Here is a 60,948-nt window from a genome sequence, read left to right on the forward strand (position 1 = left end):
TTTTGTTGTTGTGGTACTGGGGGTAGAACCCAGGGGATTTTCTACCTTCAGGCTATACTCCCAGACCTATTTTATATTTTATTTGGAAACAGGGTCTCACTAAGTTGCTGAGAGCCTCACTAAGTAGCTGAGGCTGGATTCGAACCTGCACGATCCTCCTGTCTCAGACTCCATAGTGCTGGGATTACAAGCGTGTGCCAGCACGAGGCTTATTCTTTTTTTCGAAACAGTGTCTCACTGAGCCTCACTAAGTAGCTGAGGCTGTCTGCGAAATGAAATCCTCCGGTCTCAGCCTCCGGAATGCTGGGATTACAAGGATGCGCCACCACTCCTGGCTTATTTTTATTCTATTCTTGGTGAGTTAAGGAGGGCCACCGAGGATGGTTCTGAACATGCGACCCTCCCGTCTCAGCGTCCTAAGTACTGGGATTACAAGTATGCGCTACCACGCCCGGCTTAATCTTTTTCATAAAAGTTATTTTATACCCAGGTTCCAGTTGGATCTGCAGTGTTTATGTTTCCAAAGGTCCACTTTTAGCTATTACCCAGAGGCACACCTCACAAAAATCCAACAGAGATGCCGGGCATGGTGGCGCACATTTGTAATCCCAGCATTTGGGAGGTTAAGAAAAGGAGGCTCGCGGTTCGTGGACAGCATCAGCTACTTAGTGAGACGCTGTTTCAAAATAAAGAATAAAAAATAGGGCAGGGGGTATAGCTCGGAGGTCGAATGCCCCTGGGTTTCATCCCCAGACCTGCAAAGAAAAGAGAAAGAAAAGAGGAAAAAAAACATAGAGTATGCCCTGTTCCTGGGTCTTTGGGGTCATCAGAGTTTTTTTTTTTTTTTTGCGGGTCTGGGGATGGAACCCAGAGGCATTCGACCTCTGAGCTACACCCCCTGCCCTATTTTTTATTCTTTATTTATTTATTTATTTAGGTGGTACTGGGGTTCCTGGAAGCCCTTCTATCTCCGGGATACACTCCCAGACCTATTTTATATTTTTGAAACAGGGTCTCTTACGCCAGCGTGGCTGGCTTCGAACCTGCGCGATCCTCCTGTCTCTGCCTCCCAAGCGCGGGGATTACAAGCGTGCGCCACCACGCCCGGCTTATTCTTTATTTTGAAACCAGGTCTCACTGAGTTGCAGAGGGCCTCACTAAGTAGCTGAGGCTGTCCGCGAACCGTGATCCTCCGGTCTCAGCCTCCCAAATGCTGGGATTACAAGCGTGCGCCACCACGCCCAGCTTTGGGGTCATCAGATTTAGGTGTGACTTCTGGTCAGGAAATGTCGAAGTGCCCTCTTTTCCTAGAAACTCCAGGTTTGATTGTTGCTGCACAACGAGCACTCACATTCCCAGACAAAATTTAACTCTTCAAATTCTTCTCTATCCATAAAAGAATGAAACGTGTGCCCAACGAATAGCAAACCTGAGGTTACAGAATTCTGAACGTCTGTGTCCTTGCAGCCAATACAGTTCTGCATAAGGAAGGTTCCCCGAGTTCCTCTCGACCCTTCTCCCAAGCTGGGGTCCGACCTCTCGTTGCCCTTTTCGCATGCTGCAGAGCCGGGGGTTCCCTTCACACGTAATGAAGAAAAGAGGGGGGGGAGAAAAAAGGTACCGTCACGAACAGGATTCGAACCTGTGCGGGGAGACCCCATTGGATTTCGAGTCCAACGCCTTAACCACTCGGCCACCGTGACTCCCAAAGCCGCGCTCGGCCGCGCGCTTACAGAAAGGGTCCGCGCCGCACCCGGAAGGCGCGCGGCGGGGCGGGGGCCGGGGCCGCTCGCCGGGGCCCTCGCCCCTCACCTCTCGGCCGCGCAGGCCCCGGCGCGCCGGCCGTCAGGGCCCGAGCCTGCTCAGGAGCGCCGCCTCGGGTGCAGGCGCCGGCCGGGCGCAGGAGCGCGGCGGCGGGCGGGCGCGGGTCCTCGCAGCGCCGGCATGGAGGCCGCGGCCGGGGCCCGCGCGATCGAGGCCAGGCCCGCGGGGCGGCGGCGGCGGGCGCCGGCAGGGGGCGCTGCGCGGGCCGGGCGGCGCGGGCGGAGCGGGAGGCGGGCGGCGGCGGCGGGAGGCGGGAGCTGAGCGGAGCGGGGCGGGCGGCGGCGGCGGCGGCGGCGGCGGGGCCCGAGCCCGAGAAGATGGCGGTGCGGAAGAAGGACGGCGGCCCCAACGTGAAGTACTACGAGGCCGCGGACACCGTGACCCAGTTCGACAACGTGCGGCTCTGGCTCGGCAAGAACTACAAGAAGGTACGCGGGCCGGGGGCGGGACAAAGGCCGCGCGCCGCCGGGTCCGCCCGCCCGGCCCCCCGCGCCCCGCGCCCCGCGCCGCCCGCCGCCCGCCCGGCCGCCGAGCCCCGCGCGCGGCCGCGGCCTCCGGCGCTTTGTGTTCCGAGAGGCGGCGAGCCGGGGGCGTAGACGGCCCCCAGGCCCGGCCGCCCTTCGCCCGCAGAGGGTCCCCACCCGCTCACCTGTCGCCGCCGCCGCCGCCCCGCCTCCCGCCGGGGCCGCGGAACCCCGCTGGGGACCGAGTCCGCCGGGAGTTTCTGGGTAGCGGCCCCTTCGCGATCCATTTCTCCGCTTCACAAAGAAGTCACCCTGCAACCTCGCCTCGCTTGCATAGCTTTGGGTTGGGGTCCCGAGGCAAGGATGAGCTCTTTATCTCGAACCCCTCACCTCCCCACCCAGTAACTGAAGATAATAAGGTAGCAAACAAAAGGGTTCAAGAAGCCTTATCTGTCTCTTTAGCAAACCTCTTCCTGATGTCTTCTTTGTGTCTAGGCCTGGTTTTTTTCTGGAGATGGCCTGCCTCTCTTCCTTTTCACTACCCCCAGTTAGGGGTTCTCTCTCCTGGCTTTAGGCTCCCCAGTGCTTCCTGCCCAGCTTTGCAGCCTGCAAGAGATGTGATGGGCAGTTTGGGAAAACTCCCCACTGATCCTGGTTACGAGCCCGTCCTGCCACCCTGCGGGGTCCGTCTAGGTGTCAGGATCCTGACAAACAGCTGCTGGGTCTGTGGCTTGTCTGTACCCCCAGCATGAGCTCCGGTTCCCAGGCTTTTACCTTTGACCTTTTGAAGGGAGACCAGTCTAGGGGCTTAGTGTCTGGCCCTGAGGGGATTGACAGTCTGTGACCTGGTTCAGCTTTCGCTCTTAGCTCTTTGTCATTTACCTTTCCCTTCACAGATCTCTTTACACCTCCCACTGAGAGGTGCCCTCTTCCCTGAGATTAGGGTGGAAGAAACAAGGGTCAAAAGGTAAAGAGAAAGTTAGCTTCCTAGCTCAGTTTTAAATTGGAACAGAAGGCTTGGTACTAGGGAGCAGAATGTGGAAATGTTCAAGAAGGCCCAGGGTTGCTTGGCTTACATAGTTTCCTCAGAAAAGATAGATGTTGTCTTGCTGTCCCTCTTCAGGCTGGGTAATAGATGGTCCTTCCCAGCTAGGAGGACCTATGAAGATATTCCTGTTTAGTTCTATCAAAAGCAAAATGGACATCCTCCTTCTCCTTCAGCTTACTCTACCTCGCTTGCTCCTTCTCTTTAGGCTGTGTGGGGGAAATCATTGCTTTCCACAAAGCTTCCTCAAGAAATATACTGTTGTTTCACTTAGAGCCTCTCAGGGGTGTTGCTTCCCTGGCCTGAACTCCATAAACCTTCAGAATTTTACAATCCTCAGCACTGTTGGCTGGAGATCAGGTGCCAAGAGAACAGGGTCCTATAACTCCAATTTCAGGGTGTACATCATGAAGCAGTACCTTACCTGGCAGCCTGAGCTGGTAACAGCAGAAATTAGCTTTCTGTTTAGGGATTTCCAGAACCTCCCTTCCAAAAGACTTTTTATAGATACCAGACATGTAGAGGAAAAAGGCATTATTTTCTCCACCTTTATTTTCCAGAGCCCCTGGGAAAGAAATACGGAAGATAGTAGACAGTTTACCTGGGGTCTGTTTTTCTTTCCTTTCTATTTCCCCAGTATATACAAGCTGAGCCACCTACCAACAAGTCCCTATCTAGCCTGGTTGTACAGTTACTACAATTTCAGGAAGAAGTTTTTGGCAAACACGTCAGCAATGCACCGCTAACTAAACTGCCGGTGAGTGCAAAAGCAAGGGGAGGAGTCTACCAAACTGGGGAGGGAGTTGTATTTGTAAAAAATATTTGTAAGTGGGGTGTGATGGCACATGCCTGTGATCTCAGTATTTGGGAGGCTGAGACAGGAGAATTGCAAGACCAGCCTAAGCAACTTAGCAAGACTCTTAGCAACCTAGTGAGACCCTGTTTCTAATCAAAAAGTAAAAAGGGCTGGGGGTGCAGCTCAGAGGTAGAATACCTCTGAGTTTAATTCCCAAGCTTTCCCTCCCCAACACACACACAGACACAAATTTGTAAGTCTCACCGGGCACAGTGGAGCATGCCTATAATCCCACCAACATAGGAGAAGGCTGAGGTAGTAGGATTTTAAGTTCTGGGTCAGCTCAGCAACTTAGCAAGACCTTGTCTCAATATGGGGTCATGGGATGGGGATGTAGCTCAGTGGTAGAGGGCCTCTGGGTTCACTCCACAGTATTACAAAATAAAAACTTAAAAGCGAAATAATTGTAGCTGTGTGTGGTGGTTCATGTTGTAAGCCCAGTACTTGGGAGGCTGAGATTGGAGTATCACAACTTTGAGGACAGCTTCAGACAGTAGTGAGACTCTCATTAATCTAATGAAATCTTGTTTCAAAATAAAAATAAAAAAATAGGGCTGTAGATATAGCTTGGAGGTATAATGCCCCTGGGTTCAAACCCAGTACCAGAAAACAATTTTTTTTTTGTGTGTGTGTGTGTAGTGCTGGGGATGGAACCCAGGGGCATTCTACCTCCAAGCTATACCCCTAGCCCTATTTTTTAAATTTATTTTTTAGATTTATGTTATTACCTACCATCTCTATCTTTTGTCAGGGTATTACTAGGTTGGCCTAGTCCCTGAGTTACCATTTCCTTAGTAATAACTTGTGGAACAAGTTACCTGAAAGTGTCTGGGCTCAGTCCATAAGTCTCTCATGAGGTATAGTTACAAGGGTCTTAGATTTGGATTTGCACAGGTTTGTGTTCAGATCCTGGCTTTGCCACTTGATGGTTCTGTGGTTTTATACAACCTTTATGAGTCTTGGTTCCTTCATCTCTAGATGGGAATAATACTTGTACCTTATAGGATTTTTGCAGTCAGGCATGGTGATGCACACTTATAATCCCAGTATTTGGGAGGCTGAGACAGGAGGATCGAGGTTTGCAGACAATCTCAGCTACTTAGTGAGACCGTCCACAACTTAGACCCTGTTTCAAAATAAAGGCTAAAAAATAGGGCTGGGGGGTGAGCTTGGAGGTAGAATGCCCCTGGGTTCCATCCCAAGTACCAAAAAAAAAGAATTTTTGCAATAGGCTGGGTGTGGTTGTAATCCAGGTATTTGAGAGGCTGAGATAGGTTTCCAGATTCGCAGTCAGCCTCTACTTAACGAGGACCTTAATTTAAAATAAAGAATAAAAATAGGACTGGGGATGTAGCTCAGAGGTATGCACTTGAGTTCAATCCCCAATACCGCAAATATTTTTTTCCAATATGATTAGCACAAGGTGATGCTTTATGAATATTGGTTTCTTTTTCTTCTTCCAGATCAGATGATATAATGGCACAAAGATTAAAGAATTTTAGCTTTAGAGCTGTTGTGGTAGCATATACTTGTAATCCTAGTGTTTGGGAGGCTGAGACAGAAGGATCACGAGTTCAAGGATAGCCTCAGCAAGTAATGAGACTCTCAGTAATCCTTTTCTTTTTTTCTTTTTCTTTTTTTTTTTTTTTTGGTGGTACTGGGAATGAGAACCAGGGGTGTTCTGAGCTACACCCTCAGCCCTAATATTTTTTCTTTATTTTGAAACAGGATCTCACTGAGTTGCAAAGGGCCTCACTAAATAGCTGAGGCTGTCCTCAAACTACGATCCTCTTCTCTCAGCCTTCCAAATGCTGGAATTACAAGTGTGCACCACCAGGGCTGGCAAAACTCAGTAATCAAGCAAGACTTTTTTTCAAAACAAAAATAAAATAAAAAGGGCTGGAGATGTACCTCGGGGTTCAGTCCCCAGTACTACCAAAAAGAATTCTAATATTAAGAGGAAGATTGCCAGGCGTGGTGGTGCATGCTTGTAATCCCCATGCTTGGGAGGCAGAGACAGGAGGATTGCACAGGTTTGAAGCCAGCCTTGTTGGCTTAAGAGACCCTGTTTAAAAAAAAAAAAAAAAAAATAAATATATATATATATATATATATATATATATATATATATATATAATATGTCTGGGAGCTGGGCATGGTGGCACACACTTGTAATCCCAGCATTCAGGAGGCTGAGACTGGAGGATCACGGTTCACGGACAGCCTCAGCTACTTAGTGAGGCCGTCCACAACTTAATGAGACCCTGTTTCAAAATAAAGAATAAAAAATAGGGCAGGGGGTGTAGCTTGGAGGTCGAATGTCCCTGGGTTCCATCCCCAGACCATAAATAAATAAATAAATAAATAAATAAATAAGTCTGGAAGTGTAGCCCAGAGGTAAAAGGGTTTCCAGGAACCCCAGTAGCACCAAAAAAAAAAAAAAAAAAGAGGAAGATTGATTCAGTATGGGATTTAAACCCCCAGCCCTATTTATTTATTTAATTATTTTGATCAAGGTGTCATTAATTTGCAGAGGACCTTACTAAGTTTCTGAGGTTGACCTGGAACCTGTGATCCTTCTGTTTGAGTATTGGGATTACAAAGATGTGCCATGATGCCAGATTGTAAAAAGGATTTTGAAGTGTTAAGAGTATTTACAATGTTACTCTCATGTACCTCTTCCCTGTCTGGCTTTTGTAGATCAAATGTTTCCTAGATTTCAAAGCTGGAGGTTCATTATGTCACATACTTGCAGCTGCCTACAAATTCAAAAGTGACCAGGGATGGTAAGATGCCTTCTTCCTATGCTTCTTATATTTTGTTTATAGAGAAACCCCCATTATGATTTTCTTGGTCTTTTTTGGATGGGACAACATAGATGGAAATTCTATGTGTCTCTTACTTTGATAGGTCAGTCAGAAAAATAGTTAGGAATCAGAGCCAAAATAGCCTCTAAGCATGAGTAGTGAGTGTGGGTGTGCATGTGTATATCAGTGTGTGTGTTGCCAAGGAAAGTGGATTCTTAGGTTGGCATCTCAAGCATTTCTTTGTCCTTTTGTTAAGATTAAGCACAAAGAGATTCATGGAATTGAGATTAGAAACCCCAAATTCCAGCTGATTTTGGCAATAGCTGTTATCAGGGATTACCTCTGAAAAGTCACATACCCTTACCTTATTCCCAAATATAAGCTCCCTCACTCACTAGATTATTGTCTCTTCACAAGGAGGCGTTATGATTTTCAGAATCCATCACGCATGGACCGCAATGTAGAAATGTTCATGACCATTGAGAAGTCTTTGGTGCAGGTAATACTCAGGAACTCCCTTTCCTCAATGAGAATCCAATATGCTCCTTTCCCATAACCTTAGTGTCTGTTTCTTCCCCCCACAGAATAATTGCTTGTCTCGACCTAACATTTTTCTGTGCCCAGAAATTGAGCCCAAACTACTAGGGAAATTAAAAGACATTATCAAGAGACACCAGGTGAGTAGGCAGGCCAGAAATTCCATGACTTTTTTCCATGTGCTTTCTTTTCTTTTCCTTTCCTTTTCTTTTTTTTTTTTTGGTGGGTCTGGGGATGGAACTCAGGGACATTCAATCTCCGAGCTACACCCCCTGCCCTATATTTTTTTTATTATTCTTTATTTTGAAACAGGGTCTCACTGAGTTGCAAAGGGCCTCACTAAGTAGCTGAGGCTGTCTGCGAACCGTGATACTCCTGACTCAGCCTCCCAGATGCTGGGATTACAAGCGTGCGCCGCCACGCCTGGCTCCATGTGCTTTCTATACCAAGAAGCAGATTTGAAGTACCATGTTTTCTACTACGTAGGTGGATCTCTGTACTTGGCAAAGACTGCACTAAAGCCTTGAGTCTCTCTTTTCCTATCTGCTTCTGCTTTTTCCCAGTCCTGACAGGTTCGGATTTCTGTTCCTAGAGACTGCATTGGATGGGAGTGAAGGAAGCATCCACTTCCATTAGATTGCCAGATTTCAGATTTGCTCCTTGGGACTTTGTAATAACAAGCAAATGTCATTGATAATATACATTTGACTTTTTTTTTTTTTTTTTTTTTTTGGGTACTGGGGATTGAACCCAGGGGCATTCTACCTCTGAGCTATACCCCAGCCCTATTTTATTTCTTATTTGGCAACAGAGTTTCCTAAGTCTCACTGCTTGCTGAGGCTGCCCTTGAACCTTGGATCCCTTGTCTCAGTCTCCCAATTACTAGGATTACAAGTATGCACTACCACACCTGGATATATTTGCCTCTAAATGTCTGGTGTAAGCCGGGTGTGGTGGTGGTGGTGCACGCTTGTAATCCCAGCATTTGGGAGGCTGAGGCAGGAGGATCTGTGTTTGCAGCCAGCCTCAGCTACTTAGTGAGGCCCTTTGCAACTCATTGAAACCCTGTTTCAAAATAAAGATTAAAAATAGGGGTGGGATATAGCTTGGAGGTAGAATGCCCCTGGGTTTCATCTCCAGTACTGCAGTAAGCAAATAAATAAATGTCTGGTGTAGAACCAGTTGTGACCCATGCTTATAATCCCAGTACTTGGGAAGCTGAGACAGGAGGATCACAGGTTTAAGGACAACCTAAGCAGGTAGTGAGATTCTCGTCAACCTAGCAAGACCATTTCAAAATTAAAATAGGTCTGGGGGTGTAGCTCAGAGGTAAAATGTCCCTGGGCTTAATCCCCAGTGCCACAGTAAAAAAATTTCTGATGTAGCCAAGTGTGGTGACGCTTATAATTCCAGTACTTGGTAGGCTAAAACAAGAGGATTGCAGGTTTGCAGCCAGTCTCAGCAATTTAGGCCCTCCTCATCTTAGTGAGACCCTATTTCAAAATAAAAAATAGGGCTGATGGTGTAGCTTGGAGATAAAATGCCCCCCCAAGTTCCATCCCCAGTACTGTGAAAAAAAAAAAAGCCCATGTATCTATTATCTATTCAGAGGATTATCTTTACTAGTATTTACTTCTTTGAATTTTCTTCATTAGCATAACGCCAGCTCTTGCCAGGCATGGTGGTGCATGCTTGCAATCCCAGCATTTGGGAGGCTGAGACTGGAGGATCGTAGTTTACAGACAGCCTCAGCTACTTAGTGAGGCCCTTTGCAACTCAGTGAGACCCTATTAAAAAAAAAAAATAGGGCATGGTGTGTAGCTCGGAGGTTGAATGCCCCTGGGTTCCATCCCAGAACTGCCAAAAAAAAAAAAAAAGAATAAAGAATAGGGCAGAGGGTGTACCTCAGAGGTCAAATGCCCCTGGGTTCCGTGCCCAGACCTGCAAAAAAAAAAAAAAAAAAAGAATAACCCCAGTTTTTTCCTCTACTTATCTGAAGTGCTAGAGAATACACACTGACTTTAATACCACTCTAAGCAAAATATGATTAGGAAGATAAGTGTGTGGTAACATCTTATTTTGGTTTATTTATATCAAAGAGTAAATCAAATGAGACTATTTACCTTCTTCTCTGTTCCAGGGAACAGTCACTGAGGACAAGAACAATGCCTCTCATGTTGTGTATCCTGTACCGGGGAATCTAGAAGAGGGTGAGACCAGGGTTTTCCTGGCCAATGCTGTGAATAGCTTGGACCAGGAATTGGAGGGCTGCTCATTTCACCATGAAGCTCTGGGGCTTTTTTCTCAACCATGAATCCTCCTCCTGTCTCCTGTCTTAAGTTTCTATTACCAAGTCCCTTGCTGTAATACAATAGTGCTTAGTTAGGCTTTTGTCCAGAGTTATTTTTTGTGTTTTAATATTTAACTTACCTCTCTCTCTTTTCTGTCTCTATCCCCAGAGGAATGGGTACGACCAGTCATGAAGAGGGATAAGCAGGTTCTTCTGCACTGGGGCTACTATCCTGACAGGTGAGGATGGGTTCCTGGGGATGGTTTAAGTAGGAGAGCCAGAGCCAGAAGCCTCAGAACATCAAGCAGAGCAAGAAGCACTCTTAGCCAGGGACAGTGACAAACTCCTGTAAACCCAACTACTTGGGAGGCTGCAATAATAGGATCATAAGTTTGAGGTCATCCTGAGCACCTTAGCAAGACCCTGTCTCAAAATAAAAGTAAGCCAGGCTTATAATCTCTAGTACTTGGGAGGCTGAGACAGAGGATCACAGTTTCCAGAACAGTCTCAGCAATTAGTGAGGCCGTGTTTAAAAATAAAAATAAAAAGCCCAGCTGGGCGTGGTGACACACGCTTGTAATCCCAGCGCTTGGGAGGCTGAGACAAGAGGAACACACAGGTTCAAAGCCAGCCTCAGCTACTTAGTGAGGCTCTCAGCAACTTAGTGAGACCCTGTTTCCAAATAAAATATAAAATAGGTCTGGGAGTATAGCCCGGAGGTAGCAAAACCCCTGGGTTTCACCCCCAGTACCACCAAAATAAAATAAGCCCGGCATGGTGGCACACACTTGTAATCCCAGCATTTGGGAAGCTGAGACAGGAGGATCAGTGAGACCCTGTTTCAAAATAAAGAATAAAAAATAGAGCTGGGGGTGTAGCTCGGAGGTAGAATGCCCTGGGTTCCATCCCCCGTACCAAAAAAATAAAATAAAAATAGGGCTGGAGGTGTAGCTTGGAGGTAGAATGCCCCTGGGTTCCATCCCTAGTACCACGAAAATAAATAAATAAAAATAAAAAATAAAATAATCGCCAGACGTGGTGGTGCATGCTTGTAATCCGAGCATTTGGGAGGCTAAGACAGGAGGATAGCAGTTTGCGGGCAACCTCAGCTACATAGTGAGGCCCTTTGAAACTCAGTGAGACTCTTTCAAAATAAAGAATAAAAAATAGGGCTGGGGTTATAGCTCAGAGGTAGAATCCCCCTGGGTTCCATCCCCAGTACTGAAAAATAAAAAATCTAAAAAAAATAAAAACAATAAAAATAAAATAGGGCCGGGGGGATGTAGCTCAGAAGTAGAATGCCCCTGGGTTCCATCTCTAATGCCACAAAAAACAAGCAGAAATAAATAAAAAGGATAGGGTTGCCAGATGTGGTGGCCCATGCTTGTAATTCCAGTACTTGGAGACTGAGATAGGAGGATTGCAGATTTGCAGCCAGCCTTAGCTTACTTAGGCCCTCTGCAACTTAGTGAGATTCTTTTCTACAAATGAAGAAAATAGGAAGCTGGGCGTGGTGCACACTTGTAATCCCAGCATTTGGGAGGCTGAGACCAGAGGATCGCAGTTGGCACACAACCTCAGCTACTTAGTGAGATCTTTTGAAAATTAGTGAGACCCTCTTTCAAAATGAAAAAAAAAAAAAAAAAAAAAGGCTGCGGTGTAGCTCAGAAATAGAATGCCCCAGGTTCCATCCCCAGTACCACCCACCCCCCCAAAAAAAAAGAATAGGGTTTGCGGGAGTGTAGCTCAGAGATAGAATAACCCCTGGGTTCAATCTCTGGTGCCACCAAAAGAAAAAATTACAATAGGGCTGGGGGTTTAGCTCAGAGGTAGAATGCTCCTGGGTTTAATCCCTGTTGCCACAAAAATCAATCAATCAATCAGTAAATAAAGAGGACTGGGCTGTAGCTCAATGAAAGAATATTTGCCCAGCATCTGTGCTTGATCCCCAGAACTGGGGGGAAAAAATAAAATAGGGACTCTTTTGGAGTTATTTTTAGGTCAGTTAATTTGTTCTCCTACTTATTGTATGAATCCTCTGTTATGGGAGAGACTTAAATATTGGACAAGACTTAGTCTAAATGGATTTAGGGTATGTGAGTGTGTGTGGGGGTGCTAGAAACTGAACCCAGAGTCTTGTGCATTCTAAACATATGCTGTGGCACTGAGCTTCACTCCAAGTTCTTCTGTGTATGTGTGGTACCAGGGATAGAAGCCAGGGTCATTCTACCTCTGAGCGCTCTACTCCCCGCCTGTTTTTTTTTTTTTTTTTTTTGGTGGTACTGTGGATGGAACCCAGGGACCCTCTACCTCTGGGCTACACTCCCAGACCTATTTTATATTTTATTTGGAGACAGGGTCTCTTAAGCCAGCCGAGGCTGGCTTCGAACTTGCACGATACTCCTGTCTCAGCCTCCCAAACGCAGGGATTACAAGTGTGCGCCAGCATGGCCGGCTTACCCCGCCTGATTTTTTATTCTTTTTTTTGAAGCAGGGTCTCACTAAGTTGCAGAGGGCTTCAATAAGTAGCTAGGGCTTGCTGTGAACCTGTAATCCTCCTGTCTCAGCCTCCCAAGTCCTAGGATTCAGTCTTTTTTTTTGGTGGTGGTACTGGGGTTCCTGGAAGCCCTTCTACCTCCGGGCTACACTCCCAGACCTATTTTTTTTATACTTTTTATTTGGAAACAGGGTCTCTTAAGCCAGCACGGCTGTCTTCGAACCTGCACAATCCTCCTGTCTCCGCCTCCCAAGCACAGGGATTACAAGTGTGCGCCACCACGCCCGGCAGGATTCACAGTCTTAAGTTTTGATAAGTAACTATTAAAACAGTCTGACAATTGGAAAATGTTTCAGCAAATTTGTGCATCTACTGTTAGTATTATATAGCCTTTTTTTTTTTTTTTTTGGTGGTACTAGCGGTGGAACCCAGAGGCTTTCTACCTCCAGGCTATACTCCCAGACCTTTTTTATACTTTATTTGGAAACAGGGCCTCACTAAGTTGCTGAAAGCTTCACTAAGTAGCTAAGGCTGGCTTTGAACCCGTGTGATCCTCCTGTCTCAGCCTCCCAAGCGCGGGGATTACAAGCATGCACCACTACGCCCGGCTTATATAGCCTTTTAAAGTGATATGAAATAAACCCGGCGTGGTGGCAAACACTGTAATCCCAGCATTCGGGAGGCTGAGACCAGAGGATTGTTTGCAGACAGGGGGTGTAGCTCGGAGGGCAAATGCTTCTGGGTTCTATCCCCAGACCCGCAAAAATAAATAAATAAATAAATAAATAAATAAATAAATAAATAAATAAATAAATAAATAAAAAAAATATAGGTGGATATAGCCGGGCCTGGTGGCACACGCTTGTAGTCCCTGCGCTTGGGAGGCTGAGACAGGAGGATCGTGCAGGTTTGAAGCCAGCCTCAGCTGACCCTATTTCCAAATAAAATATAAAATAGGTCTGGGAGTGTAGCCCAGAGGTAGAAGGCCCCTGGGTTCTTCGCAAGACAGGAGGATCACGCAGATTCGAAGTCAGCCTCAGAGACCCTGTTTCCAAATAAAATATAAAATAGGTCTGGGACTGTAGCCTGGAGGTAGAAGGCCCCTGGGTTCCATTCACAGTACCACACACACACAAAAAAAAAAAAAAAAAAAAAAAAAAAAAAAAAATAATAATAATAATAATAATAATAACAAAAAGTAACATGTAGGCCAAGCACAGTAGCATGCATATATAGTCCATGTACTCTGAAAACCAAGGCAGGAGGATCACTTGAGTCCAGGAGTTCAAGGCCAGTCTGAGCAACATAGAAAGACTCCATCTTAAAGAAATGGAAAAATAGAAGAAAAAATAATATCTAAAGAGTCGAAGTCTAGCTTGTGAGGCCATGGATTCAATCCCCAGTACCATAAAATGACAACAGAATAACATCTAAGCTGGGCATGGTGCCAAACGCCTATAATACTAGTGCTTGGGAGGCTGACACAGAAAGATCACAGGCTTTTTTTGTTTTTGTTTTTGTTTTTTTGGAGTACTGAGAATGGAACCCAGGGACATTCTATCTTTGAGCTACCCCCCCCCCCTCTTTTTTTGTTTTTGGCAGTACTGATGATGGAACCCAGGGGCATTCTGCCTCTGTGCTCCACTACAGACCTATTTTTTATCCCTTATTTTGAAGCAGAAGGGCCTCACAAGTAGCTGAGTCTGGCCGCGAACCATGATCCTCCTGTCTCAGCTTCCCGAATGCTGGGATTACAAGCATCTACCACCACACCTAGGCCTAGCCTTATTTTTTATTCTTTATTTTAAAACAGTCTCACTGAGTTGCAAAGGGCCTCACTAAGTAGCTGAGGCTGGCCATGAACCCTACAGTCCTCCTGTCTCAGCCTCCCAAATGCTGGGATTACAAATGTACACCACCACGCCCAGCTTTTTATTCTTTCTTTCTTTCTTTCTTCCTTCCTTCCTTCCTTCCTTCCTTCCTTCCTTCCTTCCTTTCTTTCTTTCTTTCTTTCTTTCTTTCTTTCTTTCTTTCTTTCTTTCTTTCTTTTTTTTTTCAGGTCTAGGGATGGAACCCAGGGGCATTTGACCTCCGAGCTACTCCCCCAGCCCTGGGATTACCATGCTCCATTGTGCCTGGCTCCCAGAAGCATTCTACCTCCAAGATACACCTCCAGTTCCATTTTATTTTTATTTTGAAACAGGGACTCGCTAGGTTGATGAGAGTCTCACTACTTATTGAGGCTGTCCTTGAATCTTTGATCCTCTCAAGTACTTGAACCTATGATTCTCTCAAGCTGTTTGTCACCAAGCCCAGCTTTAAGATGATGTTTCAAAAATAAGTCTAGGTGTCCATCAATAGGAATGGATCACAAAATTGTGCTATATATACCTAATAGAGACCTGGTAGAGACCCTTTTTCAAAAAAAATTTTTTAAAGACTAAAAATTAGTGCTGGGGGTATAGCTTGGAGGTACAATACCCCTGGGTCCCAGTACCATGCGCGCGCGCGCGCGCACACACACACACACACACACACACACACGTGTGCAAATTAAAAACTTAAAAGTAGGGCTGGGGTTTAGCTCGGTGATTGAATGCCCCTGGGTTCCAGCCCCAGTACTGCAAAAAAAAAAAATTAATAAATCCCAATATTAATTGGAAAAATAATTTTACTAAAAAATGAGCCAAAAACTCTATACTTTTTGTGAAAGGAAAAGGTAATTTTTGTACTTTTTTACAATGTCATCTTATTGATTGTACTTCACACTTAATTTTTCTTTGCAGTTATGATACTTGGATCCCAGCCAGTGAAATTGAAGCATCTGTGGAAGATGCTCCAACTCCTGAAAAACCTAGGAAGGTGAGTATTTTTTCTACCCTCTTCCCCAGGAAGAATGCTGGGACCAAACTACTATAGAGGTAGAGCAGTTTTTCTGTTAAAAAAACCCTAGACACTGGGCATGGTGGCGCACACTTGTAATCCCAGCATTCAGGAGGCTTAGACTGGAGGATTGCGGTTTGCGGACAGCCTCAGCTACTTAGGCCCTCTGCAACTCAGTGAGACCCGGTTTCAAAATAAAGAATAAAAATATAGGGCAGAGGGTGTGGCTCAGTGGTAGAATGCCCCTGGGTTCCATCCTCAGACCCGCAAAAAAGAAAAAACCCTAGACAAAGCTGGGTGTGGTGGCGTACAATTGTAATCCCAGCATTTGGGAGGCTGAGACTGGAGGATCATGGTTCGATGACAGCTTCTTCAGCTATGTAATGAGACCCTGCAACTCAGTGAGACCCTGTTTTAAAATAAAGAATAAGCTGGGCATGGTGGTGCACAGTTGTAATCCCAGCATTCGGGAGACTGAGACTGCAGGATCGTGGTTCACGGACAGCCTCAGCTACTTAGTGAGGCCCTCTACAACTCATTGAGACCCGGTTTCAAAGAATAAAAAATAGAGCCAGGTGTGGTGGTGCAAACTTGTAATCCCAGCATTTGAGAGGCCGAGACTGGAGGATTGCGGTTCGCAGATAGCCTCAGCTACTTAGTGAGGCCCTCTGCAACTTAGTGAGACCTGGTTTCAAAATAAAAGAATAAAAATAAAAAAATAAAAGAATAAAAATAGGGCAGAGGTGTAGCTCAGAGGTCAAATGCCCCTAGGTTTTATCCCCAGACCCTCCAAAAAAAAAAAAAAAAGAAAAAATAGGGCAGGGGGTTAAGTGTGGAGGTCGAATACCCCTGGGTACCATCCCAGGAACCACAAATAAATAAATAAATAAATAAATAAATAAATAAATAAATAAATAATGGGTGTGGCGGTGCATATTTGTAATCCCAGTATTTGGGAGGCTGAGACAGGAGGATCACAGGGGTTCAGAGCCGGCCATAGTCACTTAGTGAGGCTGTCAGCACTTAGTGAGACCCTGTTTCCAAATAAAAATATAAAATAGGTCTGAGAGTGTATCCCAGAGGTATAAGCCCCTGTGCTCCATCCCCAGTACCACACACAAAAAATAAGTAAAGGATAAAAAATAGGGCCGGGGGTGTCGCTCAGAGGTAGAATGCCCCTGAGTTCCATCACCAGTACCGCAAAAAAAGAAAAGAAAAAGAAAAAAAACACCTAGACAGAGATATGACTTCTAGGTTCTCTCTAGCATGGTCTGTTTTTGTACTTTAGGTTCATGCTAAGTGGATCCTGGACACAGACACCTTCAATGAATGGATGAATGAGGAAGATTATGAAGTAAATGATGACAAAAACCCTGTCTCCCGCCGGAAGAAGATTTCAGCTAAGACATTGACAGATGAGGTCAAAATCCTGTTCTTCTTGGAACCCTTAGCTTAAATCTCAGAAGTCTTCACTGAGGATTGTAGACTGACATTTGTCCCAATTCTGTACTTTGCAGGTGAACAGCCCAGATTCAGATCGACGAGACAAGAAGGGGGGCAACTATAAGAAGAGGAAACGCTCTCCCTCTCCTTCACCGACCCCAGAAGCTAAGAAGAAAAATGCTAAAAAAGGGTAAGCCTGCCCCTAACTTCCCCCATATTCACATTCTCTTCATATCATGTCAAAAGAAGGAAGGATAAATCCCTTCCCATAATAACTGGGCCCTGATGTGAGTTGCCATATACCACAGGTGTCCAGAGGAGGATGAGGTAATTTTTGTGTGTGTGTGTGTGTGTGTGTGGTACTGAAGCTTGAAACCAGGGGCATTATATCTAGTAGCTTTCTTTTTTTATTTTGAAACATTGTCTTCTTGCATTATTGAAGAGAGTCTCACTACTTGCTGAGGCTGTCCTTGAACCCTTGATCTTCCTGTCTGGGGTTGCAGGTGTGCACCACCACACCTGGCTTGAATGAGGTCATCTTTAGCTTCCCAGTTGTTAGTTGTAGTCTCAGCCATCAGTAAACTAAAAGAGCGCTTAATCACCAAACAAAGCTTTTGCCACTTCCCATTACTCTGCAGTTATTGTTGCCTCTTTCTGCTCAGCTGTACCTTTGAGATTCTTTCTTGTTTCCCTGCCCTTGAACCTCAACTTCCAGGGGCTCCTGTGCAAGGATGACCAGGTTCTCTCTTTTTTTTTTTTTTTGCGGGTCTGGGGATGGAACCCAGGGGCATTCGACCTCCGAGCTACATCCCCTGCCCTACTTTTTATTCTTTATTTTGAAACCGGGTCTCACTGAGTTGCAGAGGGCCTCACTAAGTAGCTGAGGCTGTCCGTGAACCGCGATCCTCCAGGTCTCAGCCTCCCGAATGCTGGGATTACAAGCGTGCGCCACCACGCCCGGCAGACCAGGTTCTCTTTTACTCTTTTCTTCCCAGTCCCTCAACACCTTACACCAAGTCAAAGCGTGGCCACAGAGAAGAGGAGCAAGAAGACCTGACAAAAGACATGGACGAGCCCTCTCCAGTCCCCAATGTAGAAGAGGTGACACTGCCCAAAACAGGTATGGCCTGGCCAAACTCCTGGGACTCATATCCACGCCCTGTTCCACCTCTGTTGTGCCTAACTCCTGAGTGGGCTGATTTCCCAGATCTAGCTTCAGTAACCTTCCCTTCAGTGTAGCTGGTTATGAAATTGTTCTCATTCTGATGGAGAATCCCCTCACTTTCGATCCCTATCTGAGTTGTGGATGTGCTTTCTACCTAATAGTGGTTATCTCCAAACTTGCTTTTCTTGGTTTTTTATAATGGAGTGCTGAGGATCCAACCCAAGATCTCATGCATAATAAGCAAGCACTCTACGACTGAGCTATATCCTTAACCCCATACATGTACTAGTATTTATTTATTTATTTATTTATTTATTTATTTATTTATTTAGTGTGTGTGTGAGAGAGAGAGACAGACAGACAGACAGACAGACAGACAGACACACTAACTGACTAGGGATTGAACCCAGGGGCATTCTACTTTTGAGCTATACCCTATCCCTTTTTCTGTCATTTTTTATTTTGTTTTGAAACAAGGTCTTGCTAGGTTGCTGAGAGTCTTGCTAAGTTGCTGAAGCTGGTCTCAAACCTGTAATTCTCTTGTCTCAGCCTCCCAAGGACTGGGATTACAGGTGTGCACCACCACATCTGGTTTACATGTACTATTAAACCACTACCTTAAGACCATTATAAAATATATGCACTGGGTGCAGTGACATACACTTGTAATCCAAGTACTTGGGAGGCTGAGACAGGAGAATCACAGGTTCAAGGCCAGACTCAGCAATTTATTCTGACCCTCAGATACTTAGGCCATGTTTCAAAATAAAAAATAAAGTCAGGTATTGCTGTAATCTGAGTACTTGGGAGGCTGAAACAGGAAAGTCACAGGTTTACAGCTGATGAAAGCAACTTAGTGAGGCCCTCAGCAACCTGGTAAGACCTTGTTTCAAAATAAAAAATAAAATAGGTCTGGAGGTGTAGCTCAGAAGTAGAATGCCCTTGGGTTCAATTCTCAGTACCAGCCAGGCATGGTGGCGCACACTTGTAGTCCCAGCGCTTGGGAGGCTGAGACAGGAGGATCGCGCAGGTTTGAAGCCAGCCTCAGCTACTTAGTGAGGCTTTCAGCAACTTAGTGAGACCGTTTTCTTTTTTTTTTTTTGTGGGTCTGGGGATGGAACCCAGGGGCATTCGACCTCTGAGCTACACCTCCTGCCCTATTTTTTATTCTTTATTTTGAAACAGGGTTTCAGTAAGTTGCAGAGGGCCTCACTAAGTAGCTGAGGCTGTCCGCGAACCATGATCCTCCAGTCTCAGCCTTCCAAATGCTGGGATTACAAGCATGTGCCACCATGCCCAGCTGACCTTGTTTTCAAATAAAATATAAAATAGGTCTGGGAGTGTAGCTCAGAGGTAGAAAGCCCCTGAGTTTTATCACCAGTACCACCAAAAAAAAAAAAAAAAAAAAAGAAATCCTCAGTACCATTAAAAAAAAAAAGTGAAATCTAGAACTGTTGCCAGTGGAGAAGTGAGGATTTGATTTTGGCAGTGTCTGATAAAACGGCCTTTTCTTCTGGCAGTCAATACTAAGAAGGACTCAGAGTCGGCCCCAGTCAAAGGTGGCACCATGACTGACCTGGGTAAGATGGGGACCCCCAGCCCGATGGGTTTTCCCATGGTGTTCTTCTTCCCCTCAGTGGGCTCTCGCCTTACATCTTGCTGTCTTTCCCTTTCAGATGAACAGGAGGATGAAAGCATGGAGACGACGGGCAAGGTAGAGTTATTTTAGAGAAGCCCTACTTCTCAGTGATCCTGATTTGTGATTATCAAGTACTTCTGCCACTATAGACTAATCCTAGCTATTGCTCAAACCTCCAACCCCTTCAGAGTCCTGGGGTCCATGATGACTCATCCTATTATCCACCATTAGTTCCCTTTCCTGGGCTGTGGGAGAAATAGAGGGTTGCGAGTGGTAATGGGATTCGGAGTGTCCAGCAGTCTCCATGCTCGTAGGATGAGGATGAGAGCAGTACAGGGAACAAGGGGGAGCAGACCAAAAACCCTGACCTGCACGAGGACAATGTGACCGAACAGACCCACCACATCATCATTCCTAGCTACGCTGCCTGGTTTGACTACAACAGGTATTACTGTTCTAATTTCTCCCTGAGTCCTTAAAGTTTTCTACTTCCAGAGTCACTATGTTGTCTCCCATCCTGCTTTCTCCAAATAAGTTATTCCTCAGTGAGGTACACAAGGGTGTACTTCAGTTTTCACAGAGCTCCTGGTCTCTCTTTCTGAGTCCTCTGGCCCTGGTGGGAAGTTCTCCCAGAATTATTATTTCTTCCTGCTGTTTTGATCTGTTTATACTCACACCACTTAGTAAGATTTTCTTCCCTTTGGGACTCCCATTCCTCCCTCAGCATCTTCTGAAACTGTTCTGGATTCTCTTTCAGCGTTCATGCCATTGAGCGGAGGGCTCTCCCGGAGTTCTTTAATGGCAAGAATAAGTCCAAGACTCCAGAGATGTAAGAATATTTCAACTCATAATTTTGTTTCTTCCTCCTCTCCCATTCATTCATTCTCATCTAGCAACATTCAGTTTAGCAGACATTTCCTGAGCTGCACCCACCTAGGCAATGTGCTAGGCATACAAAGACATGATATTTTCCATTAAGGAGCTGCAGCCTAGCAATTAGATCTATGTTCTTTAGGGTTTGCCCAAAGATGGTATTAAATGTGTTCTTACGTATAAAATAAGTACCTGCTCCAGCTGGGAATGGTGGTGCATGCCTGTAATCCCAGCGCTTGAGAGGCCATGAGAAGATGATCCCAGGTTTGCAGCCAGCCTCAGGAACTAGTGAGACCCTGTTTCAGAATAAAAACAGAGGCCAGGGATACTGGCCCATGCCTGCAATCCCAGTACTTGGGAGGGTGAGACAGAAGGATTGCAAGTTTGAAGCCAGCCTCAGCTACTTAGTGAAGCTGTCAGTAACTTAGACCCTGTTTCAGAATAAAAACAGGCCAGGGATACTGGCCCATGCCTGTAATCCTGGTACTTGGGAGGGTTAGACAGGAGGATCAGGAGTTCAAGGATAGCCTCAGCAAATGGTGAGAATCTCATCAATGTAACAAGACCCTGTTTCCAAATAAAAATGAAATTAGAGCCGGGTGTGGTGGCGCACACTTGTAATCCCAGCATTTGGGAGGCTTAGACCGGAGGATCGTGGTTCACGGCAGCCTCAGCTACTTAGTGAGGCCCTTTGCAACTTAGTGAGATCTGCTTTCAAAATAAAGAATAAAAAATAGGGCTGGGAATGTAGCTCGGAGGCAGAATGCCCCTGGGTTCCCTTCCCAGTACCACAAAAAATAAAAAATTGAGCTGGAGGTATATCTTGGAGGTATAATACCCCTAGGTTTAACCCCCGGGACCAAATTAAATTAAATGGGGCTAGGAGCCGGGCGTGGTGGCGCATGCTTATAATCCTATCATTCGGGAGGCTGAGACTGGAGGATTGCAGTTCGCAGCCAGCCTCAGCTACTTAGGTCCTCTGCAACTTAGTGAGACCCTGTTTCAAAAATAAAGAATAGCCGGGCGTGGTGGCACACGCTTGTAATCCCCTTGCTTGGGAGGCGGAGACAGGATCACGCAGGTTCGAAGCCAGCCGCGTGCTGGCTTAGGAGACCCTGTTTCCAAATAAAAATGTAAAAATAGGTCTGGGAGTGTAGCCTGGAGGTAGAAGGGCTTCCAGGAATCCCAGTACAAAAAAAAAAAAAAAAAGAATAAAAAGTAGGGCAGGGGGTGTAGCTTGGAGGTCAAATGCCCCTGGGTTTTACCCCCAAACCCACACACACAAAAAATGGGGCTAGGGATATAGCTCGGATGTAGAATTTCCCTGGGCTTAGTTCCCAGCACCACAAAAAAAAAAAAAAAAAAAAAAAAAAAATTTAAAAATTTAGCTGGATGTGGTGGTGCATGCTTATAATCCCAGTACTTGGGAGGCTAAGACAGAAGGATTGCAGGTTCATAGGCAGCGTAAGCAACTTGTGAGGCCCTCCACAACTTAGAGAGACCCTGTTTTATTTTAATTTATTTTAATTAATTAATTAATTTGCAAACCTGGGGATGGAACCCAGGAGCATTTGACCTCTGAGCTACACCTCCTGCCCTATTTTTTATTCTTTATTTTGAAACAGGGTCTCACTAAGTTGCAGAGGGCCTCACTAAGTAGCTGAGGCTGTCTGTGAACTGCAATCCTCCTATCTCAACCTCCCGAATGCTGGGATTACAAACGTGCACCACCACGCCTGGCAAGAGACCCTGTTTTAAAATAAGGAACAAATTGGTCTGGGAGTACAGTTTGGAGGTAGACTGCCCCTGGGTTCACTCCGCAGTACCAAATATACATACACACACACACCAAAAAAAAAAAAAAATAGGGCTGGGGATGTAGCACAGAGGCAGAATGTCCCTGGGTTCAATCCCCAGTACCACAAAAAAATAAAAACTTAAAAATGTAAGCCAGGTATGTAGTACAGGCCTGTAATCCTAGTACTTGAGAGACTGAGATGGGGATCCCAGGTTCAAAACCAGCCTCAGCAATTTAGTGAATCTGTCAGCCACTTAAATGAGATATTTTTTTTTTTTTTTTGGTGGTACTGGGGGTGGAACCCAGAGGCTTTCTACCTCTGGGTTATACTCTCAGCCTAGTTTTTATATTTTATTTGGAAACAGGGTTTCACTAATTTGCTGAGAGCCTCACTAAGTAGCTTAGGCTGACTTCGAACCTGTGTGATTCTCCTGTCTCAGCCTCCCAAGTGCGGGGATTACAAGCGTGCGCCACCATGCCCGGCTAATGAGATCTTGTTTTAAACTAAAAAATAAAATAGGACTGGGTTAGCTCGAAGGTAAAATGCCCCTGGGTTCAATTCTCATTACCACCACAAAAAACATTTTTAAAGCTGAACGTGGTAGCACATCCTTGTAATCCCAGTACTTGAGAGGCTAACACTGGAGGATCCAGGTTCACGAACAACCTTAGCTATTTAGGCCCTCTCCAATTTAGTGAGACTCAGTTTCAAATTAAAGAATAAAAAATAAGCTGGGCGTGATGACGCATGCTTGTAATCCCAGCATTTGGGAGGCTGAGACAGAAGGATCACGGTTTGCAGACAGCCTCAGCTACTTAGTGAGGCCCTCAACAACTTAGTGAGGCCCTGTTTCAAAATAAAGAATAAAAAATTAGGCTGTGAGGTGGGCGTGGTGGTGCATGCTTGTAATCCCAGCATTCGGGAGGCTGAGGCGTTTCATGAACAGCCTCAGCTACTACTTAGTGAGGCCCTGTGCAACTTAGTGAGACCCTGTATCAAAATAAAGAATAAAAAATAGGGCAGGGAGTGTAACTCAGAGGTTGAATGCCCCTGGGTTCCATCCCCAGACATGCAAAAAAAAAAAAAAAGAAGAAGAAGGCTTGGGGTGTAGCTCAGAGGTAGAATGCCCCTGGGTTCCATCCCCAGTACCACACACACACACATAAAAAAGAATAATCCAGGCCTGGTGGCACTTGCTTATAATCCCCGCTCTTGGGAGGCTAAGACAGGAGGATCGCGCAGGTTCAGTTCGAAGCCAGCCTCAGCTGACTTGAGACTCTGTTTCCAAATAAAATATAAAATAGGTCTGAGTGTACTCCGGAGGTAGAGGCCCCTGGGTTCCATACCCAGTACCACCAAAAAAAAAAAAAAAATAGGTCTGGGAGTATAGCTCGGAGGTAGAAAGCCTCTGGGTTCCACCCCCAGTACTACCCCCCAAAAAAGAAAAAGAATAAAAAGTAGGGCTAGGGGTATATAGTAGCTTGGAGGTAGAATACACCTGGTTCAATCCTCAGTACTGCAAAAATAAATAAATAAATAAATAAATAAATAAATAAATAAATAAATCAGAGTTGAGCCAAGTGTGGTGGTGCACACTTTTAATCCCAGCATTCGGGAGGCTGAGACAGGAGGATCGCGGTTCTCTGACAGCCTCAGCTACTTAGTGAGACCTTGTTTCAAAATAAAGAATAAGAAATAGGGCAGGGGTTGTAGCTTAGAGGTCAAATGCCCCTGGGTTCCATCCCCAGACCAGAAAAAAAAAAAAAAAAATAGGGTTGAGAGTACAACTCAAGGGTACAGTGCCCCTGGTGGGTTTGATCCCCAGTACCACAGAAAACAAAAAGTCCTGTGTTAATGCTTCAAATTATTTTAACAACACACAGCTTTCAACCCATAAAGTACAGATAATCCTAGTATACATAATAGTTTTGACTAAAGTGTAAGTGATTATTATTAGACTGGTCACCAAAAGTAGATTTTGCTAGAAATACAACGGAATTAACCAGGGAAGACCCAAGTCTGAATTGAGAGGTGGAGAGTACTCTCTGGGAAAGAAGTATTATACAAAGTGTAGGCTTGCCAGGTGTGGCGGTACATGCCTATAATCCCAGTACTTGGGAGGCTGAGAAAAGAAGATCACAGGTTTCAGAACTCCTGCTAAGTAGCTAGACTCTGCACCCTAGTGAGATCCTGTTTCAAAAACCAAAAAGTAAGTGGAGCCGGGTGTGGTAGCATGTTCTTGGGAGGCTGAGACAGGAGAATCACAGGTTCAAGGTCTGCCTCAGCAATTTAGAAAGACCCCCTGCAATTTATGAGACCCTGTTTCAAAATAAAGAATAAAAACAGCATGGTGGCACACGCTTGCAATCCCAGTGCTTGGGAGGCTGAGACAGGAGGATTGCAGAACGAGGCCAGCCTTAACTACTTAGGCCCTCCACAACATTGTGAGACCCTGTTTTAAAACAAAGAGTAAAGAAACTAGGGCTGTGTGTATAGCTTGGAGGTAGAATGCCCCTGGGTTCAATCTCCAATACTGAAAAAAAATAAATTGGGGCATAGTAGCACATGCCTATAATCCCAGTACGTGGTGCTGAGGCAGGAAGATTGCAAGTTCAAAGACAGCCTCAGCAACATAGAGACTCTCGGCAACCTGGTAAAACCCTGTTTCAAAACAAAAACATAGCCGGGCGTGGTGGCGCACGCTTGTAATCCCCGCGCTTGGGAGGCAGAGACAGGAGGATCGCGCTAGTTTGGAGCCAGCCTCGCTGGCTTAAAGAGACCCTGTTTCCACATAAAGTTAAAAAATAGGTCTGGAAGTATAGCTCGTGGGAGTGTAGCCTGGAGGTAGAAGGGCCTCCAGGAACCCCAGTACCACCAAAAAAAAAAAAAAAAAAAAAAAAAACAAGGCCGGGCATGGTGGCGCACACTTGTAATCCCTGCACTTGGGAGGTGGAGACAGGAGGACCGCACAGATTCGAAGCCAGCCTCAGCTACTTAGTGAGGCTCTCAGCAACTTAGTGAGACCCTGTTTCCAAATAAAGTATAAAATAGGTCTGGGAGTATAGCCCGGAGGTAGAAAGCCCCTGGGTTCCACCCCTAGTACCACCAAATAAATAAATGAATAAATGAATGAATGAATGAATAAAATTAGCTGGGCATGGTGGCGCACGCTAGTAATCCCCATGCTTGGGAAGCTGAGACAGGAGGATCACACGGGTTCGAAGCCAGCCTCAGCTACTTAGTGAGGCTTTCAGCAACTTAGTGAGACCCTGTTTCCAAATAAAATATATATTAAAAAAAAAAGTCTGGGAGTATAGCCTGGAGATAGAAAGCCTCTGGATTCCACCCCCAGTACACCAAATAAATAAATAAATAAATAAAAATTAAAAAATAAAAAAAGATCTGGGATGTAGCTCAGAAGTAGAATGCTTTGGGATTCAATTCCTAGTACCACAATAAATAAATACAGTGTATGCTTGAGGCCTAGAAGGCTTCATCTCCTTTAAGGATTGACTTAAATCAGATCTGCTTGGCTTTGGATGAGATTTGGCAATCTTCTGTGTTTCAGGATATTTTAGATAGATACATGATAAGGTGAATGAGAATGAGAACTGAACAATCTTTATTTCTAGCCAGTGCTGAGCTCTCCCTTTTGGGATCATCTCTTCTCCCATGTTTTTTTACCCATAGCTTGGTATGGGTCTCTCCTGTTCCTCAGAATGTCTGAGGGGACAGAAATGTCTTTATGGAAAGAAAGGAAAAGGAAGTAATGGCTAGGTGATGTGATCTAGCATGATATGCCAGCAGAAATAGGAACTAAACCTGGAGTTAGGCGTGGTGACACACGCGTGTAATCCCAGCATTTGGGAGGCTAAGACAAGAGGATCACAGTTCACGGACAGCCTCGGCTACTACTTGGTGAAGCCCTTTGCAACTCAGTGAGACCCTGTTTCAAAGTAAAGAATAAAAAATTATTCTGGGGGTGTAGCTCGGAGGTAGAATGCCCTGGGTTCCATCCCCAGTACAGAAATAAATAAGAGAGCCAGCCGTGGTGGTGCACATTTGTAATCCCATTACTTGGGAGGCTGAAACAGGAGGATTACAGGTTTGTGGCCATCCTCAGCAACTTAGGCCCTTCACACCTTAGTGAGACCTTGTTTCAAAATAAAAGAATAAAATATGGTCGGGGGTGTAGTTCAGAGATAGAAGGCCCCTGGGTTCCATCCTTAGTACTACACACACAAAAATAATAATCAAAATAAATAAATAATAAAATAATGAAGCTGAGCGTGGTGACACACACCTGTAATCCTAGTACTTGGGTGGCCAAGACAGGAGGATCACAGGTTCTCAGCCAACCTCAGCAACTTTGCTAGGCCCTCCATAAGTTAGTGAGAACCTGTTTGTGTGTGTGAGAGAGAGAAAGAGAAATATTGGAGTTGAACCCAGGGCATTCTGCCTCTGAGATACACCCCCAGCCTGTTTTATTTTTTAACAGGGTTTTGTTGTTTGTTTGTGTTTTTTTTTTGGTGGTGGTACTGAGATTCCTGGAAACCCTTCTACCTCCGGGCTACACTCCCAGACACCTATTTTTTATATTTTTATTTGAAAACAGGGTCTTTTAACCCAGCAAGGCAGGCTTGGAACCTGCGCGATCCTCCTGTCTCTGCCTTCCAAGTGTGGGGATTACAAGCGTGCGCCACCATGCCCGCCAGGGTCTTGGTAAGTTGTGAGAACCCTGCTAACTTGCTGAGGCTGGCTATGAACCTTTAATCCTCCTCTTTCCGCCTTTCAAATGCTGAGATTATAGGCATGTGCCTCCATGCCCAGCTAAGACCCTGTTACAAAATAAAAAATAAAAATAGGAGATGTAGCCAGGCGTGGTGGCACATACTTGTAATCCCAGCATTCAGGATGCTGAGACTGGAGGATCACGGTTTGCGGACAGCCTCAGCTACTTAGTGAGGCCCTCCCCAACTCAGTGAGATCCTGTTTCAAAATAATAAAAAAAAATAGGACAGGGGATGTAGCTCAGAGGCAAAAGGCCCCTGGGTTCCATCCCCAGTACCACACAAAAAGAATTTTTTTAAATTAAGAATAAATAGCTGGGCGTGGTGGCGCACGCTTGTAATCCCCGCGCTTAGGAGGCAGAGACAGGAGGATTGCACAGGTTTGAAGCCAGCTGTGTTGGTTTAAGAGACCCTGTTTCCAAATTTAAAAAGTATAAAAATAGGTCTGGGAGTGTAGCCCGGAGGTAGAAGGGTTTCCAGGAACCCCAGTACCACCAATCAATCAATCAGTCACGGTTTCTCACTAAGTTGTGGAGGGCCTCACTAAGCAGCTGAGACTGGCTGCGAACCTAGATCCTCCTGTCTCAGCCTCCCAAATTCTGGGATTACAAGTATGTACCACCACACCTGACTCCCCAGTCCTATTTTATTTTATTTTGAAACAGGGTCTCATTAAGTTTCTGAGAACCTCATTAAATTGTTTAGGCCAGCTGGGCATGGTGGCGCACGCTTGTAATCCCCACACTTGAGAGGCTGAGACAGGAGGATTATGTAGGTTTGAAGCCAGCCTCAGGTACTAAGTGAGGCTCTCAGCAACTTAGTGAGACCCTGTTTCCAAATAAAGTATAAAATGGGTCTGGGAGCATCGCCCAGAGGTAGAAAGTCTCTGGGTTCCACCCCCAGTACCACCCAAAAAAAAAAATTGTTTAGGCTGCCCTTGAACCTTCAATCCTCCTGTCATAGCCTCTGAAGTACTGAATTTTTTTTTCTTTTTCTTTTTTTTTTTAGTACTTGGGGGTGGAATTTAGGGGCATTCTACCACTGAGCTCTACCCCCAGGCCTATTTCTTTATTCATTATTTTGAAACAGTGTCGCACTGAGCTTCAGAGAGCCTCACTAAGTAGCTGAGGCTGGCCTCAAATCATGATCTTCCTGTTTCAGCCTCTCAAATGCTGGGATTACAAATGTGCACCACCACACCTGGCTTAGTCATTTATTTATTTATTTAGTACTTGGGGATGGAACCCAGGGGCATTCTACCTCTGAGCTATACCCCTAGCCCTATTTTTTATTCCATATTTTGAAACAGGGCCTCACTAAGTAACTGAGATTGTCCATGAACTTCGATCCTCCTGTTTCAGCCTCCCAAATGCTGGGATTACAAGTATACACCACCACGCCCAACCCTTATTTATTTATTTATTTATTTATTTAATTTAAAACAGGGTTTCACTAGGTTGATGAGATCTCATTACTTGCTTAGGTTATCCCCTAACCTGTGATTCACCTGTTTTAGCCTCCCAACTACTGGGCTCACAGGCATACTCTACCGCGAGCGTGCGTGCGTGCATGTGTGTGTTGTGTGTATGGTACTGGGGATTGAACCCAGAGGCATTCTACTCCAGGGGTGTTCTACCTCTGAGCTACACCTCAGCCTGTATGTTGTGTGTATGGTACTCGGGACTGAACCCAGGGGCATTCTACCTCCAGGGTGTTCTACCTCTGAGCTACACCTCAGCCCTATTTTTTATTCTTTATTTTGAAACAGGGTCTCACTAAGTTGTGAAGGGCTTCACTAAGTAGCTGAGACTGTCCTGTCAGAGAACCATGATCCCCCAGTCTTAGCCTCCCAAGTATTGGGATTGGGTGTAAACATTTTAATAAATCACTCAGGTAATATCACACAGCTAGTAAATAGTAAAATCAGGCTCTGTATCTTTTGGTCAGACTTATATTCTTTCTCTCTCCCTCTCTTTTTTTTTTTTTTTTTTGGTATTAGGGAATGAAATTCAGGGGTGCTCTGTCACTGAACTACCCTCTGTTCTTTTCTTTTTGTTGTTTTGTTTTGTTTATTGTGCTGGGTGTTGAAACCAAGGACAGTCTACCTCTGGGCTACACCCCAGCCCATTTTTTTTTTTTTTTTTTTTCAATTTGGAAACAAGGTCTCGCTAAGTTGCTGAGTCTCACTAAATTGCTGAGGTTGATTCAAACCTACAATCTTCCTGTCTCAGCCTTCCAAGTACTGGTATTATAGGTGTGTGCCACCATATTTTCCAGCCTTTATTTTTCATTTTGAGATAGGGACTAAGTTGTCAAGGCTAGCCTGGAACTTAAGGTTCTCCTGCATTAGCCTTCTGTGTTGCTGGGATTGCAAACATGTGCCATAGTGCCCGGCAAATCTGACTCATATTCTCCAACTTTACACTGTTAAAACAGCTACTAATTTTGGAACTCCTTCAGTGTGCCAGACACTGTACCTGGTACTTTGCAGGCCTTGTTAATCCTTAGCTGATGGTCCATTTTACAAGTTCAACTAGGGAAGTAACTTATGCCAGGCACAGTGGCACACACCTATAATCCCAGTACTTAGGAGCCTGAAACAGGAGGACTGCAGGTTCAAGGCCAGTCTCAGTAACTTAGACTCAGTTTCAAAATAAAAAACAAAAAGGGAAAGCCAGGTGTGGTGGCACATGCTTGTAATTCCAGCATTTGGGATGCTGAGACAGGAGGATCGAGGTTCAAGGCCAGCCTCAGCTACTTAGGCCCTTTGCGACTCAGTGAGACGCTGTTTCAAAATAAAGAATAAAAAGTAGGGCTTGGGGATATAGCTCGGAGGTAGAATGCTCCTGGGTTCCATCCCCAGTACCAAACAAAAAGGGCCCAGGGTATAGCTTGGAGGTAGATTTCCCTTAGAGTCAATCCCTACTAACAAAAAATGGTGTGGGGGGGAGTAATATGCCAGGACCATCCTGGTAGAACTAAGATTTGAATTTACGTCTTCCCATCTTCAAGTTTATTCTCAGGAGTCATTCTGACTAGCTTGATGCATGGATATGAACCTTCTTTTTACCATCTGAGTTTGGAAACAACAACATTTTTTCTTTTAATTTACTTGTTCAAAGTTGGGTTAAACATACCCAGATATAACCAAGGAGATAGTTAATTTAATTACTGAACCCATCAAGTAGTGGGACATAGTGTACCCATGTCATCCCAGTACTTGAAATGCTGAGGTTCGAGGACAACCTCAGCCAGTAGTGAGACTCTTCTACCGAGCAAGACCCTGTTTGAAAATAAAAATAAAATAGAGTTGGGGGTGTAGTTTGGAAGTAGAATGTCCCTGAGTTCAATCCCTGGCAACATAAAAAAAAAAAAAAGAAAAATGTAAGAATGTTTTAATACTTTGCATTTAGCACATAGCAGACTATTTGTTGAGTCAAATAAACTAACTCTTGTCACACAGGAGGAGTCATTAGTTCTTTTCTCATTTTTCCTATCCTTTACCACTCAACTTAACTTTTTTTTTTTTCTTATTCTTTGTCTCTTCTAAGTTATCTGGCCTATCGAAACTTCATGATTGACACTTACCGACTGAACCCCCAAGAGTATCTTACCTCTACTGCCTGCCGCCGGAACCTGGCGGGTGATGTCTGTGCCATCATGAGGTGGGTTTTGGGGTACATGAAGATGTCTGACTATGATGTCTTGACAGAACTAGAGGTGCCTGTGAGGGAATGGGCAGGAGAAAACACCTCTCAAGAAAGGCCACATTTGGGAAATGAGTGACTGAAGGAAATGCAAAATAAGGGAGAAAGAAGGAGCATGTTTGTACCTGAAAGATAGTGGTTCAGTTTTGCTAGCCAGCAGGGAAGAGATGTTCAGAGGTGGTGGCTGAAAAGAGAGATTCAGGCTGGAAAGTGGGCTTAGCTGTCAGTCTGTTTAGATGTTGGCTAATGAAGGGCGTAGAAGGAACATGGAAGAAGTAGATGGCGGGGAGGGAGAGGGAGCTTCACCTCTCTAGCTCCTACTCCTTCTTTACCTTTTTGGCTATCCCATGTGACTCTGACTCTGCCTTTCTTCCCAGGGTACATGCCTTCCTAGAACAGTGGGGTCTCATTAATTACCAGGTGGATGCTGAGAGCCGACCAACCCCAATGGGGCCTCCTCCCACCTCTCACTTCCATGTGTTGGCCGACACGCCATCAGGGCTGGTTCCTCTGCAGCCCAAGACCCCACAGGTAGGTGAGGGGCCGTGGGGATTGGGTGGGGGCGGGTAATGCTGGGCTTCTTTGGGCTTTTCTTTTTCTGGTTTTATAGGGTATGGTTCAGAAGTGTTTTGAGGCTCTTTCCTCTTCCACGGGATGCAGAGGGCTGCAGGAATTAGCCCCAGGTGTTTAGCACTGTCTTCCAGTCTTGGTATTCAAGGCTGTAAGGACTTACTGAGGAAGAAGACTTGCTCCTTGTCCTCGGGGAGCAGATAGGCGAATGTAAGGGATGGAGCAGATAGAGAAAAATGGTTTAAAACTAACTTGTGTGAATTTTTAACATTTATATTTTTCACTTTTTTTTTCATTTTTATCTCATAGTTATTATCACCTCCATTTTTTTCCATTTCCATTTCATCCATTACAAAAATTAAGAGGAGAAAGGGTATGTGGCTTGCCCAAGGTCACAGAGTACCAAAGCCAGGATTAGAACCTAATTGTCCAGCTCCTGGGAAAACTCGTAAAGATTTATGTGAATACAAGTATATCATGCCAACTATTTGTGTAATTGATCATGGCAGGAGCATGGAACAGTGGCATGAATGCCCCCAGAGCTTTTGGGTCACCCAGCGTTTGATCTTGAGGCCTCTAGGGCCTTGGCCTGGCCATCTCCTGCCCAGCCTCCATGACGCCAAGCTCTGTCCCCCAGGGCCGCCAGGTTGATGCTGATACCAAGGCTGGGCGGAAGGGCAAAGAGCTGGATGACCTGGTGCCAGAGACGGCTAAGGGCAAGCCAGAGCTGGTAGGTGGGGTGTAGGCCCCGCTGGGCTTCTTATCTGCCCCTTTATTGGGGGGCCCCTGCCCGGGAAGAGGAGACATGAGAGGAGCTGCAGCAGTAAGGGAGGAAGTCCCGCCCAGGGACATCCCTGGTTTCAAGAAGGAAGCTCCTTCTGTCTGATTTCTCTCTGTCTGCCCCTCACTCCCTGTGGTCACTTGTACTCACCTCTTTCTTTCTCCTCCACAATTAGCAGAGCTCTGCTTCCCAACAAATGCTCAGCTTTCCTGACAAAGGCAAGGAGAAACCAACAGACATGCAGAACTTTGGGCTGCGCACAGACATGTACACAAAAAAGAATGTCCCCTCCAAGGTATGAGATGCAGCTGACCCAGGGTAGGGAACCTTCCCTCCTCAGAGGTCACAGGCTCCTCTCTTCTGACCAGTCTGTGTTTCCCCTGTAGAGCAAAGCTGCAGCCAGTGCCACTCGAGAATGGACAGAACAGGAGACCCTGCTACTCCTGGAGGTAACTGGGGCAAGGAACGGAGAGTTCTGCTGCAAAAACTGGAGTGACCAGGGTGCTAGCCGCCATATGAGTGGGAGCCAGCCTTGGAGGCGGTGTGGCACAGCATGGTCCTCCCTGGCCTCTTCCCTTCCCAATGTCTATCACACCTGCCCCAGGAACAGCTCCAGGCCAGGGAATGGGCCATTTCACTAACTCCATATCCTTTCTTAGTGCTACTTGGAGATCCCCCTTGGACCCAGCAGAGTACACAAAAACCAGAACACAGCTTTGAAGCCAGCTGCCCTTAGTAGGATGGGGGGAGTTGACCCTCGAGGAAAGCAGCTAAGTATGCGGCGTTGTGTCTCCACCACTACCACCAGGCCCTGGAGATGTACAAGGATGACTGGAACAAAGTGTCTGAGCATGTGGGAAGCCGCACACAGGATGAATGCATCTTACATTTTCTTCGCCTTCCCATTGAAGACCCGTACCTGGAGGACTCAGAGGCCTCTCTGGGGCCCCTGGCTTACCAGCCCATCCCCTTCAGTCAGTCTGGCAACCCTGTCATGAGCACAGTTGCCTTCTTGGCTTCTGTCGTCGATCCTCGAGTTGCCTCTGCTGCTGCAAAATCAGCCCTAGGTAATTGAGGGTAGGTTGGGGGGGGTGTCCCAGCCTTTTTAGTTTGCTTGTGAAGGGACAGATATTCAGATCATGAAACTGTCTGAAGTCTGGCTGCCCTGCTAGCCTTTCTGTTGCTGGCCTCAGCTCAGGCACCTGTGTAGGCTCTATGATGATCTTAAGAGGAAGAGATGGACTTATATAGAGGTGTTCACAGGCATAGCCAGAACTGCCCACCTGAGCTATTCCTGCCTCCCTCTCTCTGGGTCTTGCAGAAGAGTTCTCCAAAATGAAGGAAGAGGTACCCACGGCCTTGGTGGAGGCCCATGTTCGGAAAGTGGAAGAAGCAGCCAAAGTGACGGGCAAGGCAGACCCAGCCTTCGGTCTGGAAAGCAGTGGCATTGCAGGAACCACCTCTGATGAGCCTGAGCGCATTGGTAAGGCCTGGCACATTCCCAGGTTCTCCCCTTTCTCCAGGAGCCAGAGCCATCGACTTCCCACACTGTCCCTAGAGCGTGGTGCCATCAGAACACAGCGTAACTGGGAAAACGAGGAGGGTCTTTATTTTCCCCAGGACATCACTTTAGAGGCTTTGGCTCCTACTCATCCTCTCACTGAAGTTTTGGCTGGCAGAAAGACTGAGAAAGTGTTACACAACCTAATGAGATTCTGCTTCAAAAAATAAAAAGGAAAGCTGGGCGTGGTGCTGCACACTTGTAATCCTAGCATTTAGGAGGCTGAGACCAGAGGATCACGGTTCGCAGACAGCCTCAGCTACTTAGTGAGGCCCTCTGTAACTTAGACCCTGTTTCAAAATAAAGAATAAAAAATAGGGCAGGAGAAGCTGGGCGTGGTGGCGCACGCTTGTAATCCTCGCACTTGGGAGGCAGAGACAGGAGGATGGTGCAGGTTCAAAGCCAGCCTCTCTGGCTTAAGAGACCCTGTTTCCAAATAAAATATAAAACAGGTCTGGGAGTGTAGCCCGGAGGTAAAAGGGGTTCCAGGAACCCCAGTACCACCAAAAAAAAAAAATGGCAGGGGGTGTAGCTCAGAGGTCGAATGCCCCTGGGTTCCATCCCCAAACCGGCAAAAATAAATAAACTATATATATATGTGTGTGTGTGTGTGTGTGTGTGTGTGTGTGTGTGTGTGTGTGTATAATATATAAATATATAATAAATATATAAATATATAATATGTATATAAATATATAAATATATAAATAAACTATATATATATATATATATATATATATATATATATATATATGAAGCTGGGCTTGGTGGTGCACACTTGTAATCCCAGCATTTGGGAGGCTGAGACAGGAAGATCGTGGTTCACAGACAGCCTCAACTACTTAGGCCCTTTGCAACTCAGTGAGACCTTGTTTCAAAATAAAGAATATAAGGCTGGGATTTAGCTCATTGGCAAACCGCTTGCCTGGCAAGTGCACCGCCCTGGGTTCGATCCCCAGTCCAAAAAAACAAAAATAAAGAATATAAAAAATAGGGCCAGAGGTAGAATGCCCCTGGGTTCCATCCTCAGTACCACAGTCAATCAGTCAATAAATAAGGCCCAGGGGTATAGTCTGGAGGCCTCTGGATTCAATCCCCAGTACAAAAGAAAGAAGGAAAAGAAAAAAAAGAAAAGGAAAGAAAGAAAGAAAGAAAGAAAGAAAGAAAGAAAGAAAGAAAGAAAGAAAGAAAGAAAAAGGAAGGAGGAAGTGAGGGAGGGAGGAGAGAGGAAAAGAAGACAGGAAGAAAAGGCATTGCACAGCCATTGTGGTGGCCCATGCCTATAATCCCAGTACTTGGGAGGCTGAGACAGAAGGATCACAGGTTTGAAGACAGCAGTATGTAGTAACTTAAGAAGACCCTGTTTTTGTTTTGTGTTTTTTGTTTATTTGTGTTGGGGGCGGGGGTGCTGGAAATTGAGCCTTGTGGCATTCTGCTTCTGAGCTACACTCCAGCCCTAATTTTTCTTATTTTTGAAATAGGGTCTCACTAAGCTTCACAGAGCCTAATAAGTAGCTGAGGCTGACTGCAGACTTGCAGTCCTCCTGTCTTAGCCTCCAAGTACTGATATCACAAGTGTGTACAACTATGCCAGGCTGTTAGACCCTGTTTCAAAATAAAAAATAAGCCGGGTGTGGTGGCTTACGCTTGTAATCTCCATGCTTGGAAGGCCGAGACAGGAGGATCGCACAGGTTCAAAGCCAGCCTCAGCTACTTAGTGAGGCTCTCAGTAACATAGTGAGACTGTTTCCAAATAAAATATAAAATAGGTGTGGAAGTATAGTGTGGAGGTAGAAACTCCTGGGTTCTATCTCCAGTACCACCAAATAAATAAATAAATAAATAAGCAAGCCAAATGCAGTGGCGCACACCAGTAATCCCTGTACTTGGGAGCTGAGACACAAGGATTACAGGTTTGCAGTCAGGCTTCGCAACTTAGTAAAGGCCATGTTTCCAAATTAAAAATTAAAATATAGGGCTGGAATTATAGCTCAGAGTCAGAATGTCCCTGGGTTCAATCCCCAGTACCACCAAAAATAAAAATAAAGTAGAGCTGGGGGGGTAGCTCAGGCAGAATGCCCTGGATTCAATCCTTAGTACCCCCCACACAAAGTGTTAGCCGGGAGTGGTAACACATGCTTGTAATTTCAGCATTTGGGAGGCCGAGACATTTGAGAGGATTGCATTTCTTGGACAGCCTCAACTATTTAGTAAGGTCCTTTGCAACTCAGTCCCTGTTTCAAAATAGAGAATTTAAAAAAAAAATAGGGCTGGTGTGTAGCTCAGAGATAGAATGGCCCTGGATTTCATCCCTAGTACTACAAAAAAAGAAAAGTGTGGTGGCACACACTTGTAATCCCCACGCTTGGGAGGCTGAGACAGGAGGATCACACAGGTTCGAAGCCAGCCTCAGCTACTTAGTGAGGCTCTCAGCAACTTAGACCTTGTTTCCAAATAAAAGTAGAAAATAGGTCTGGGAGTATAGCCAGAGGTAGAAGGCCTCTGGGTTCCACCCCCAGTACCACCAAAAAAAAAAAAAAAAGAAAAAGTGTTGCACAGACAGAATCTGTGTCAGGCACCTCCCCTTCTTTTCCTTTCCCCTTGGGCCCAGAGGAGAGCGGGAATGATGAGGCACGAGCAGAGGCCCAGGCCACAGATGAGAAGAAAGAGCCCAAGGTATGAAGAGATTGACCTTGGGGGTGGGCAGCATGGCTCTGTGGTGGTGGGGAGCTGGTGGCAGGGGCATCTCCTGGAGCCAGATTGCCTCTAAAGTCAAGAGGAGTCAAGTCGGTCCCTAGTATAGACCTTTGTGTGAGAGCTATTCTCCCTAGCCCCTGAAGTCTCCCTTTTTTCCCATTGGGACTTTAGGAACCCAGAGAAGGAGGAGGGGTCGTAGAGGAGGAGGCAAAGGAGAAAACGAGCGAGGCTCCCAAGAAAGATGAAGAGAAAGGGAAGGAAGGCGACAGCGAGAAGGAGTCAGAGAAGAGTGATGGGGACCCAATAGGTGAGCCTCTCTGGACGGTGGGCTACAGGAAGGAAACCGGAGCGGTGGGGCTGACACAACTCTTGTCCTGGCCCAGTGGATCCTGAGAAGGAGAAGGAGCCAAAGGAAGGGCAGGAGGAGGTTCTGAAGGAAGTGGTGGAGTCGGAGGGGGAAAGGAAGGCCAAGGTGGAGCGGGACATTGGCGAGGGCAACCTGTCCACTGCAGCTGCAGCTGCGTTGGCCGCTGCTGCGGTGAAGGCCAAGGTAAGACCACTTCCCTAAGACCCTGTTTCTAAATAAAAAGTAAAATAGTTTCTGGGGGTGTAGCCCATAGGTAGAATGCCCCTGGGTTCAGTCCCCAATACCACATACACAAAAAAAAAACTAAAAATAAAAAGGAATGAGGGAGCTGGGCATGGTGATCCATGCTTGTAATCTCAGCATTTGGGAGGCTGAGACTGGAGGATCGCAGATCACAGCCAGCCTCAGCTACTTAGTGAGGCTCTTTGCAACTCAGTGAGACCCTGTTCAAAAATAAAAAATAGGACTGGGCAGCCGGGCGTGGTGGCGCACACTTGTAATTTCAGCATTTGAGAGGCTGAGACAGGAGGATCCAGGTTCATGGACAGCCTCAGCTACTACTTAGACCCTGTTTCAAAATAGAGGATAAAAAAAAAATAGGGCTGGGGTTGTACCTCAGAGGTAGAATGCTCCTGTGTTCCTTCCCTGGTACCACAAAAAAAAAAAAAAAAAAAAAAAAAAAAAAAGGACTTGAGGGTGTACCTCCATTCAGTCCCCTGTACAAAGCCTGGCATGGTGGCACACATTTGTAATCCCAGTACATGGGAGGTTGACATAGGAGGATCATAGGTTCGCGGCCAGTCTCAGCTACTTAGTGAGGAGCTCCACAACTGAGTGAGACCCTGTTTCAAAATAAAGACTAAAAAATAGGGCTGGGATATGGCTCAGAGGTAGAATACTCCTCCAGTATCACCAAAATAAAGTTCCCAATACCAAATAAATAAATAATGCTGACCTGTTTTTTTCTTTTATCCTGGAATTAGTCATGTCTTTTCTAAACTTTTTAAGTCTCTTACCACTGGGGCTGTTTCTAGCCCTGTAATTGTTTGACTTTGTCTCATCCCTTACTACTTTCTAATTTTCTTCATGTTCTTAAAAAAAAGAAAGGGTATGGTGGTGCATGCCCATAATCCTAGTCACTTGAGAGGCTGAGACAGGAGGATTGCAAGTTTGAGGACAGACTCAGCAATTAGTGAGACTTTCATCAACCTAGAGAGACCCTGTTTCAAAATAAAAATAAAATAGGGCTGGGGGTGTAGCTTAGAGGTAGAATGCTCCTGCCAGCATCTGTCCCACCCTGTCTCCCTGGCACGTCTGTAGCCGGACCCTCCATTTACCTGTGTCCTGCCCCTCCTTGCCTAGCACTTGGCTGCTGTTGAGGAGAGGAAGATCAAATCTTTGGTGGCCCTACTGGTGGAGACCCAGATGAAAAAACTGGAGATCAAACTCCGGCACTTCGAGGAGCTGGAGACTATCATGGACCGAGAGCGAGAAGCCGTGAGTAGCCTTTGGGAGCAGCAGGTGCCTGAGGCCCACCCCGAGACTGAGTGGCGCCCCACTTTAAGACTGGGGGAAGGGCTGTGTGTGAGAGAGAAGCAACAGGGCCCCAAAGCAGAGGGGAGAGGGGCAGGGCAGGGGATTTAGGCCTGAGTAGCCAAGGATAAGTGGCCTCACACAGGAAGAACAGGGGCTAAGGCCTAGCAGAAAGGCAGCTCTATGGAAGCTGTGCACACCTGTAATCCCAGTACTTGGGAGGCTGAGACAGGAAGATCACAGGTTTGAAACTAGCTTCAGCAACTTAACGAGACCCTCAGCAACTTGGACCCTGTTTCAAAGTAAAAAAGTAAGGGATGAGGGTGTAGTTCAGGTAGAATATCCCTTGGTTCCACACCTAATACAAAAGAAAGAGAGAAAGGGTTAACAAAACAAACTATTCAAATTTGGAGGTTTTACATCCAGTATATAAACTTCTGAGAGGTAACAGAGTAAAGCTAAAGCTCAGAGCTAGACTTGGTGGCACATGCTTGTAATCCCAGTACTTGGGAGGCTGAGATAGGAAAATCGAAGGTTCAAGGCCATACTAACTACTTAGGCCCTCCACAACTTAGTGAGACTCTGTTTCAAAATAAAGAATAGAGCCAGGTATGGTGGCGCACACTTGTAATCCCACATTTGGGAGGCTGAGGCCAGAGGATCAAGGTTTGAGGTTCGCAGACAGCCTCAGCTACTTAGGCCCTCCTCAATTCAGTGAGACCCTGTTTCAAAATAAAGAATAAAAATTTGGGCAGAGGGTGTAGCTCGGAGGTCAAATACCTCTGGGTTCCATCCATAGACCCGCAAAAAAGGAAGGAAGGAAATGAGAAAATATAGGCCAGGCGTGGTGGCACATGCTTATAACCCCACTTCTTGAGAAGCTGAGACAAGGATCACAGGTTCAAAGGCAGCCTCAGCAACTTAGTGAGGCTCTATTTCAAAATAAAGAATAAAAAATAGGTCTGAAAGTATAGCCCAGAGGTAGAAGGCTCTTCTATCCCCAATACCACAAAATAAATAAATAAACAAATAAAATAAATAAATAATAAAAATAAAAATAGGGCTGGGGGTGTAGCTCAGAGGTAGAAAGTTCAGAGGCTAGTGAATTGATTCTGGGATGGCTTCCTAAGAACAGTAGGTTTCTAACCGCGCGCGCACGCGCGTGCGTGCGTGCGTGCGTGCGTGTGTGTTTTTACTGGAGATGGAACTCAGCTGCATTCCACCTCCGAGCTACAGCCCCAACCCAATTTTTTTTTTTGCGGGTCTGGGGATGGAACCCAGGGGCATTTGACCTCCGAGCTACACCCCCTGCCCTATTTTTTATTCTTTGTTTTGAAACCGGGTCTCACTGAGTTGCAGAGGGCCTCACTAAGTAGCTGAGGCTGTCTGCGAATCGTGAACTGTGATCCTCCAGGTCTCAGCCTCCCGAATGCTGGGATTATAAGCGTGCGCCACCACACCTGGCCTTTATTTTTTATTTTGAAACAGGGTCTCACTGAGTTGCAAAGGGACTGACTAAGTAGCTGAGGCTGTCTGGGAACCATGATCCTCCTGTCTGAGCCTCCTAAATACTGGAATTACAAGCATGTGCCACTATGCCCGGCTTCTTGCCAATTTTGAAGGAAGAAAAGAATGTGAGTTGGCAAAAGGAACTGGAAGCATTTTTTAAACCAAAGTAATAAATTAAAAACTTTTGGGCTAACGTGAGCCAGGGCTACCACCAGGGGAACTACAGCGCACTACGGATTTAGGATGGCCAGGAAACAGGAAGGTCACAGAATTCACAAGAGATGCACTGGCAGGAAGTGCATGGTTTAGATTTGAGGAACCACCAGCATGAGCCATAGGGTCTTTGAGAAAAAAACAAAGCAGGGAGTGAGACATTTACCTAGGGATCTTGAAGAGACCCAGTAACAACACTCAATTGGCACCGGCAGCTGGAGTATCAGAGGCAACAGCTCCTGGCCGACAGGCAAGCCTTCCACATGGAGCAGCTGAAGTACGCGGAGATGAGGGCCCGGCAGCAGCACTTCCAGCAGATGCACCAGCAGCAGCAGCAGCCACCACCAACCCTGCCTCCAGGCTCCCAGCCCATACCCTCTACGGGTGCTGCCGGGCCTCCCACAGTCCACGGCCTGGCTGTGGCTCCAGCCTCTGTGGCCCCTGCTCCCACTGGCAGTGGGGCCCCTCCTGGAAGCTTGGGCCCTTCTGAACAGATCGGGCAGGCAGGGCCAGCGGCAGGGCCACAGCAGCCACAACCAGCTGGAGCCCCCCAGCCTGGGGCAGTCCCACCAGGGGTACCCCCCCCTGGACCCCATGGTAAGTGGTGGGTTCAGGAACTCATGGCTCACAGGGACCAGATGAAAGTCCCGTTTCCTCTTGAAGGGGATACACAATGGGCCTAGAGATAAGGATTGGTCTTAGTTTCTACAGATGGGCCCACCCGTTAATGTCCCGAAACTGGCAGTGTTTTCTCCTCAGACCCAGACCTTTGGAATTTTACTCCAAGGACTTACTACTTACTCTTGTATCTGGAAGAGGGAAGGTGGGACTAAGGAGTGGCTAGGTCATACTCTCTGTGAAAGTGAGTAAGAGATTTTACTCTAACCTCTCTTTTTTGTTCCCAGGCCCCTCACCGTTCCCCAACCAACAAACTCCTCCCTCAATGATGCCAGGGGCAGTGCCAGGCAGCGGGCACCCAGGCGTGGCGGGTAATGCTCCTTTAGGTTTGCCTTTTGGCATGCCGCCTCCTCCTCCTCCTGCTCCATCCATCATCCCATTTGGTAGTCTAGCTGACTCCATCAGTATTAACCTTCCCCCTCCTCCTAACCTGCATGGGCATCACCACCATCTCCCGTTTGCCCCGGGCACTCTCCCCCCACCTAACCTGCCTGTGTCCATGGCGAACCCTCTACATCCTAACCTGCCGGCGACCACCACCATGCCATCTTCCTTGCCTCTCGGGCCGGGGCTCGGATCCGCCGCAGCCCAGAGCCCTGCCATTGTGGCAGCTGTTCAGGGCAACCTCCTGCCCAGTGCCAGCCCACTGCCAGGTGAGAAGGGGCCAGGAGGGGAGAAAAGGGAGGGAGAGGGGTCCACTTGGAGGGAGGGAGGGAAGGCAGGTGGGGAAGGGGTAAGGTACTAGAATTTCCACCAATGCTTTTTGAACACTCTGGCAAAATGAGAATATAGGAGGAAGGGCCTCTCTGGCTATCCTCCGCCATTCCCCAACCTGGCAGCTGCCACCTCTAGGATGACGTTGGGGCCTTTCACTGGTGGGTCATGGAGGAGACCTGTGGCACAGAGCATCTCAGTTGTAAATTTGAAAAACAGCGGTTTGCATGATGATTGGCATCCCTTTGCTTGTTCCCATCACATTCTAATGCCCCATTTAGAGGTCCTTTGGGGGCAGGAAGATAATTTAGGTTTATCAGTTCTTCCCGGTGTGAAGTAGAAAGGGGTCTTGGGAAAAGGAAGTTGTACATTGTGGGTATCTCATTCATTCACTCGCCCACTGCATGCTATGCCCAGTTCTGTGTGTGTGTGTGTGTATGTGGAGCCTGGGCCTGGATCCCTCTGCCTGCTTGTCCTAACTTATTCATCTTCCTTTTCTCCACAGACCCAGGCACCCCCCTGCCTCCAGACCCCACAGCCCCGAGCCCAGGCACAGTCGCCCCTGTGCCACCTCCACAGTGAGAAGCCAGCCAGACATCTCTCCCCTCACCCCCATGGAGATCACAGTTCCAGGAACAGCCCTCCCCCACCACTGGGACCCTTCCCCAGCTGGAGAGTTCATCACTACGTAAGGAAAGCTCCTCCTGCCCCTCCACAGCCCCTGCCATGCCCAGCAGAGGCATGCACTTTTATATCGGATGATTCAAGGACTTCTGTTTAAAAGCTGTTTCTGATGTTTGGGAGAAAGGATAGGATGGGAAGTCTGCCCTCACAAGGAAGGGCTGGGGAAAATGTTTATACAGGTTCTACCCAACCACTTCTAAGGGTGCACCCCCCTCAAACTACTGCATTTTTTTTACGGATAAAAAAAAATTAAGCCTTTTTAAAAAAAGGAATTAGAGAGATTTTAAAAATCCATCAGAACTCCCTTAAGCCCACTAAAAATAACCAGCTTTTACATTTTTTTGAGGGGAGCAGGGGGTGACAAAGGGAAGTTAAGGTTCTGGAAGGAGTGAACCTGTTTCCCAAGCCTGCTCACTCGCACTGATCTCCTGCACCCTCGCCCTCGGTGTTGCTGTTGAGGCCCTGCCCCAGCTCAGCACTCATCCCTTACCCTCTGAATGTCAGTTTTGTGTTTTGTTTTTAAAAGTCGCCTGCTTAGTTGATGTCAGCCTATGTGTACTTGGTTAGGGAAACTTATTTTAGGGGGAATTCCTGTGGTAGGAAGGAGAGGAAGAAAGGGCACTAGGTAGAGGCTGCTCTTCCTTCCCTGGGCTGTATCTGAGCTAGAAGGCCTAGAGAGAGAGCGAACTGTAAGAAGATGGGAAGTTTTTAAAACCTGAAGAATTTGAAAAGCACTTAAGCACCCCCTTCTTGTGACTCAGGTTGGTCACTTCCCTACCCTCCGCTTCTCTCACCAAGACTGGCAGGGCCCCACTGATAGCTGGGGCGCCCCAGATGATGCAGGCAAGAGAGCACATAGCCCTGCTCTGGACTCCAGTGCCTCTCCATTCCAGTTCTTCCTTTCCTTGCCCTTGACCAGAGGCAAATGGGATTCCAGGCTCTCCACCAATTATTGGCTCCTCCCACCAGGCCCTTTGTTCCTCCAGTCCCCTGTGTTTCTCTTCCTCTGCGTCTTGGCACCTTTCTTCTGTTCAAAGTTCTTTGTAAATTTTCTTTCCTTCCTTTATTTCTTTCCTTATTCTTTTTTTTTTTATAAATTAATTTGCTTTCAGTTCCATCTTGTGGATGCCTCTGTGTTCTCTTACCTGTGGCTATCAGGCAAGGGGATTGGGCTAGGAACAGCATTCCTGGAGCCCCTCACAGGGACATTCACTGGGATTGGAGAGGCAGTCTGCAAGGCCCAGGGCCCACAGATGCCACCCCCCACACCACAGAAGGGAAAGGCAGACAGCTGTCAGGACTTCACCAGGACAGCAGCAAAGGCTGTCACCTGCCCTAAAAATAGCTGTTTAAGACTTGGAAGGACATCCTCACAACATGGAAATTTTGTATCTTTATCCTTTAATAGTAGTGGCTTCATTCTTTGCCTTATTAGGGAGGAGGCAGGCCCTCACTTCTGTTTTTGGCCTCCAGTCCTGCCAGTGTGACAGTCTTAGGGCAATGCTAATATGGCCTGGCTTTAGCTCCAGCCAATACTCCCAGGCTTTCCCACAAAAGGCCTTCAGTGTTTGGGAGGGTGGGGCTATGTTTAAGAAGCCTGAAGGCTAGGAAAAGATTCAATCCAGTCTGGGATGGAACTAAAGGATGTCCTTTTCTTGGGGAAGATCAGATGGCCCCTGTCAGGATTTATGGCCTTCCTGATTCCCCTAAGGAATAGCCTTTGCAATATGGACAAATGGGTCCAGCATCTCTTAAATGGGATCAAGACAGCTACTACAGGCCCTTCCCCAGCTTCCCCCCAAACCCTCAGTCAGTTTTGGGCTGTGGCTGTCACCTGGCAGAAATTACCATCTCACCTTTCCCCCTTATTGCCCTGCTCAGGAAGGAAAGCAGAACTGAAATGTGGGCAGAGAAAGCAAGTTTATTTGGTGAATGCTGGCAGCAAACATCATCCAAGATTAGATGGGAAAGGTGCTGTGGCCAGGGAGACTAGGAAGCCTCTGGGCCACATAGAGATCTCACAGGGCAAGGCACAGGCACAGGGGATGCCAGAGACGTCTTCAGCCGTTCAGCACCATCCGGACGAGCTCTGCGGAAAGGAGAGGTGGGGTGAGCCAGGGAGCAGGGCTGGGGAGGGGCGTGCCAGGGCCAAGAGACCTCAAGACCCTGAAGGCAGCATGAGAGGTGCCCACAGCAACCAACCTTGTGGTCGGTTTGCAGAGGAGCCACCTTGAGTCTGGCCAGTTCTCTCTGCCCCGGCTCCCCTCCCATCAGCTGTTAGTCCCCCGCCCCACCCTGAGCAGCAGGAACACAGCAGAGGCAGAAAGGTTCTTAACTACACCTATAGCTACTGTCAGCCACTGGTAGGAGGAGAAGACAGAGTTTTGGGTTAGGGTACCTCCAAGCTGCCCAGCAGAGGGATGGGGAAAGGGCTGTTCAGCTATAGCAGCAGAATGGGGCAGGCAGCCCACTGCCTATGCCAACTCCATGCTCCAGGGCCAAAGAGCTACCCAAAGCAAGACTTCTTGGTAAGCTGGTGTGAGTTCAGACACCAGCACCCAGGATCCTATAAAGCAAAACGTTCGGCCTCTTCTAGGAGAGAAGCAAGGAGGTACCATACCCCCAGCTGCCTTCCTCTTTAAGGAATCCCTCCCCTCCCTAGCCAGCTCCATGCAGAAACATGCCAGAAGGAAGTCAGATGGTAGTAGGGTAACGGCAGAGGTGAGAGAGCACAGGTTGAGAAGAAAAACACTGGGGAGGTCATCTAGAGGGGAGGCTGGGAGGAGCCGTACCCGCCCCACGGGCCCGTCACCCCGACAGGATATGCCTCACAAACGCTGCAGGAAGGAAGAGACATTAATGGTGAAGACAAGACACAGACATGGGGGTGAAGGGATCAGGTGGTGTTGGGACACATTCCATTTTTCTTCCCGTTCCTTCCCCACCCTTCATACCCCTTTGCTGCCATACCCTCAGCCTCCCACTCCATGGCTGGGCTAGGCCCTGCCCTTGCCTCCTGGCTTCTTGTGAAGCCCAAGTTCAGGGATAAGGAAAGCCCCAGATGCTGTCCTTGACAAATCCTATTTGCTAACTGCAGAAGCCCAAATTCACCCCTCACCTTCATAGTTGATACAACCATTGCTGTCCTCATGCCCTGCTACCAGCATCTCCACTTCCTCCTCAGTCATCTTCTCCCCTGCAGAGGGAAAGAAAGTGCGTGCTTGCCTTCTGGATGACATCCGAAGTATACAGGGTTGCTCCTCAGTTCCAGAACAAGGGCAGAGTCTTACCCAGTGTGACAAGGACATGACGAATTTCGGCACCCATGACAGTACCATTCCCTTCCTTGTCAAACACCCGAAGGCCCTCGACATAATCTTCATAGGTTCCCTGGTCCTTGTTCTTGGCCACTGTCTGCAGCATGGGCAAGAAGTGTTCAAAGTCCAGCACCTTCACATTCATCTCTGCCATACAGAGGTAGAAGCATGTCAGGCCAGAAAAGTCCAAAGGGGAAATGTGTAGGATTTGCTAATTGAGACGAGATTTAAACTGGACGTGGGTCCAATGAAGATTAAGTGAAGCTCCTAGAATTGTGGATCCACCATCGCACTGAGTTATTGTCACTCACCATCACTCTTGGGATTCCCCAAAACCTTGAGCACCTCGGCGTTGGTGGGGTTCTGGCCCAGGGCCCTCATCACGTCCCCACACTGGCTGTACAGGATCTTGCCATCACCTGTTCGGTCAAACAGCTGGAAGGCCTCTTTGAACTCTGAAGATGGAGATACACGTCAGCAGTGGGAATGTGGAGGTTGAGTCAGACCTTGCCTTAGAGCTCTGCTGCCCGGTCAATGGTGCTCATGCTGCAGAAACCAGATCTACCCTGCTGTACACCCATGTCAGCTAAGACGGATCTATTTCTCTCCAGATGTCCCACATAAAGTACAACCTTCCCTCTTGGCATGGCAGCATGGTAATATCATTTGCACACCTCTGCCTGCTGCAGGCTTGCCCAGCCTCCTCGCTGCTATGCTAGTAGTATGTTCACTACTCAGGACAGGAATTTGCCTCCGCCCAGTCTGGGTCCTTTCCTTATAAGGAAGCAGGAGCAGCCTGGGGTCAAGCCACTTTCCACCCCTCCCGGACCTGAGAGAAAGACCTTCCAGAGGGTGGAGCTAGTCATATCCTTAGCAAGTGCCCCTGTTCCCCATGATCATGAAATTATCAGGTCACTGCTCTTAAATAACATGCTGGGGAGGGAAAAGGGACAGTTAACAGAAGTCGCAGAAGTAGGTGATTAAGGGACGGAGGAGCACAGGCAGCTTAGTAACCCTCCCCACACACCACACAGAGCAGGCATCAGGTGACCAGGTCATTTCACATAACCACACCACCTAGAACTCACCCAGTGCTTGGGGCTCAGATCTAGAGTGAAAGGATAGGAAGTAAGAACAAATGAGAAAAGAAAATGGAGGATCCAGAAGGAAAGGAAAGAAAAGAAAATCCAGGAAGCACTCTCCTGGGGACGCTAGAGAGATGACAGGTTGGGGTTAGAGGGTAGGTGCTAGAGGGGGTGTCCTCCTCTCGAAGGGTGACCTCAGCTGGGGTCAGAGCCTGCCTACCTGCGGTCTGGTCCTCGGTGAAGTCGCACTGTTCAAAGAAGAAGGGAGTGGTCAGCATCTAAACTCCAATCCGCAGTCCTCTATCCCAGCCCCACGAACTCCGGACCTCAAGCTCCGACTTCAGGCTGGGGACTCATTTCCCAGTAGGAATGGGCCCTAGACTTCCAACCCCACTTCCAACCTTCTAGGCCCTCGAGTTCCCTTTGCCACCTACCCCTGCTTTCTCCTCGCGCCCTACCCTTGGCTCCCCTCCTCGCCCCAAATCCCACTTAGTTCCCAGGCCCCGGGCCCCACCATCTTGGCTGTTCAGCTCTGCGGGACCTTTTCCTGCAGTAATGGCTCCGACTCCAAGCCCAACCCTAGGTTTAGTACGTCCCAATGACGTCACCCTCCGCAAATTCAGCCAATAGGAACCCCAGCCCGGTCTTATGCAGATGGCGGTTCTTTGGTCCATCCTCCCTGCAGCCCCACCCGTGCACGGAAGCCTCGCTAGGGCGGGTGGGGTGAAAAAATCCGCTCCTTCCACCCGGACAAAGATCAGAGGATCTGGGCTTTGGGAGTAAAGAGGGCCCTCCTTTTCCTCCTCCCCCTCTGAAGAAAACAACACTGAGACCGAGGAAAGATCCATGTCTTTATTTTGAAACAATAGGTGACCTCCTAGTGGCAGGAAGGTGCTTCTGCCTGTGAGGGAGAGGGAGAGTGCCCTGCCCCACAGATCTGTGGAAAAAAAAGTTGCCAAGCCCTGGCGCTGGCGCAGCAATCGGCCAGGAAGACGCACTCCGCTGTGTTCCTACACGGGCTGAGGAAAGGAGGGGACTTGCCTCAAAGCCTGGGGCCTCCGGTAGAGCTTACACGCTTAGGATGTGCTTCAGGAAGGCTGCGGAGAGAGGAGGCAAAAGGGTTTCGGGAGCCAACCTTGGATACCCCACCGGACTGTAGGTAACCCTGGGTGCCCCGAGCCCACAGGCACCCACACGGGGCCCTCACCCTCGTAGTTGATGCAGCCGTTGCTGTCCTCATGTCCTGCCAGAACAGTCTCCACCTCCTCCTCAGTCATCTTCTCTCCTGAACACCAAACAGTGTTGGAGCCCTGCCTTGCCTCCCGCACCCGCCCAGGCCACTCTCCCGCTGGGAACCTCCTCTTCTTCTACCCTGTCTCTTACTTTCCATATCACCTGCCTTAACAGAGTGCCTTGGAATGGTGACAGCTTTGACGTAAAAGGAAATCAAAGCCCCAGACATTAAGACTTGTACAGGACAACAGAGCACAAGGATCCTCCAAAAGCCAGAGCTCGACTTCCACCTGGCTCCCTTTCTCTGCCCTTTGGAGGGCACTGTAGCTTCTGGAGGAGCAAGTCCCTCAGGTGCTTCTCCATCTCCTGCCTGTGACCTGCAGAACAGTACTCCCCTCCCTGGCTCTGCCTACCTTGCCAACCGTCTTCCTGGCCCACCCCCAATTCACCACCCAACAGGGTTTGGTCCCTGTCTCACCCAGGGTGGTGAGGACATGTCTGAGCTCTGCGCCCATGACTTTGCCGTTCCCCTCCTTGTCAAACACTCGAAGCCCCTCCAAGTAGTCCTCATAAGTGCCTTGGTCCCGATTCTTGGCCACTGCCTGGAGCATGGGCAGGAAGGTCTCAAAGTCCACACGCCGGGTCTTCAGCTCTGGAGGTTAGAGGTCACTGTGCTATATCACCTAGCACCCGACTCCCATTCCCACCAAGGTGACTTTCAGGATTTCAGCCCATGTTTAGCAGTTTTATGTTTAGTTTAGTTTTTTTTTTTTTTTTTTTTTTTTTTTCCCCTGCAATGCTGGGAATGGAACCCAGGATCATTGTACCTCTGAGCTCCACCTCCAGCCCTATATTTTATTCTTTATTTGGAAACAGGGTCTCACTGAGTTGCAAAGGGCCTCACTAAGTAGCTGAGGCTGTTCTTGAGCCACATCCTCCTGTCTCAGCCTCCCAAATGCTGGGGTTACACGTATGCACCACCACTCCTGGCTGTTTAGCAGTTTTTGAAGTCCTGAGATCAACTCCAGTGTCCTTTGTCCCCTTCAAGCACATCATATTCCCTGAAGTCCACTAAATGTGCATGCTTTCTTTCAAAAGATAGCATACAGAGTTTTTTCTAAGCATATACCTTTGAAAACACACTAATTTTATTTATATTATCTAATTAAAACATTCTACCATTGAAAATTGAGGGCTGGAGGTATAGTTCAGTGATAGAGTGCTTGACTAGCAAATGAGAGGCCCTGAGTTAGATCCCCAACACCTCAAAAAAAAAAAAAAAAGAAAGAAAGAAAATTGAGCCACACTTGAAGTGGCGCACGCTTGAAGTCCCAGTACTTGGGAGGCTGAGACAGGAGGATCGTGCAGGTTCGAATCCAGCCTCAGCTACTTAGTGAGGCTCTCAGCAACTTAGTGAGACCCTGTTTCCAAATAAATTATAAAATAGGTCAGCCGGGCATGGTGGCGCATGCTTGTAATCCCTACGCTTGGGAGGCTGAGACAGGAGGATCGCACAGGTTCGAAGCCAGCCTTGACTACTTAGTGAGACCCTGTTTCCAAATAAAATATAAAATCGGTCTGGGAGTATAGCCTGGAGGTAGAAAGCCTCTGGGTTTCACCCCTAGTACCACCATAAATAAATAAATAAATAAATAAATAAATAAATAAAATAAAATAGGTCTGGGAGTGTAGCCCGGAGTATAAAATCCTTAGGTTCCATTCCCAGTACTGCAAAAAAAAAAAAAAAAAAAAAAAAAAAAAAAAAAAAAGAAAAGAAAATTGAAAACCCACTGTAGCTGGGCATGGTGGTGCATGCCTGTGATCCTAGTACTTAGAAGGCTGAGACAAGAGGATCACAGATTCAAAGGTAGCCTCAGCAATTTAGTGAGCCTCTCAGTAACCTAGTAAGCCCTTGTTTCCAAGTAAAAAATAAAAGCCAGGCATGGTGACACACGTTTGTAATTCCAGTACTTAAGAGGCTAAGAAAGGATGATCGCAGGTTTGCAGCCAGCCTCAGCAACTTAGTGAAGCCTTCTACAATTTAAAAAGGACCTTTTTTCTTTTTTCTTTTTTTTGGTGGTACTGGGGTCCCTGGAAGCCCCTCTACCTCCAGGCTACACTCCCAGACCTATTTTCACATTTTTATTTGGAAACAGGGTCTCCTAAGCCAGCGCGCGTGGCTGGCTTTGAACCTGCACGATCCTCCTGTCTCTGCCTCCCAAGAGTGGGGATTACAAGCGTGCGCCACCACGCCAGCATAAAAGAACCTTTTTTTTTTTTTGCGGGTCTGGGGTTGGAACCCAGAGGCATTTGAACTCCTAGCTACATCCCTGCCCAATTTTTTATTCTTTATTTTTGAAACAGTGTTTCACTGAATGGCAGAGGGCCTAAATAGCTGAGGCTGTCCACAAACCATGTCCTCCGTCTCAGCCTCCCAAATGCTGGGATTACAAGCGTGCGCCACCACACCCAGCTCAAGACCCTTCTTCGAAATAAAAAATAAAATAGGACCCAGGTGTGGTAGTGCACACTTGTAATCCCAATACTTGGAAGACTGAGACAGGAGGATCGCAGGTTACAGGACAGCCTCAAGAAGTAGTAAGAGTCTCATCACCCTAGAAAGGCCCCATTTCAAAATAAAAAAAGAAAATAGGGCTGGGGATTTAGCTCAGAGGTAGAATGCCCTTGGGTCCAATTCTCAGTACTACTACTACAAAGAAATAAATAAAAATAAAATAGGGCTGGGGATGTAGCTGAGAGGTAGAATGCCCCTTGGGTTCCATCCTCAGAATCACAAAAACAAACTTGTTCCAAGGTTCTTCTCACCATCACTCTTGGGGTTCCCCAGGACCTTGAGCACCTCGGCGTTGGTGGGGTTCTGGCCCAGGGCCCTCATCACGTCCCCACACTGGCTGTACAGGATCTTGCCATCACCTACTCGGTCAAACAGCTCGAAGGCCTCCTTGAACTCTGAGATATAAGGCAGGGTTAGTGTTGCCCAGGGGTTCCCAACGCCCCCCAGACAGAATGAGGTTCAGAAGCTGTGCCAGGGCCAGGGCAACAAGAGTGGCAAGAGGACTAGCGTGGGAGGTTTCAAGGTCAGGGCTGGAGTGAGGGAGCAAAAAGACCAAGGGCTTAGGGAAGCAGCTTCTCCTCACCCTCCAGCTGGTCCTTGTTAAACTCGATCTGTGGAAGAAAGAGCAGGCGAGGAGGATGATGGCTTATTCAGTACACCCCCCCCCCCAGCACTCCTTCCAACCAGCTGGCAGCCAGTTCTGGGGAGGGGCCCAAAGGGACCAGTCTAGGAACCCAGCCACCTCGGTCCCATTCCCACTCTGAGCCTTGGGACAATCCCAGGAGGAGGAATTATAGGGGGGAGGGCTTCCTGGGAACAGGGAACAGGGTTAATCCCATGCCACCTGTTTCCCTCCCTCCGCTGTCCTGAGCCCTGCATCCCTCACATAACTGGGGGCTGAACAAAGGCTAAATTTACCCCTGGCCCCCAGCTGTGATTGTCTAACAAGCCTGTCCTCTTCTGCCTACCCTCCTGGGGTTCAGATCTGTGGCCTTTTCAGTTGAACAGCCAAGGGACAGGCAGCAGTTCTCCGTCTTTACCTTGAAACCGTCCTCCCAAGCCAGGTGTTCCCCATCTCACAGTCCCTGCCTCCAGCTGGGGCTGAGCAAGCGTGACTGTGTGTGATACACACACGTTATGGGTTAGAGGAAGAGAAGAGCAAAGGCCACAGCAGTCGTACAAGCCTGGAAGCTTCCCAATGGGTGACTGCAGGGAGCCCCAACCAAACCCCGCACTCCCTCATTCCCTACCTACTAAACACTTCCTAACCCCGGGGCTGTACCCACTCCAGAACCACTCACTCCACGCTCTCTCTGGAGACTCACCACTACTTTGGAGAGATCGACAGGGGGCTCCTGGGTTTTCGCAGGGGTCTGGGGAGCAGCGGGCTCGGCCTTGGTCTTGGCTGGAAGGGTCCCTGCTGCTGGTTTGGCAGCAGGCTTGGAGATGGAGGGCCCTGCTGGCTTCTTCACAGGAACATCCTTCTTGGGAGGCATGATGTCCGGTGGCCAAAGGACAGTGTGCCGATGGGGGCACCCATCTCTGTTTAAATAGCCAGGGAGTCTGGGATGTCAAGGGGCGGGGGCAGGGGCAGGGAGCCAGCTGGCGGTGGTGAGGTAGAGAGGAGATAATGCCCGCCTGCCCTCACTCCCCTGGGCATCTATGATTCAGATCTCCTGCCCAAGGTTTTCTTCCCTCTCTCTACCCCTCCCCAAAAGCTAGCTGTAACAATGTTCCTTTTGGGGGCAGAAGAAGGAAGCCAGAGACTGCCCAGCAGGGGGGAGTTAATTTCTGGAGTGAGGACAGGATGCTTGCCAGTGACAAGATAGAGGTGAAGTAAACGAGGGAAGCCAGAAGCTCTAGACTCTAGATGGCAGAGGCAGGTGTGGGATTTGGGGGAAGGACTGGAGGTGCCTGTGTGAACTGAGAAAAGTTAGATTGGGGACTGGAAGCCCGGCGTGGTGGTGCACGCTTGTAATCCCAATACTTGAGAGGCTGAGACAGGAGGATCACAGGTTCCTGGCCAGCCTCAGCTACTTAGGGAGGCCCTCCATAATTTAGTAAGACCCTGTTTCAAGATAAGAATAAAAAATAGCCTGGAGGTGTGAAAGGTTCGAGGAGTTCGGAGGTAGAATGCTTCTGGGTTCAGGCCCCAGTACCACAAAAAAAAAAAAAAAAAAAAAAAAGTCTCTAACCGTGAATGTAAAAGGGCTAGCTGACTCCATAGTCTAATAATCCCAAACAATTACAGGCCCTGGGCCCCGTTCAGCCTGGACCATGGAGAGAACTGTGCACAGTACTGCAAAGGGGAGTGACACTCTCCATTGTCTCCTGTGTCCAATACTGATTTGGGTTGGGGGTGTAGCCAAGACAGGCTTAACGACTGTCACCCATGCTTCCAAAGAAGAGCCCTTTTCCCACCAGCCCATGGTCAATCACATCCGACAAAAGCTAGGGTGCTTTCTGGACCTGCAGGGACCCCCTGCAGGGACCTGCAGGGCGGGCTCTGGAAGACAAAGGACCTAAGTTATCTAATCCAAAAAGATGCGGGAGCATCTGTGGGCTCCATGAGTTCTCACCTCCCAACCAGGGATATAATAAAAACCCCAACTCTGGCTCCAAGTCACAAACCTTGCTGGGGGTCCTAGGGATGGGACAAAATGAGGGCCGTGAGAAATGGGGCGCTGCTACTTTTGTTCTAGGAAGCAAGAAGGGGATTCGGTAGGAAGACAGCCATTTCACTTGGGCCCTGGGTTTCAGGGCGTGATGCCCGGGCCCCATTTGCAAAAGAAAAAAAAAAAGAGATTGGCCCATTTTCTGGAAAACAAGAAAATCTTTCCTCCCGCAGAGATTGCAGATTGCAAGCAACACACACACACACACACACACACACACACACACACACACACACACACACATCCATAAGCCAAAGGAAAGAGATCCTGCCCCAGAACCAAAAACTCACCCTGCAGGTCCAGGTAAGGGACGGGGGCGGGACGCACCGCGGCTCCCGGCCTTGAAGGGTTAATGCGGGCGGCCGCGGAGCATGCCGGGAGTCGTAGTCCCCGCGCGCCCGCAGGCTCACGGGAAACCTGTCCGGCTCGGGGCGGAAGCGCGGGCGGGGCTTCCGGCCGCAGCGGTGGTCAGTGACTCACCCTCCGCCCCGCGTTTGTGCAGAACAGGAAGGCGGTGCGCAGCCCCACCCTCGACCCTAAAACCGCGCGGGGCCTTTAGGGTGTCCCCGGCACTCGCCCTAGTGCGGCCCCGCTCAGTGTGGCCCGGCGGCTCTGCTTCTCCCGGTGAGAACCCAAAGCGAGGGTAAAGGTAGAAGCCGCAGCGGGCGGGCTGCACTGGAGCTGAGCAGAGGGCTGTGGTCCCTTTCGCTTCCTTTCTCCATTTTCTAGAAAAAAGCCGAAGTCACAGAATTGCTGTGTGGCCTGGAGCTATAACCTTAACCTCCAAAGATTGTTTTTTGCAGTATTGGGGTTGAACCCAGGGGCATTCGGTACTTTTTTTTTTTTTTTTTTTTTGCGGGTTTGGGGATGGAGCCCAGAGGCATTTGACCTTCGAGCTACACCCCCTGCCCTATTTTTTATTCTTTTAATTTTAAAACAGGGTCTCACTAAGTAGCCGAGGCTGTCCGCGAACCGCGATCCTCCGGTCTCAGCCTCCCGAATGCTGGGATTACAAGCTTGCGCCACCACGCCCGGCGCGGTGCTATTGTTTATTCTTTATTTTGAAACAGCGGCTCACTAAGTAGCTGAGACTGGACGCGAACCCGCGATCCTGACTCAGCCTCCCAACTACTGAGATTACAAGCATGCGCCATCACGCCTGGCTCAAAGTTTTTTTTTTTTTTTTTTTTTTTGTTGTTGTTGTTTTTTGTGGTATTGGGGTTCCTGGAAGCCCTTGTACCTCCGGGCTACACTCCCAGACCTACTTTTTATATTTTTTTTTTATTTGGAAACAGGGTCTCTTAAACCAGCGCGGCTGGCTTCGAACCTGCGCGATCATCCTCTCTCCACCTCCCAAGTGCCGGGATTACTAGCGGCGCCACCACGCCCGGCTCAAAGTTTTAGTGTTTTTTTTTTTTAATGAGCTGGTCTCTAAATGTTGAAAAAATAAAGTAAGCGGGGCGTGGTGGCACACGCTTGTAATCCCAGCATTTGGGAGGCTGACTGAGGCTCTCAGCAACTTAGACCCTGTTTTCAAATAAATTATAAAATAGGGGTGGGGGTGTAGCCGGGAGATAGAAAAGCCCCTAGGTTCCACCCCAAGTACCACAAAAAAAGAAAAGAAAAAGTAAATGTTGAAATTTGCTGTTAAACCGGGCATGGTGGCGCACGCTTGTAATCCCAGCATTCGCCGGAGAACTGCGGTTCCCAGGCAGCCTCAGCTACTTAGGCCCTCTGCAACTCAGTGAGACCCGGTTTCAAAATAAAGAGTAAAAAAAAAATGGGGCAGGGGGTGGAGGTCGAATGCCCTTGGGTTCCATCCCCAGACCTGCAAAAAATAAATAAAAGATAGGGCTGGGTGCAGCTTGGAGGTAAAATGCCCCTGAGTTCCATCCTCAATACCGCAAAAATAAATAAATAATTACATAAACAGAATTTGCAGTTAAGCCTGACATAGTGGCATACAACTTTAATCACAGTACTTGAGAGTCTGAAACTATCACAGATTTAAGAGCAATCTCGCAAATTAGAGGGTCCCTCAGCAACCTAGTGAGACCCGATTTCAAAACAAAAACTAAGCCTGGGAAAGTACTTAGGAGACTGCAGAGGATCGCAATTCTCGGACAGCCTCAGCTACTTTGTGAGGCCCTCTGCAACTTAGACCCTGTTTCAAAATAAAGAATAAAAAATAGAAGCCGGGCGTGGTGGCGCACGCTTGTAATCCCAGCATTCGGGAGGCTGAGACCTGGAGGATCACGGTTTGCGGACAGCCTCAGCTACTTAGTGAGGCCCTCTGCAACTCAGTGAGACCCGGTTTCAAAATAAAGAATAAAAAATAGGGCAGGGGTGTAGCTCGGAGGTCAAATGCCCCTGGGTTCCATCCCTAGACCCGCCCGCAAAAAAAAAAAAAAAAAAAATTGTAGTGAGGCCCTCAGAAATTTAGTAGGACTATTTCAAAGTAAAAAGGGCCTGGGTTCAATCCCCCATACAGCGCGTGCACACACACACACAGATTTGCAGTTAAACCAGGTATGGTGGCAGTTTCCAGTACTTGGGAAACTGAAAAAGAAGGAACACAAATTTGAGAACAAGGTCAGTAATTTAGCAAGACAGTGTTTAATTCCAATACATGGAGACTGAGACGGGAAGATCACAGGTTCTCAGCCAGCCTCAGGAGCATGATGAGACCCTTCACAATTAAGTAAGACACTGTTTCAAAATAAAAAATAAAAGCTGGGGGGTGTGGTGGCACACACTTGTAATCCCAGCATTTGGGAGGCTGAGACAGGGGTATCAAGGTTCAAGGACAACCTCAGCTACTTAGGCCCTTTGCAACTCAGTGAGACCCTGTTTCAACATAAGGAATAAAAAATAGGCTGGGGGTGTAGCTCGGAGGTAAAATGCCCCTGGGTTCCATCCCTAGTACCATAAAAAATAAAATAGGGCAGTGAAGGGGGGTTATAACTCAGAGGTAAAACGCCCTTGGTTCAATCTCCAGTACCACATGTACACACATACACAAGCTGAGGGTGTAGCTCTGAGGTAGAGTGCCCCTGGTTTCAAGATGAGTCACCTTCCCCATAAGGCTGCTTTTGCACCCTCATCCCAGTATTCTGAGGTCTTCTTGAAATTGAGGGCTGGCTTCACTCTCCAATTCCTCTAACACACACAGACACACAGGCCCACAAAAGCTAACACAGCTACAAACATTTTCCTGTACCAGCCACACCTACCATCTTGTAAATATTCAAAGCTATCCTATGTCCTCATCTCTAAGGTTGTTACCTTTGTTTTTATGACCTATACACACCTTCCCATCCCTCTATTTCCAGGTCCCAGCTGAGCAAAGTACCTAGTACTTGATGGCGCTAAAATAGCCAGGTCTGGCGATGCACGCCTATAATACCAGTACTTGGGAGGCTGAGACAGAGGGATGACAGATTTGAAGTGAGCCTCAGCAACTTGGTGAGGTCTTCTGCCACTTAGTGAAACCTTGCTTCAAAGAAAGAATAAAATAGGGCTGGGTGGAGCTCAGAGGTAGACTGCCCCTGGGCTCCATCTTTAGTACCACACATACACAAAAAGGCCCTAAATTTAAGGAGGCTTACTCTTAAAAAAAAAAAAAAAAAAAGGCTGAGGCTGTAATTCCGTGACAGAACACTTGCAAAGCCCTAGGTTCCATCTTCCATCCCCAGTAACGGGGGGGGGGGGGGGGGGGGGGGGGAAGATAGTTGGAGGTCTCAGGGTCGAAGTTAGAGAAAATAGTGTATTTTGAGATTAAAGATTAAAGTGTGTGTGTGCGTGGTGCTGGGGATTGAACTCAGAAGCATTCTACCTCTGAGCTAGCTACATCTCCAGTCCTAGTTTATGTTTTACATTTTAAATTTATTGTTTATTGCCGGGTGTGGTGGCGGATGCTTGTCATCCCAGCATTTGTGAGGCCGAGATAGGAGGATCACGGCTCGAGGACAGCCTCAGCTACTACTTAGTAAAGAAAATATAGGGTATAGGGCTGGGGTGTAGCTCAGAGGTAAAATGCCCTGGGTTCCATCCCCAGTACCGAAAAAAAAAAAAAAAAAAAAATATATATATATATATATATATATATATATATATATATATATATATTTTTTTTTTTTTTTTGTGATACTGGGGATGGAACCCGAGGCATTCTACCTCTGAGCTACACTCCTAGCCCTATTTTTTATTTCTTTATTTTGAAACAGGGTCTCACTAAGTTGCAGAGGGCCATCCTAAGTAGCTGAGGCCGTCCACAAACTGCAATCTTCCTGTCTCAGCCTCCTGAATGCTGGGCTTACAAGCATGCGCCACCACACCTAGCTCCCCAGCCCTATTTTTTATTCTTTATTTTGAAACAGGGTCTCACTGAGTTGCAGAGGACCTCAGTAAGCAGCTGAGGCTAGTCGGAATTCTCTTGTCTCAGCCTCCCAAGTAATGGGATTACAAGTATGAGCCACTATGCCTGGCATCAGACTTTATTTCAAAAACTATAAAATAATCTGGGCATGGTACCACACATCTATAATCCCAGTTCTTGGGAGTCTGAAACCAGAGAATTACAGGTTCCAAGCCACCCTCAGTAACTTTGTGAGATTTCCATCAACTTGGCAAGACCCTGTTTCCAAATAAAAAATGAAATAGCTGAGGATGGTGGCACATGCCTATAATCCCTGTATTTGGGAGGCTGAGACCAGAGACTGTAAACTCGAGGACAGCTTCAGCAAGTAGTGAGACTTGCACCAACCTAGTGAGACCCTGTTTCCAAATAAGAAATAAAATTTTGCTCGGGGTATAGGGGTGGGATTACAAGCCTGCACCACCACACCCAGCTCCAGCCCTATTTTTTATTCTTTATTTTAAAACAGGGTCTCCAGCTGGGCGTGGTGGTGCAGGCTTGTAATCCCACCATTCGGGAGGCTAAGACCGGAGGATCGCAGTTCTGCAGACAGCCTCAGCTACTTAGTGAGGCCCTTTCCAACTCATTGAGACCCGGTTTCAAAATTAAAAAATAAGCCGGGTGTGAGGCTTGGAAGGTGGAGACAGGAGGATCGCTCAGGTTCAAAGGCATCTGAGCTGGCTTAAGAGACCCTGTTTCCAAATTTAAAAAAAGTATAAAATAGGTCTGGAAGTGTAGCCCGGAGGTAGAAGGGTTTCCAGGAACCCCAGTACCACAAAAGAAAGAAAGAGAGAGAAAGAAAGAAAGGAAGAAAGAAAGAATAAAGAGTAGGGCTGGGCATGTACCTCTGAGGTAGAATGGCCCTGGGTTCCATCCCTAGTACAAGAAGAAGAAAGAAGGAGGAGGAAGAGGAGAAAGAAGATGAGGAAGGGGATGAGGAAGAAGGAGGAGAGGAGAAGGAGAAAGAAGAGGAGGAGGAGGAGGAGGAAGAGAAGAAGAAGGCCCTTGCCGGGCATGGTGGCGCACGCTTGTAATCTCTGCACTTGGGAGGCTGAGACAGGAGGATCGCACAGGTTCAAAGCCAGCCTCAGCTACTTAGTGAGGCTCTCAGCAACTTAGTGAGACCCTGTTTCCAAAAATAGGTCTGGGAGTATAGCCTGGAGATAGAAGGTCTCTGGGTTCCACCCCCAGTACCAAAAAAAAAAAAAGAAGAAGGCCCTTGAGTTTTTTGTTTGTTTGGTTGGTTTTTTGGTAGGGATGGAACCCAGTGATCTTCTATCTCCGGGCTACAGCCCCAAGCTATTTTATAATTTATTTGGAAACAGGGTCTCACTAAGTTACTGAGAGCCTCATTAAGTAGCTAAGGCTGGCTTCGAGCTGCCCTTAAATTCAGTTTCTAGCACTTCAAAAAAAAAAAAAAAGAAAGAAAGAAAGAAAGAAAGAAGAAAGAAAGAAAGACATTAACAAAAAGCTGAGTAATGGGAGGCTGAGACAGGAAGACAATGTTCACAGACAGCCTCAGCTACATAGTGAGGCCTCCGCACTCAGACCCGGCTTCAAAATAAAGAATAAGAAATAGGGCAGGGGTTGTAGCTCGGAGGTTGGACGTCCCTGGGTTCCATCCCCAGACCTGCAATCAATCAATCAATAAATAAATAAAGGATAGCCGGGCGTGGTGGAGCACGCTTGTAATCCCAGCATTTGGGATGTTGAGACCAGAGGATTGCAGTTCTTGGACAGTCTCAGCTACTTAGGCCCTTCACAACTCAGTGAGACCCTGTTTCAAAAAATAAAAAGACTTAAAAATAGGGCTGGGGGTGTAGCTTGGAGGAACAATGTTCCTGGGTTCCATCCCCAGTACCACAAAAAATAAAATAAAAATATAAAATAAAATAGTGTTGGGGTATAGCTCAGAGGTGGAATTCCTCTGCGTTCTATCCTCAGTATCGCGCAAAAAAAAAAAAAAAAAAGTAAAAAATAGGTCTGGGGGTGTAGCTGAAGGTAGAGTGACCCTTAGCTCAATCCGTAGTAACACACACACACACACACACACACACACACACACACACACACACACACACAGAGCTGATTAAAACTGGATGAACAGTAGAGGATTTATTAGCTTATACAATTGAAAACTCAAGAAGTTGACCAGGGAGTTCTCAGAATAACAAAGGAATCCATTCTCTAATTCTCTTGCCACTCTCCTCCATGTGACCTCTTGAGAGCAAGAGGAGAGTTGGGCTATAGTAAACATAGCATCTGCAGCCCGGTGTGGTGACGCATGCCTGTAATCCCAGTACTTGGGGAGGCTGAGACAGGAGGATACCAGGTTCGAGAACTGCCTCAGCCTTTTTTTTTTTTTTTTGGTGGTACTGGGGATGGAACCCTTCTACCTCCAGGCTACACTCCCAGGCCTATTTTATATTTTATTTTATATTTTATTTGGAAACAGGGTCTCTTAAACCAGTGAGGCCCTGTCTCTGCCTCCCAAGTGCTGGGATTACAAGGGTGGACCACCACACTCTGCTTTGCCTCAGCAATTTGACAAGGCCCTCAGCAATTTAGTGAGAACTTTTTTTTTTTTTTGGTGATACTGGGGGGTGGAACCTGTACTGGTATTGGGAAGAGAGTTTAAAAAGTATTAATGTGTCAATACTGGGAAAGATGTCCAATCTTAAAATATGTCTTCTTTACTAAGAAAGCCAGGGTTAAGCTAACATGTCCTTGCATTCCTAAGAACAATTTAACACATTTTGGGGGAGAAGACGAAAGGTAAAAACCTGTGTCTGGAGACAGAGATGCCTCCCTCTCAGGCCATAAATCTGGGCCTGTGTTTGGAGACAGAGATGTCTCCCCCTTTCAGGCCATAAACCCAGCTGGAGAGATAACAGAAGCAGAGCAGGGGCTGGCGATAAGGTGTAACATGATCTCCAAAAATCAAAGGGACCTGCTGGACTTAGACAGGATAAAAAGTCAGTGAAACTGGAGTTCTTTGGCATTTTCGTTCGAATTGCCCCCCTGTGTCTCCTCCGGCACAGGGCTGTGACTATCTCTATATTTCTATCTTTTAATAAACTTCTTTAAATCTGCAGCAGCTGTCCAAGCGATGAATACTTATTCTTAGCTTAGGACAAGAATCCACGGTTTTTCTGTTTGTCTCTGTGTGTCTGGGGGTGGTGGGGGGATTATTTCACACCACACACCTTTCCCCCCAACCTATCCCCTACAACAGAACCCAGGGGCTTTCTACTCCCAGCCCTATTTTATAATTTATTTGGAAACAGGGTCTCACTAAGTTGCTTAAAGCCTCACTCAGTAGCTGAGGCTGGCTTCAAACCTCTGCGATCCTCCTGTCTCAGCCTCCCAAGTGCTGGGATTACAAGCGTGTGTGCCACCACGCCCCGCTGAGAACCTATTTATTTATTTATTTATTTATTTATTTATTTATTTATTTATTTTAGGTGGTACTGGGGTTCCTGGAAGCCCTTCTACCTCCGGGCTACACTCCCAGACCTATTTTATATTTTTATTTGGAAACAGGGTCTCTTAAACCAGCTGAGGCTGGCTTCAAACCAACGGGATCCTCCTGTCTCCGCCTCCCAAGCATGGGGATTACGAGCATGCAGCCACCACGCCCGGCGAGAGAACCTATTTTTAAACACTGAATATAAACCGGGCATGGTAGCTCATGGTTGTAATCCCAGTAGCTGGGAAGCT

General features: G+C 47.3%; 3 protein-coding genes across 9 annotated transcripts; 1 reads left to right on the plus strand and 2 right to left on the minus strand.

Moving 5' to 3' along the window:
- Positions 1–2,141: 2,141 nt before the first annotated feature.
- SMARCC2 (SWI/SNF related BAF chromatin remodeling complex subunit C2) lies at positions 2,142–41,824 on the plus strand (the record flags this gene model as incomplete). Of its 5 annotated transcripts, XM_080706678.1 has the most annotated exons (30): positions 2,142–2,252; positions 3,971–4,090; positions 6,890–6,975; positions 7,414–7,495; positions 7,581–7,673; positions 9,674–9,743; positions 9,993–10,062; positions 15,107–15,182; positions 16,492–16,623; positions 16,721–16,836; positions 17,642–17,766; positions 19,332–19,391; positions 19,488–19,525; positions 19,765–19,895; positions 20,208–20,279; positions 30,464–30,577; positions 30,997–31,150; positions 31,827–31,919; positions 32,146–32,265; positions 32,357–32,419; positions 32,779–33,037; positions 33,292–33,453; positions 36,143–36,207; positions 36,400–36,535; positions 36,612–36,778; positions 37,958–38,092; positions 40,066–40,447; positions 40,756–40,839; positions 41,116–41,181; positions 41,748–41,824. In XM_080706678.1, the coding sequence occupies 30 exons, from the start codon at positions 2,142–2,144 to the stop codon at positions 41,822–41,824; spliced, it is 3,459 nt and encodes a 1,152-aa protein (XP_080562804.1). The 5 variants fall into 5 exon arrangements, with proteins under 5 accessions (XP_080562804.1, XP_080562802.1, XP_080562805.1 ...); XM_080706676.1 differs by having other exon boundaries at positions 40,756–41,181; XM_080706679.1 differs by lacking the exon at positions 41,116–41,181.
- Positions 41,825–43,836: 2,012 nt separating this feature from the next.
- On the minus strand, positions 43,837–46,881 carry MYL6 (myosin light chain 6). Of its 3 annotated transcripts, XM_080705168.1 has the most exons (7): positions 46,843–46,881; positions 46,549–46,576; positions 45,555–45,698; positions 45,217–45,390; positions 45,045–45,122; positions 44,719–44,763; positions 43,837–44,015 (listed from the first exon to the last, which is right to left on the minus strand). In XM_080705168.1, exons 1-6 carry the CDS (start codon positions 46,843–46,845, stop codon positions 44,735–44,737), a joined length of 456 nt encoding a protein of 151 aa, XP_080561294.1. In that variant the 5' UTR covers positions 46,846–46,881; the 3' UTR covers positions 43,837–44,015; positions 44,719–44,734. The 3 variants fall into 3 exon arrangements, with proteins under 3 accessions (XP_080561294.1, XP_080561292.1, XP_080561293.1); XM_080705166.1 differs by lacking the exon at positions 46,843–46,881 and having other exon boundaries at positions 46,549–46,703; XM_080705167.1 differs by lacking the exons at positions 44,719–44,763; positions 46,843–46,881 and having other exon boundaries at positions 46,549–46,703.
- Positions 46,882–47,287: 406 nt separating this feature from the next.
- MYL6B (myosin light chain 6B) lies at positions 47,288–51,632 on the minus strand (the record flags this gene model as incomplete). Its single annotated transcript, XM_080705241.1, has 6 exons — positions 47,288–47,425; positions 47,536–47,613; positions 48,040–48,213; positions 50,388–50,531; positions 50,720–50,747; positions 51,462–51,632. 6 exons carry the CDS (start codon positions 51,630–51,632, stop codon positions 47,397–47,399), a joined length of 624 nt encoding a protein of 207 aa, XP_080561367.1. The 3' UTR covers positions 47,288–47,396.
- Positions 51,633–60,948: the final 9,316 nt, after the last annotated feature.

The sequence above is a fragment of the Muscardinus avellanarius genome (genome assembly GCF_963383645.1).
Source record: "Muscardinus avellanarius genome assembly, chromosome: 11".
Taxonomy (NCBI): Eukaryota; Metazoa; Chordata; class Mammalia; order Rodentia; family Gliridae; genus Muscardinus; species Muscardinus avellanarius.

Excerpts from the sequence above, each read along its gene's own strand:
- MYL6 (XM_080705167.1), bottom strand. The coding sequence starts at position 46,606 with ATGCTGACCACTCCCTTCTTCTTTGAACAGTGCGACTTCACCGAGGAC. Across the intron at positions 45,699-46,548 it reads CACCGAGGACCAGACCGCAG|AGTTCAAAGAGGCCTTCCAG; the intron begins GTAGGCAGGCTC and ends CTCCATCTTCAG. Across the intron at positions 45,391-45,554 it reads GGGGAATCCCAAGAGTGATG|AGATGAATGTGAAGGTGCTG; the intron begins GTGAGTGACAAT and ends TCTGTATGGCAG.